This window comes from Nannobrachium achirus (assembly GCF_963921795.1).
Source record: "Nannobrachium achirus genome assembly, chromosome: 12".
Classification (NCBI taxonomy): domain Eukaryota; kingdom Metazoa; phylum Chordata; class Actinopteri; order Myctophiformes; family Myctophidae; genus Nannobrachium; species Nannobrachium achirus.
This window is the reverse complement of record NC_137832.1, coordinates 44,658,960-44,731,048: the sequence shown is the minus strand read 5'-3', so window position 1 is coordinate 44,731,048 and position 72,089 is coordinate 44,658,960. Positions and strand designations below refer to the sequence as shown.

General features: G+C 41.5%; 6 protein-coding genes across 6 annotated transcripts in view; 5 read left to right on the top strand and 1 right to left on the bottom strand.

Moving 5' to 3' along the window:
• Positions 1 to 6,859, top strand: part of LOC308295811 (metal transporter CNNM4) — a 42,872-nt gene extending 36,013 nt beyond the window's left edge. The window contains exons 6-7 of the mRNA XM_080738860.1: positions 5,198 to 5,379; positions 6,142 to 6,859. Of these exons, the coding sequence (XP_080594986.1) occupies positions 5,198 to 5,379; positions 6,142 to 6,420 (461 nt within the window). The 3' untranslated portion in view covers positions 6,421 to 6,859. The remainder of the gene's footprint in view (positions 1 to 5,197; positions 5,380 to 6,141) is intronic.
• A 12,610-nt stretch (positions 6,860 to 19,469) lies between these two features.
• Positions 19,470 to 25,529, top strand: LOC308295614 (interleukin-1 beta-like; the record flags this gene model as incomplete). The annotated part of the gene is made up of 7 exons (XM_080738664.1): positions 19,470 to 19,671; positions 20,650 to 20,808; positions 21,403 to 21,536; positions 21,684 to 21,894; positions 24,109 to 24,285; positions 24,415 to 24,548; positions 25,308 to 25,529. 7 exons carry the CDS (start codon positions 19,470 to 19,472, stop codon positions 25,527 to 25,529), a joined length of 1,239 nt encoding a protein of 412 aa, XP_080594790.1.
• Positions 25,530 to 31,245: 5,716 nt separating this feature from the next.
• Positions 31,246 to 33,335, top strand: LOC308295613 (interleukin-1 beta-like; the record flags this gene model as incomplete). The annotated part of the gene is made up of 5 exons (XM_080738663.1): positions 31,246 to 31,314; positions 31,396 to 31,600; positions 32,506 to 32,682; positions 32,822 to 32,961; positions 33,120 to 33,335. The coding sequence occupies 5 exons, from the start codon at positions 31,246 to 31,248 to the stop codon at positions 33,333 to 33,335; spliced, it is 807 nt and encodes a 268-aa protein (XP_080594789.1).
• Positions 33,336 to 47,202: 13,867 nt separating this feature from the next.
• On the top strand, positions 47,203 to 48,682 carry LOC308295612 (interleukin-1 beta-like; the record flags this gene model as incomplete). The annotated part of the gene is made up of 5 exons (XM_080738662.1): positions 47,203 to 47,235; positions 47,345 to 47,537; positions 47,862 to 48,005; positions 48,145 to 48,272; positions 48,410 to 48,682. The coding sequence occupies 5 exons, from the start codon at positions 47,203 to 47,205 to the stop codon at positions 48,680 to 48,682; spliced, it is 771 nt and encodes a 256-aa protein (XP_080594788.1).
• Positions 48,683 to 49,958: 1,276 nt separating this feature from the next.
• On the top strand, positions 49,959 to 58,059 carry ckap2l (cytoskeleton associated protein 2-like; the record flags this gene model as incomplete). Its single annotated transcript, XM_080738661.1, has 8 exons — positions 49,959 to 50,014; positions 51,041 to 51,107; positions 51,194 to 51,245; positions 52,729 to 53,369; positions 54,213 to 54,411; positions 55,252 to 55,410; positions 55,894 to 55,970; positions 57,756 to 58,059. The coding sequence occupies exons 1-8, from the start codon at positions 49,960 to 49,962 to the stop codon at positions 58,057 to 58,059; spliced, it is 1,554 nt and encodes a 517-aa protein (XP_080594787.1). The 5' UTR covers position 49,959.
• An 8,027-nt stretch (positions 58,060 to 66,086) lies between these two features.
• LOC308296122 (transcriptional regulator protein Pur-beta) lies at positions 66,087 to 69,243 on the bottom strand. The gene has a single exon (XM_080739261.1). The coding sequence runs from the start codon at positions 69,229 to 69,231 to the stop codon at positions 68,275 to 68,277; it is 957 nt and encodes a 318-aa protein (XP_080595387.1). The 5' UTR covers positions 69,232 to 69,243; the 3' UTR covers positions 66,087 to 68,274.
• Positions 69,244 to 72,089: the final 2,846 nt, after the last annotated feature.

The window sequence follows — 72,089 nt, the reverse complement described above, 5'->3', positions numbered from 1 at the left end:
TCCAGGGGTTTGTAATGTGGCGGGGCTTTATTACCCCTCTAGAGCCCGACCAATATTGGCCATTATTTATTTAGTTTTAACAAAAATAGCCGATCTGATTTTTTCGAAACATTTTAAATAAAGTTAATTTAATTTGTTTTATATTTACATGATTGCTTGTTAATTGCATCATTTCAGATAAATGTTATTTTTCTTTTTTGAAGTTTAATAAATACATTTATACTTAATTTGGCATACTTCTTTTCCCCTTTTTTTTTAACAAAATATGTATCATCTGTGCTCTAAGATAAAATTGGGATAGGTATCGGACATCAAAACTGTATATCATTGGTGGGGTAAACTCCTTGCACAACAGATTGGCAAATCAAAGAGCTCATTTGGCAGAATGTCAGGGCACACAAAGAAAGTAGCAGAGAACACAACATCTACTGAAGAAGATGGAGAAGGCTAGGACAACACCATAGAGCCCATTACCCCTTCCACTTTTAACCCATTCAGAACGGGTACACTATATTGTGTATCATTATTTTATGCTTTAACTATTGAAAAATAGCAGATATACAAGCTCACAGTGCCGCGCTGCGAGCTTGTAGATCTGCTATTTTTGAAAAATTGTGAAAATTAGAATTTTGACCCGATTCTATATAAGTGTCTTTTGAATCCTTCTAAGATTCTTTTTGAAAAACCTATGTTTCTATGTCAGCAATCTGGCCAGCCATCATCAAAGAAAAGGTCCTTTTCACTTAACTGGAGCTCAGTTAGTCTGTTCTTGAGAGACTACTATGTCAGTGGTTCTCAAACCTTTTCATGTGAAGGACCCCCAAAATGATATTTATTTGGCCACGGACCCGCATCTCAAAATATCTAGTTCCAGGGACCACCCAGAAGCAAAATTTTGAGTTACAAACGTTCGCTTTAAAAATACATATATTCAAAGATGTGCTCACATTTTCACGACTTTTTCCAAAAATAGCAAATCTACAAGCTCGCAGCGCGGCACTCGGTGCCGCGCTGTGAGCTTGTATATCTGCTATTTTTCACTGGTTAAAGCATTCAATAATTCTAGGCCTAAATGGGTTAAAGGACAACTGGGTTCATATTTTAAATCGTAATAAAAGAAAAGATGAGTGTTAAAATGTTTTAATTTACTGCTTTCTATCATTTTAGTCATTTTAGCGATTTTGATTTCAGTGGTTGTGGTCATGCGTATTTTTAAGGCCCATTCCCAAGATGCGCTGCAATCTTTCATGGGTAGAAGTGACTTATGGGGGCTAGTAGTGTTACTGTAAACAGTAATAAAGAAATCACTGGCTTGTGTCTAAAAAGAAGACATATTTAGCCACTTGTACGCTATAATAGCTAAAACGATAGAAAGCAGTAAATGAAAACATTTTAACACTCATCTTTTCTTTCCTTCATATTCAATCTAAAATATGAATCCTTGTTGTAAAAAAACGAATTTGTCCTTTAAGCAGCTTCAACCGAGGGTGCACTCTGTATGATCTTCCTTTTTCCCCATAACTGTTTTTATTTAACTACTAGGGTATATTCTGTGGACTGTCACTGTTGACCGGGGTTCTCTGGGTGTACAGAGTTGTCGGATCATTGTTGTCCTGTCCTTCTCTAGATCTTCAAGACAGAGGGTATACTACAACTAGCAACTAGTGACATAGTTTGTAGTCTGCCAGAGCACAACGTAGACTGACACAACTCTCTATGTTTCAACTCTACTTAACTTCACCACAGGGACCAATTCCAAGTTTAATACTCAAACCTACTTCTATTCCCATTTACCAGGACCGGGAAGGGGTCATGGGTGGTTAGGCATACTGTACAACATTTTCATCTTTTACAGAAATTTACACCAACCTAGTGGTTAAGGTGCATAACAACTCTCCCATACCCTCTCCCTGTCTCCTGTCACCTATTCTATCCAAATAAAGGCAGAAAAGCCTTTTACAATCATGTGGGATAGCCATTGAACGGAGGATTCTGTTTGGAATTGGTCCCTTCACCCATCCATCATAAGCTCAGAAATGTTACTCACTTCAATGACATTGTTTGTGACGTTGAACTTAGGTAGGACCTTGGGTTGTGTAGCTACCTGTGTGAAATAAATGCAAATATTGTTGATCATCCTTGCTGCTTCTGTGCTCTGTGTTCGAGGAACGGAAATGTGTGATTTCATATACCATCATTGTATGGTGAAACGGTTCTCAAAATCAAACTTTATTTCAGCATTTAGGGCGCGTTCGGAAATGCGCACTCAACGCACTGGTGTGCCATGTTGTCGTTCGTTTATTCGGTGCACTTTGTGCGTTGTCGTTCGGATATCCAGTGCGCGGCGCACTGGTGTGTTGAGTGCACGCACTCACCAACCCTACTCAGAAGATGGGGTTAGCCGGTGTGGTGCGGTGTTTTGATTGGTTGGTTTTCATCGCCGTGTCTTGAGCGCTTCTCAGCTGTGAACAATTTAGGAAATGACCGCAAAATAAAGCATTTACAGCTTTATTGGTCGTTTGGGCTTCATAGTTTCACACACATCAACATGTAAACTAACAGCAGGTATGCAAATGTTATGAATTAGGCCTACATCTCCTTTCATTATCAACGTTACGTTAGCAACTGCTGCTTTTCAGAAAGTTTACCTTCAGAGTTTAGAGTGAAAAAGCACACAGCTGCCTGTTAAAACTGGTCGTTCGTAAATAAGCCACACTGAACGCACTCTACAACGCCACGCCCACTGCACTCACTACACCGAGCACACACCCGATGCGGGTTTCCGAACGCACCCTTAAATTAACATTAACAAAAGAGGATTAAGTCAATATCTTTAACCCATTTTGGACGGGTACATATTAAAGTGTATTACCCCCTCAGGCCGGGAACACATTTTAGAGTATTACAGTATGTACAGTATATAGTACAGTAATTTTTTGAAAAATATTTGAAATCTTTCAGAATTTTCTCTATGAAGCTATCAAATACGTTTTGGAATTTTGTTTCTAGCTGCTACAGAGACTGAGTTATACGTTTTCAAGAAAAACAGTGGGTCATTTTCAAATCGGACTTAGGTCTTCAAGGCTTTTTTCAAATCGGACTTAGGCCTAACATAAAAATGGGGCAGGTGGGGCCTATTTAGCTTATTTTACACTGATATTAATGACATGTGTTTATTATCTAAAAGGGTTACTTTGAGAACTGCTTTGCCATACAATGTGAGTGAAGGAATCTCTACTTCTGGATTCTCAATCACAGAGCACAGAAGTAATGCATAAAGATGATCAACAATACTTATTCCATGCCTAGGCAGCTACATTAGCTAACATTAGTTTCAACATTGTTGCCACAGAAAGTTAATTCCTCTTATAAAAGACAATTTCAAACAAACTTTTATCCACATCATTATCCTTTAACATCCAGGGGTGGTTTCTCCTACAATAGTGACCACAAGGTGGTCACATGTACACTCAGCAGCCTGGATTGTACAATGGTTCCCTGGAAATTGCGCACTACAGAAAATGCGTCATCTTGTTTGAGGGATGGGACTTTATAAGTGGGAATTCTCTTCTGTGTGACTATGATTGCCATTGCCTAAAAATAATCAAGCTTTCATCAGCCGTGATTAATGATGATATAATCTGAACACAAGAATAAAATCTTCCAGAAATCCTCTGCTGGATCTGTAGATTTTCCTGTCTTGCATAAGAGACGTTCAAGATTGTCTCGCACCTGAAGGAAGTAGTCCCTCCTGACTCCTGATGAATCTAACCGCTGACTGGCATATTAGACTACCCGATCCAATCATTTAGCTAGCCTAACCCCCCTTAAATATAACTCTATGCCAACTCCTCAAAGCTAACCGAGTCAACATGTCCAGGTAAAACAGTTTCCTTTGACTCACTGAGGCCCCCTGCTGGAAGACTCACACCCACTGCTGGTAATACAACTGTGTTTGGTAATGTGCCTGTGTAATGGAGCGTGCTGTGACACTTTTGATATGATGCAGTCAATGCTTTGGCTTTGCCGTGGGTGCATATGAACACGTGCATGACAACAAAAACTCTTTGGTTTGTTTACATTGTATAATGTCCATTAACAGAGGTGGAAAATAACTGTCGCTTGCGATGCCATCAGCTCCTCAGAGAGGCACTCACTCACTCGCCTAAAATCCTGCTCAAGAGTAGCCACACATGCCTCCAGATCTCGCTGTTGACTGAGTTAACAAAAAGCAAACGCTCCTCTTCTCCAGCCTTCCTTGTAAAAACAATATAGCCTCCCGTAGATGGAATAGAAGCGGTTGATATCTGTCATTGGAGGCATGTGGTTGTCTACACTCAACAGCGTCCCCAGGAGGACAGCAGGGGTTGGGGGTTGGCAGCGAAGCTGAAAGGGAGAAGTGGCAATGACTACCGTATTAACTTGGGGAGGAAAGAACAAAAGTAGGAAATGAAAAACAAAAACCTTTATCCACCTCTGTTAACTTGTGACTTATTGTAACAGAAGCAGAAATGTGAGCCTGCTGTCCACAAATAACACTAGATCTTAGTTCAACATTGTGCGATGCGTGGCTACTACCATTAAACAAGGCGAATCACTGTGTGATAACTTGCTGTCTGTGAAAAGCGCTAGTGCTGTTGTGCTCGAGGACTGATCTTTCTTTATCATGTGAGACTCCTGGAAAAGGCATGTGAAATCATCACAGAGACAAACTGCAGGCATATGTCATATGTTGTACATAACCAGCCATGTTAGAATAACGTTATTTAAACTAAAATCTGTATTCTACGAGAGTGCTTGAGTTGAGGCTTGTCTTTTTCCATAATGAAAATATATTGTGAAAAGAAAAAAAAAAAGTTACTACGAGCAGGCTGTTTTGGACCAAGTGAACATCTGTACAAGTTCATGACTTTCGACATTGTAGTTGACTGTCAGTGCCTTAACATTTGAGAACACCTGGAAAGTGAAACAAATGGAGTGATGGGCGTCTTCATGTGCATGTGTGAATGGGAAGATTGAGATGCATCACTCACCATAAACCCTTCATTGCCACCTCTCTTCTGTTTAACATTTGTTTAGACGTTTGTTATCCCTCTGTATCTCAGCATCTTGTGCCTACCTGCGTGTACTCCTGTATGTTAAACCATTCTTCTTGACACCATGTATTTGTGTGTGTGTGTGTGTGTGTTCTCTCCAGAGTTCCGCTCACCGTCCCACATCAGTGGACTGAACCGCACGGCTTCGCTGAGCGGAGCCGACCGGAGCGAGTCGCTGTCGGTCAGTGGCAGCAACAGCCAGCTCAACAACTGCGGTCCCTCCTCGCCACAGTACACCCCCGACTTCTATGTCCGAGCCCTCACCGACCTGCAGTTCGTCAAGGTATGTAGGAAGATGTCTGAAGGTGTGGATCTGATCATGAAAACAACCACAATGTGATCTAACGCAATGCTACTTTTAGAATTGGAATAACTACCACTGTAATTAAGTGAATAGCTGTGGCTGGGTAGCAGCAGAAAGTTTAAGTTAAATTACAGTGTGTTTGTTTATTATCACGTATACAGAATAAAAAGATTATACACAAAGATTTCAGTAAAAATGTGAAGGAGAATACCTAAAAACCCTCCAGGGGCTTGCGAATAGTCATCCATACATTCATAGTGTAAAATGTAATGAAAAAGGTCGAACTAATGAATTAATGCCACTAGTCATCTTTTGACACATTGGATGCCACCATTCACCTACGCTTTATTTTGAAGAGCCCAAAAGAGCCCCGGAAGCCACGTGCGTGTGCATGTTGTTTAATCTGACGGTTTTAAAATGGACGTTGGTTTGTTTTCTTTCGGTCGCGAAACTCCTAACCGCGGCATATCATCACAGCATAGTGCCGCCGTGAAAAAGAGCGGCTCTCTGCATTCTTGGCGTTCTGGAAGCAGATTCCGAGATAAAGCTGTTTTTGCTCACCAGCCGCTACTGCAGGTTCTCTTTATCTGGTGACCATGGTAACCAGGTAAGACGTCCCCAGACGTCTTAACGGTGAAACCGCGACCATTAATCTTTGACCCTAAGACGCCTGTGGACGCCTTAAGGAAAAAGTGGCACCCATTGTGTTAATATCAAACCAACTCTTCTCCCCGGGCTCAGATCACGAGGGCCCAGTACCAGAACGGCCTGGTGGCGTCTCGTCTGGACAGCATGCCCCAGTCCCCTGAGAGCGGCCACAACATAGGCCGCGTGGACCAGACTCCCCCCGCCAGCGCCACCACCACCACCGCTGGCCCCGGCGTGGACTCCATCCCCGCCCCCGGCACGGAGAACGGCGGGACGGACGAGACCACCCTCCTCCTCAACGAGCAGAACTGCCTGGCCGCCTCGCCGCGTGCCACAGCCAATCACCACAGCCAATCGGAGAACAGCATCTGACACACGCCGCCTCAGAGCGCGGGCTGCGCCTCGCACAGGGGAGACCAACAGGGACAGAGAAATGCAGACATTGACACACGGCCTCGCACGGACGGCAAGGCCCCAAAGAGGCTGTCCACATACAGGCATATTGTGTACATATGCAAGGATTTATTCAAAACAAACAAAACAAAATGGCAAGAAAACAAACATGCACTCACCGCCCCGCGTACATACCCTTCCAAATGCCAAACTGTATTAAGGGAACTTGTATGTTTATGTTTCCCCCTGCAACCCAGACACATCTATGGTTGGTTGTGTTTGCATCATTTAATGGTTCCCTATTATATCTCACTACTAACACAACAGACCGGCAAACTGAGGACGTCTTCGTCTGTGTGTGAATAAGAACACTAAAGACACAACGTGGATGGATCGACGAGTTTTCCTCTACTCCAGGTGGCGCTGCTAGTGTCATTTATACGGCATTTCCATTTTTCCAATACAGTACAGAGACCATCGCTTGGTGTGTGTGTGTGAGTGCAAGTGTGTGTGCGTGTGCATCCTTGGTGTGTATGTGCGCAGGTGTATGTTATTTTTCCATCTCACTGTAAAGTCCTCCGTTAAGAGACTCAGGGAGACCAGCCTCCCCCCCCCTCACTTTACATAATCATTCACAACAAGAAGCCTGGTCAACCCAAGTGCACGTGTAGCGCTCACCAACCTCATCAACCTCACCCATACAGCTAGAGGACAAAACACCATCCCTGCATGACGACAGTTAGTGCTATGTCCTGTACAAAAAGAAAACACCTATGTTGCCAGACAGAAACTGCTTGTAGGTGTGTTGTCACACCTATCTCAGAGTCTAATTAGTTTGACTCGGGCCATCACCCACTATCCCACACTACTATTTATTCCATGCGTATGCTAGAATGCCAGCTGCATGTATGCTCACACACACACACACACACACACACACACACACACACACACACACACACACACACACACTCTCACAACATTTCGAACAGATCATATCAGTTCATTCATGTACAGTATAATCTTTGTGGTTTTTCATAGTTGTATCTTTCTTTCTTTCTTTCTTTCTTTCTTTCTTTCTTTCTTTCTTTCCATTCCTTCAGGCCTTCATCAGCACAGACAGACAGGCATTCAGCTCACTATGTGTTAAGCCATGTGTACTTGGTCAAACAACCCTGGCAATCACCTAAATCTGAAATAAGAGATTTCTTTGAATTAATCCGCAGTGGGATGATGAAGTATGATGAATTGGGCTTAAGACAATCATTACTATTATGAATGTGTTGAACGTGTAGGGTACATTACTGTTAGCCCTGCACTGATACTCTCCTATCGTTGCCTTGGATAGTTTCTTTTGATTCCGATTCCTCCAGCATGGGCACTGTTTGTTTTAATTACGGTTCCATTTGGGGGGCGGGGGCCTAGATTAGAAATCATAACGTTTTGAGAACTACTGGACTTCACTGAAAAGAATGTAAAGAGCTTTCTAACTATGGTTGAAGGCTATGCTGGAAGCGCAGGAAGCAGAAGATGACGTCACTGTCACTGTTGGAGGTACTTTAGGGTCCTGTGTGCGTGTGTGTGAGAGATAGACATGCGTGGAAGTTTAATCAAAAGAGGGAAGCATTAATCAACAACTGACTACATGCTTTTGCGTACACAGTACAAAACTATTTATTTTGAATGTAACTGTGGTTTAATTTTTATTTTTTTAACAAATCGTACGTAGGTCTATGTTCAGGTGAGGGGGGGGGGGTTCGTGTTGTAGTGCGGATGGGGAGAGGGGAGAGCGGCTTACAGTAATAAAAGTCAATGCAGCGTTAGTGCAGTCAAATACAAACTCGTAACTTGCCTCACATTTTACGTTTTATGCTGATGAATGGTGTTTAATTGATCATGCCTGTCTTTCAGACCCCTGTAGCCTGTACACACTCCAGCACATTGCTGTGCCCTCATCAGATCTATATCAGAAGTATATTTTTATCGGCGGGGTTGCCGACAGGGCCTTTCTGTGTGGAGTTTGCATGTTCTCCCCATGTCTCCTAGGGTTGATACCCTCACAAAAACATGCAGTAATCCTGGTCTTAATAATGCCTCCCCCTGGTCAGCCGGGGCGCTTGATGGAAGGGAAAGGAACTGGTTGGAATAACGTGTTCCTTCCACGCGCTACGTCCATCCCGGGGAAATCCCCCCTGTCAGGTGAAAAGAAACAACTTGGACTACTCATGCATTGAAGGAAGCATGAGGTCAGTCCGTTGTCTCCCCAGGCGCGGCAGAGGGAGAGCAGAGCCCAGGATTACATAGGCACTGGGTGAAAACGGGTTGCAAAATCATGGTATAAAAAAAGATATATATATTTTTATATGATCTGCATGCGTACAATTAACAGCGCTGATACATCACCGGTATTTAATCACATTGTGTACTGAGGGATTGTTTGAAACTAAGCTACTGAAGTCATTTCTGTTGTGGTATAACTACGGATGTAGCTCGCCTTTGCTGAGATCAACAGCTCTCCCCTACGATCCACCTCAACAACTGCATATGATACCAAAACCAGATTTATGCTGTCCTCAAGGGGGAATTAAAATTCTATGCTTGGAAAAGCTTTAAATATATATTTATACAGTATCACCAACAAGGAAGCATAAAGGAAATATGTCCATATCTCCAAACAGTCATTTTCTTCTGGTATTACTTGTCATGGTCAGGGTAGTCGACCACAAAGGCCATTATTGAGGCTATGGTTTTGTTGTAGCACAGTGTGCCTCGCACTGCCTTAAAAAAGAACACACAACTTCTGTTCGAGTGAGTTGTCCCACTCACTGTAGATGTATTTCCTATTATCCTTTCCTTTATATATATATATATATATATATATATATAACCAATTTCAAGGGTCCAATGTTCTGTTGTAAAGTAGCCAAAGACTCATTATGATACAAACACGCACTTTAGAACGGACTGCGTTCTTTTAAGGCTATTAATATGTTTATGGAATGACCACGGCACTCCAGGAAAATTACACGTTTAACTTGAAAATCTGTTGTTTATACGAGAGTCACACAAGGAAACTAGGGGGGAGATTAGGGGATTTAGCAAGTCACAAATATGTCAAAGTCACCAGCTAACACTCTCTGTCGCAACAACGGCTAATCACTACGGGGGTTTCACATCCTGTGCTTCAGTGGCACTGTACTTTTCCCTGACATTTCCCTCTCCCATCAGCACCTCTCACTGACGCGTTATTTGGAATTGCACACGCGTTCTGGGCAAACCCCGCCCATGGAAGCTTTTGATTGGCTGAACTGGCGCTAGGGAGCGCTCCTTTTTGTCCGCTTGGACCGCACAGAGGTGCGCGGTGCGTTTATCGTGCGCTTGCCCAGGCCTTACGGCCTGGGCATAAATAGAACGATTGCATTCACCACGGCTTCGTAACTCGCGCGGCGCTCCGCCGGCCGCGCGGCCCTTCGCCGCTGGCCTTCGCGCCGCTTGCAGTGTCGTGGACAATAATCAACGCCTCCGCCCAGAACGCGTGTGCAATTCCAAATAACGCCTCACTGACTGCTCTGTTGCCTTCAGTCTGTTTGGTGACTTTGGCTGGTTTTTGCGTTCATTCCTGAAGCCCGTTTTATACTTTGTCAAACGGTGGAGTATAAATTAGGCATGAGTCATGTCATGCAGACGTACGCACACATACAGATCCATCTAAAACAAGACGAATATTATGTAAAAGTACATTTAAAATTTTTAAATTGTCATATATATTCTAGATACATTGCACATGCAGTGAATTATTCCAAACCTTTTTTGTTAAAACGTAGATTTGTTTTAATGTCATAAAGCTCATGAATATCAAAAGTCCATATTTCAAAACATTACAATATTACCTACACGAGACCACTCAAAACAAGCATTTATAATAAGAGAAATGTCAACCTTCTGAAGTCAGAGTTGCTTAGTCCAGTGGGAAGTTTCCACAGTCAGTGCTTTTTACACAATATTCAAATGTTGTAATGGATCTGTACATACACACACACACACAACACAGACTCTCACACATACACTTACTGTATTTCTCTTCACAAAGGAGAAACTTGGTTTTCTAGATGATGTTTTATCAGGTCTGGTTGAGGTTGCCGTTTAAAGTGTGTTGCGTTTGTGACATTTGTTGGGATCTAATTTGAGCAGTACCCCCAAAGATGTAACGGATTTGAGATGTGTGTGTGTGTGCGTGCGTGTGCGTACTGTGTACTGTGTACAATGTATGTATGGGCGTGTCATGTCAAGTCCCCGGTTATTTTCGTACCTCAGAACACTGTGTCGGTAACCGTGGTAAACAATCTTTTGTTTTGTTTAGTTTTCTTTTTTTCTTTTTTTTTTAATTGTTATTAACTTTATTTTGAGAGCGGGGCAAATGGGGTGACTTTTAACTGGGGTGAAAATAATTTGACGGTCCTCCGTTTTGTCCGGCATGCTTTAACTTAAAAGTGAGACAAAGGTGTAAATACTGTTTTATAATTACTTTAAAGATGAGGAAAGTTGTTAATAAACCTGAGATATATTTCTCTACAGAAATGTGCTGCTGGTCCTGATTTCTGACATGTTGAAGACATAATCGCAACATTTGCACAAGCAATTCTGTATGCGGTCATCAGCTAATAGGTGATGGCGTGAGAACCTGTGACCAATTCTATTGCTTCAAAATGACACATTTGAAATAAAACATTTCTAATGCAAGTTAGTCATAACATTTCTAATGCAAGTTAGTCATAATTTAGTCATCTTCTACAGTATGTAATTAATGTTAGTCATCTAAAAGTAAAGCCTGGTACAGTCAGTGTATACTTTTTTTTGGTATGTGTAATTAAAGCATAAAACACTAATCTAGAATCTAGATCTGGGCCAAAGGCCAAAGGAGAAAGGGGAGTGTCACTGAAAGAGGACGTTTGTAGAAATGTCATGTCGGGTGGAAACTTTTCAGGATCCAAAAACAAAACACAGCTAAATTAGCAGATCGACAAGCTCAAACACGTCACTTGTAGATCTGCTAGTTTTGTGTGAAGCTGTAGTATGATCAAGTGGGGCATTAATTTATGAGAAAAACCCCAAAAGATCAAATATGGAGATAAGAGGTTTCTGCCCGATATGCAACGATATGTTCTCACTCAGTTTCCCACCTTCTGACATCCACCGTGGCCTCAGGAGTTGGTAATTCAAGTGTGTCTGAATAGTCTATATAGTTTCAATGTACAGGTTAAAGACTTTTTTGTGACATGTGAGTTCAGATTCTTTTGTGGGCACAGAGATCTGCTATTTCTGGAAAATGTAGAAAAACAATTTGAACTTTTTGGGACACCATGATGAAAGTCGTTACGCCTAATTTATATGCCACAATGCGATGAAAATCTGTTGTTTTCAGCAAGCAACTCCGTCATAAAAAGAAGCCTATAAAAGAAGCTTCATAGGAAATGAGTCAGTGTCATCACCGGACAGTAGTATGGAGGTATAGACAGAAGTATGGTCCCCCTGAGTCAGCCCTTATTGTCTCCAGTCTCAACATTCACAACCAACTAAGTCTGTCTTATCTTACCATTTGCTGTACACTACAATGCCATTCTGTTGTCTGGGCTATTGATTTTATACAGTCTAGGAGAGTGAATGTATTCTTTCTTTCTTTGTATCCTTTTCGTTTATCACTGTGCCATCACCAGCAGTTAATTTACATTTTAGGCATTTAGCTGACACTCTTATCCAGAGCGATGTGTATATTAACACATTAATCAACTAGATAGAAAAAAATCGGACAGATCTGTCTTGATCACAACAATACTCAAACACAGTCTCGCCCATGCCCTCAGCCTAGCGGAGATAATTAATATAGTAATATGTTGTCAACAGGGCTTTTGCAGGTAATAAAACTAAAATTATAACAGGTTGATTTTTAAAAATAAAATGTGATTCTGTAATTATCAACTGTTGGAGATTCCAGCAAAATAACAACTATCATCCCAAAAAGGACAGTACTATTAAACCAGTAAGACTCCACAATCGGGAGATAAGCGACCGTCAGGTCGCATGTAAAAATCGGCCTGATGGTGGGTGGCACTAAATGGGACAGATCCATGTTGATGACATGACTAGACATACTGTGTACCGCTTTGCGTGATTTTAGGCCAGAATCTGTAGGAGCAGTGTCCAAAAAATCGGCCTGATGGGATGGTGGCGCTAAATGGTCCTCAACTAGACGCTCGGCTGCCCAATAGTTTATTATAAAAGAGAAGAAACAAATAAAAAGACCCTATATATAAAAATACACTCCTTGGAGTGATCTAGCACCGTAGTTCTTAAAGTGGGGTTTTCACTGGACACTTACAGGTCTGTAACTCAGAGAGTGAGAGTTATGGTCGGTCGGGTCGGGTGCTTGAAATTGAAAGGTTTGAGAACCACTGATCTAGCACACTGAATATAGAATGAACACTGGCAGTCAGCAAGCAAACCTACATAGCGTAGCAACGTTTATCTAATTCTCATGGAACGCTAGGATTTAGTTGACACCAGCTATCTCAAAAATGCATAAACAAGGTCAGTGGAGGAAGGGAGTGTTGGGGCTCGTTACTCTGGTGCATGATGACAAGGAGCACAAAAGCAGGCCTGTTCTCACAAAACATTACCTCACATATTTCACAAAAAACACAGGTCAGTTTTTTGCCAGTTATTTCATAACATCAAACATCATTATAGAACATTTTTCCCTTAGCAGTGGTCTCTTCCAGGATGACTATGTCCCCCATCCACAGGGCAGCATGAACCATACAAATCATTTGCTTTGGCTTTTGCAGTCAGCAGATCTCAACCCACCTAGGGGAAATGTTGGACCAACGTTAACATCAAACATCACCACTATCATCAAACACCATTAGAGGGAATGTCTTTTGTTAGAATGGGGTTCTGTGCATCCGGCTGGCATGGGGGTTCATGGCCACTATTGCAGAGACCAGGGGGTTGTCTAAGTGTGTTGTGTTACTATATAATGTGTATATCACAAGTTGTCCTCGAACTGAATATCAAATGGTCTGATAATATGCTATTTAATTGGTTTCTTGATTCCTTTAAAAAATACATGTATTGTACTAGTCCTTGCCCGTTCGAACATATGTGCTCAGAATTATTGCAGAGTTTGGGATATGTGGTGTGCACAGTATATGAGGGATTGAATGTAGGAGTAATGTTGGAGAACCCAGACGTATCAGTGTCAGTCATCTCCGAATTTGGGCACCGTTTCAGCATGCAGCAGTTACCATGGCGGTGGTTACAGTGATGTCAGTCATGTCCAAATTTGGGCACTGTTTCAGCATGCAGGTGTTACCATGGCGGAGATGCATGCGCAGTACAGGCGGCGGTATCAGTGATCTCCAATTTTGGACACTGTTTAGTATCAGTGATGTCAGGTATATCAATCAGACAGACATCGGACAGCAGACATTCGGTAATTTATTAGTAGGATATGAATAGCATAGTTTTACACCTTTCACCCATATGCCAATATGTGACTATTCTTATTGCATTAAAAGCGTGAGGGGAATACCATTACATTTACATTACATGGTTATACAGGCTCGCCCAGCAGAGTTGCTGCAACGTGATCACTGAGATCTTGTTTCTATGTTTGACTTTTCATAACCTTTACTATTTAGCCCTGCCAGCAGCAGGGCTAGGTTGGCGATGTCAGTCTGTCTATCTACCACTTTGGTCCCTAAGAAACATATTTCAAAAACTACTAGTTAGCTGGATTGCCTGGAATGGTCTGCCACCAGGTGCATACTTTTTACTCCCAAACTAGGATAGCTCTAAAACTGCAAGTTGGATTGCTGTGGAATTTACGGTGCACTTTCGTACTCCTCACTCAATGGTCCCTACTGATTTTGGTGATCCAATCGCCTTTCTCTAGTGCCACCATTAAGCCAGATGTTATAATTTCACATGACTTATTATCTCAAAATCCAATGGGTGGATGGCCATGAAACCTGCTGAGCGGAATCATTTCCGTAAGCCAAAAGGCACATAAAAACGTTATTTAATCATTATTGTTTTATTTATTGTTTAATTAATATTGTTTTATTAATCAGTAATAATACAAAATATACACCTCAGAGTCCTACATAGTACACACAGACACACTGTGTACAGTTCACTGGTACAAGGTGTGAACTAAAAATAATCCTAAAATGTATTGTTGACACACATAGTGTGTCTGTGCACTAAAAGATTATCTTAAAATGTATTTTTGTTTTTTGTAGCCCCACAAGAGCATGGAGCTCTTGGATGGGATGGCAGTGCCAGAGACATGTCTGCTAGATACTCAGACATGCAGGTTTGGGAAAGGCCATGAGTACACCTACCGGTACAGGAAACACGGTCTGCTGCTTGTGCGTCATGCTCTTATGTTCTCGTGCCACTCAGGGACGTGCAGAGAATTTCAGAGGCAGGGTCTGAAATTAAAAAAAGGGCCTTTTGGTGAAAATTTAGAAAATAGCAGCTTGGAGGTAGGCTATTTTCAGTATACTTGATAACACCAAACTTAAAGGAGTAGTTCACCACTTTTCAACCTGTCTTCATATAATAGGTCCTCACTAAATGTTCATAATAAAATAGCACAATTTTTTTCTATTCAGTCTGGGTCTCATAGGAGAGCTGTCAAATCCTTCTAGCGGTGACATCATCGTTTGACAAAAAAAATAATAATAATCTTTTTGAAAATAAATATTTCGATTTTTATTATCACGAGAACAATGGCTTCCACTTTAACATTGCAACTTTTTCAGGAATAGAAAGCCTGCAGTTTCTATTAGCTTGCATTTCCCATTGATGATGTCACCGGTAGAAGGATTTGACCCACCCACAGCTCTCCTATGAGACCCAAACTGAGTAGAAAAAAATTGTGATATTTTATCATGAACATTAGTGAGGGCCTATTATATGAAGATAGGTTGAAAAGTGGTGGAGTGCCCCTAAAAAGGCAATACTGGAGATGGCGTACGCCGTACGGCATGCTATTATGAAATCCATAAGAGATGCAAGGGAAAAGACGGAGTGCTTGTTTTCGGTGAGGAGGACGGAGGCGTGCCGTCTCAGGCGACCTTGAGCCACGTGAGACACCGGCAAGCGACCGAGGCGCCGTGTCGAGCATTGCAAAGGTCGCATGAGCCGTCCGAGTTACATACACTGGGGGACAGAATAGTAAATCTTCATCCCCCAGACTTTCGGCACCTCCGCACGGTCCTAATGGACACAGCGGAGCGCTCCCGACCTCCGGTTCAGCCAATCACAAGCCGCGGCTTCTAATTTATTCACCCCGTAATCCTACAGATTCCACAATCACGAATGGCATGGATTTCTACACAGTGAGGGCAATTCTTTCAACATAAGACGCTGCATTCAAGTTCAGGAGAGTTTGGACATGGCAATTCTCTTGAATGGAATGGGGGCATTTGCATTTCTTTTGCCATAGTAAAAAAATGCATTCATGATCTGGAGAGGGCATGTTTTACAGATGGGTAAAAGGGCAGGGGCTCAAGCCCCCTTTGATGTCTATGTGTGCACGTGCCTGGTGCCACTTACCAACCACACACAGTGTGACCTAAATGCATATCATATCAGGGTTCAAACAGGTGTACTGCAAATACAGTAAATACCACACTTGCTCACAGTGATACCTCTGATGCTAATTCTATCCTTGTGACTCAAAGCAGGAAGAACGGGTGCTTTGTTCTGATGCTGTCACAGACCATGGAAGGTGTTGTTCCCCCAACCCACATAGGGCACCTATGTGCCTATGTGGGTTGTAGGAATGCGGGTGGGTGCTTTTGGCAGGGGTGTCACAAGGGGGGGGGGGGGGGGGGGGGGGGGGGGGGAAGTGGGACTGAGTTACTAGGGCCCAAGGTGGAGGGGCCTTAATTATTTTTTGAAAAATAGCAGATATACAAGGTCATAGCGCGGCACAGAGTGCCCCGCTGCGAGCTTGTAGATCTGCTATTTGAAAAATCGTGAAAATGTGTGCAAATCTTTGAATATGTGTATTTCTTTTTTAGCGAACATGTTTTTTGCATGTAAAAGTAAAATGTCTTGCTGTCAACATAATCAGCTGTTGTGTCAAAGAAAATTGATTCAGGGAGAACATTTTATATCATTATGTTGATGAACTACCAACTTATAAATCCATGTGATAGATGCTAGCTGAAGATTACCCTGAATTGATAAGAGATGTCCTTTTTCCCAAAATTTGGCTGTGGGGTAAAGTGAGACACTATCTCACATTACCCCAACGTGATAGACAGGTAGAAACCTGATTAAAGGGTGTACCAAACTTTTCTCAATTGATTCTTTATTTCCATTTCGGCAATAAAGCATTTTGTATTGTGCATAATTAATGAGATAATCAGCATATTTATCTCATTAGTTATGCACAATACAACAATATACTTTGCAGAAATGGATTCTACAAGACAAAGTACATAAGAATCAATTAAGAAAAGTTTGGAAACCCTTTTATCAATTTTTTTATAGGGTTTTCTCTTTTTTCTTTCTTCCCATGTGTCAAATTATGGGTGGAAATGACAGGACAAACCTGAAAAGAATTTCTGCAATGTATACCTTTTGTATTGTGCATATTTAACCTAGTTTACCGTGTTTTTGTGTTTTTATTGAACTTTTAAAGTGAAAAAAGTAAGTGGGTCACTTTACCTTGATTTCTCTGGTCTGTCTCAGTTTACCCCGGTGCTGGTGTAAACTGAGACACACAACCACTTTTTTTCAAAACAATCATATTTTCACTGCCTTTTGTCTTGAATACATTCTGATAACTTCCATTGTTAGGAAACATCCCAAATTACTGGGAAATGTGTAGCCTACATTTTTATTGATATATCTTTTAGTTCGCCTAGAGGGGAGCAAATGTAAAAAGTGTCTCAGTTTACACCACTCTCCTCTAAGGAAGTGGGAAGTGAAGAAAATCACCTGTTAGTTAAGACTGTCTACTTGGAATTTTACAGACATTACAGACATGTGAAGATTAGGACATTGTAGAAACGACCAAAGCACTGCAACATCTTGTAGGCAGTTTAATATATGCATTTCTGGTCCACGTTACACTGATAAGAACCTAGATGCGTGCGCAGGTCGGTAACAAATGAGCCAATGAAACCAGCGCTCCCCAAAACAACAGGTTTGGGGATTGTTGGGAATTGATTACATGATACAGTCACCTGTGCATTTAGTCTCAATGTTTGTAAACAGGAAATGGGTCTATATGACATCTGCTAGTACATAAAATTACTGTTCACAATCAGTAGGTGATTTTGATTGATTGATTGATCGAATACTTTATTTGTATTTATGTTGATTGAGTGATTGATTGAAGACTTTATTAGAAGTTTGCATTGGAAAAGGTACAGTTTCATGACAGTACAGTTCACTGGTACAAGGTCAACTAAAAGGATACACCCAAAAAAGCCTATGGCTTGTTTCAATTTAGGTCCTTTTTAAAAAACTCATATAACATTGAATGACAGACAGATAGAACACAGTACTATGCAGAAGATATCACAAAAAAAAGTCATAAAACACAATGGAAAATAAATGGTATTTGGTCAGGGGGAGATAAGGATATGCTTTGTTTTCTTTTACCAGTTTCGAGTAGTGGCTTTTCAGTGCCGTTTTAAAGGAAGGTATAGATTTACACTCCTTTAAGGCCTTCGGTACAACAGTACACCAGATACATAGGTATCTTGGTGGTGTAGTGTATCTTGTACACCATTTGACCATTTGAGTACCTGTATACCTCCGTACATAATACGGAGGTATGTACATGTACATAAAACATTTGTCACATGTTTTATGCTTAGTGAAACAGTCTACCTTGAGTCAGACAAGATACAGTATAAATGTATAGGCCCATTTAAAAGTTGATATGGCTTTGACGCAGATTATTTTATGTAACTAATAAACTAAAACTATAATCTTTATTGTAGGCCAGAGTACACCAGTACAGTAGCTGTCTTGTTGTGAAAGGACTACATTGTAAAGTTGTCTGGCATGTCTAAATTGTCTATAACTCAAGTTTCAATTCAATTGTACAATGTGTGGCCCTTCACTTAAGTCAGTAATGCCCTCTGAAAATAAATGCTGCCCACCCCTGTCTTAGCCTATACTGTATGTATTGAGTTCATTCAACATAAAAATAACACAAAAATACATATCACCAACAAATATAAAATACTAGGAGAAAAGGGGAAGAAAAATTGGGTGTCCATGAAAAAGCTATTTTAAGGGATGGTGTCAGGGCATTCCACATTTTGGTGGCTGAGTGGTATAGAATGAGAAGGTATGAGGGTATTGAGGGTATCGAGGGAAATTGCTTAACCCTGTCTTCTACCCTGAAACTGAAAATACTGTAATTAGTGTGGCTGGCACACATTTCGTCATCAGAATGAGCCTCCCACTTCCTGCTGTCTGTGGGAAATTCCACATGACAGTATATAAACTCCGCGGGTCACATAATTCACCCAGAAACACATTGTTACAAGGACTACTAGCAGCACACCCGCGTCTAAGGAGCAGCTTCATACTACTATCTAACAGTCAACAACTTCTACTCAGGTAAAATAGTTTATTTTATTTTTTCTCATGCAGTGCTAGTTACATTTTGAAACGTACGTGTAGTATTCCACACTCTAATCTTGAGTGTAGCAGTAAAACTGTGTAGAACTAACAGTAGTCATAAATTGAGGGTGAACGGTCTCGGTCATGAATTGAGAGTGTGCAAATGGAACCAAATAAACCCTTATATGTCCATGTGGTTTAATTTGTTAAATTAACTATTAATAGAAAATAAAAAGCTATCAAATGGGGGTCTGTACTGTAGTAGCCACCCTAGTGCATATCAAACTGGGGGTGGGGGTCCTTGAAACTAGAAAGGTTGAGAGTCACCGTCTTATTTTATTGTTCACAGATCTCCCCACTCAGCAGACATGGAATTTGAATCTCAGTGGAGCAGCAAGATGCCCCAGGGCTTGGACTTGGAAATATCCCAACATCCTCTGACCATGAGGCGTGTTGTCAACCTTGTTGTCGCCATGGAGAGGCTAAAGGCCAGCAAGTCAGAGTTCTCCTGCGGCACTGAGTTCAGAGATGAGGACCTGCTCAACATGATAGTGGAGAGTGCCATTGAAGGTAAGCAGACATGGGCACATACTATATACACACAAAGCCACATGGATGTGGTCTCTTCATGTCAACTTTCATCACCGTTGACCTTTAAGGTTTATTTATTGACATCATATTTAACGCAACAAGAAATGTTAACCATCAAAGAAGGGGGGAAAACGGTTGCTTGTGTCCCTGCATTATTATGTAACCCCCCCAGCCAGTGGTTTAAAGTAACTAAGTACATTTACTTAAGTACTTTAGTACAATCTTGTGGTATTTGTACTTTACTTGAGTATTTACAATTTCCAATACTTTTACTTCTACTCCACTACATCTCAGATCCAAAAGTTGTCCTTTTACTCCACTACATTTATTTGAAAACTTTAATTAGTAGTTACTTTGCAGATATAAATTATATTATAAAACATACATTAACCACTTTAGCCCTATTATATACCTAGACTATTTGAAAATAGCCAATCTACAAGCTCACAACGCATCGTGATGCGACGCAAGCTTCGGCTATTTTCAAACATTTTGGACTTTTACTTTTGGTACTTTAAGTACATTTTGATGCCAGCACTTTCATACTTTTACTCAAGTACATTTTGAATTCCGGACTTCTACTTGTAACAGATTATTTCTATGTTGCAGTATTGATACTTTTACTTAAGTAAAACATGCAAGTACTTTTTCCACCACTGCCCCCAGCATGAAATCACAAAGAAGAGAGAGCTAGCCATTACAGACTGATAGCATCTGCAGCATCCTGTTACACATTCATGTGAAGTAAAATAGTTGGTCTTAAATCGGAAGATATGTCTCAAGGCCAGGTGAAACTGCATTGCAGCAGTGTGACCTTCAAACCTGTAGCTACTCTCTGCATTCTAGCCACAGCATTCTAGCTACAACTGGTGTTTTAGGCACTCAAAATCAAAATAACAACGCAAAGTATTCACTACAACATAATAATATAATGTTGTTGTTTTTTCACCCCATCAGAACAAATTGTGTTCGAGTTGACTTCAGAGCAGGGATTCAGCAAGACAGGAGAGCACGAGTGCAAGGTGACAGACCGCAAGAAGAGAGATCTGGTGCTGGTGCAAGAAGCAATGGAGCTCCATGCTGTGATGTTGCAGGGTGGGAACACCAGTCACATAGGTAAGCTTCATGTGTTTCCATATTGGACAGCGCTTCTTTGCATCCGTGTCGCTCTAGATTTTAATCACTTTAACCATTATTTTATGCTTTAACTATTGAAAAATAGCAGATATACAAGCTCACAGCATGGCACCGAGCGAGCTTGTAGATCTGCTATTTTTGAAAAGTCGTGAACATTTTGCAAAAACTTTGAATATATGCATTTTTAAAGAGAACATTTTTAACTAAAATTTTGCTTCTGGGGGTCCCTGGAACTAAATATTTTGATATGGAGGCCAAATACATATCATTTTGGGGGTGCTTGACAGGAAAAGGTTTAAGCACCACTGACATAGAAACAGGTTTTTCAGAAACCTGTTAGGATTTAGAAGACATTTTAAAAAAATAGCAGATCTACAAGCTCACAGCGCGGCACTCGGTGCCTCGCTGTGAACTTGTATATCTGCTATTTTTCAATAGCTAAAGCATAAAATAATGGTTAAAGTAATAATGCGTAATAATTATGCGTTCCCGTTTTGAGCTGATGTTGACCAACAAGGATCTTATAGTTTCCCTAAAGGTTTAGAGTGACTTTTCTCTCTGTTCTTTTATCAGCATATCTGAGCATGTCCACCTACATCCACCCGGCGCCCAGCACCAATGCCCGCCCTGTGACCCTGGGTATCAAGGGCACAAACCTCTACCTTTCCTGTGCAATGGATGATGGCAAGCCTACCCTGCATCTAGAGGTAATGTACAGCCCTGTAAATACACTGTTCTCAGTCATGGTGACCAGAGTAGTCTACTGATTTATTTACAATACATTCACGACCAGAAGGACTTGTTGCTGATATGAGAATGAAGCCACTGACCATTTTGTTTTCTTCCTTACACAGGAGCTGGAGGACAAGGAACAGCTGAGGAGGATAAACCAGAACAGCGACATGGTGCGGTTTCTCTTCTTCAGACGGGACACAGTTGGCAGCACCCTCATGTCCGCTCAGTTCCCTGACTGGTACATCAGCACGGCCGACCAGGACAACATGCCAGTGGACATGTGCCAAGAGAGCTCTGGCCACCACCAAACCTTCACCATCGAGCGTCAGAGTTAGAAGAATTGTCTCTGAACGTCTAAAACAGGGATGCTCAAACTGGGGTCTGTAGCCCAAACTCAGAAGAAAAAACTAAAATACACCATGGTTTGGGCACCCCTGTTGAATGTTGCTGACGGGAACCAGTGGCCATTGGCAATGTCTAAGAGAAAATAACTTAATGAGGTTTTAAAATAATGTGTATGTACTGAGTACAGCAAGTTAACATTCGGTGTATTGACTTTGTCAAAGTTCACCACAAGGTGTCTTCATTGTGTTGTTGTTCTATGAGCATTCACATGTTTATTGTACCCAGTGATATTTCACTGTATTTATTATTTCTGAAAATGATTTTCTATTTATTTATTTATGCACCAGTTGTTACCAGATATTTATGAATATATGTATTTATAATATGTCATTTCCTCACCATGTTTATTCCATGGATTGCAACAAAATCAAGATTAAATTATTGAATTCCTGTAAACTACAGCACAGTTGATAAACTTGTATTGGATTGCTAATGAGCAGATAGTAGGAGAATAGATTCCTGTGAATGTCTTTCTTTTTTAACCTGTTTTTTTAGAACCCCAGTTAAGATTTCTTCTTGAAAATCTTTTGAGGAGATGGGCTCAAAAAACTAAATCAAAAGGAAATTTTACGAAATCTGGCAACCCTTCATTACACAGTAGTCAACTTTAAAAAAAGGTTATAGAGTGTTTTTCATTTTATTTACTTTTTATCCCTTTGCTTTGGTTTTGTTTTTAAGATTTGAAACAAATCTTAGAAAAAAAACACAAAAAAAGATTTCTCATATTATTATTAATATTATTTATAATTATTTATTTAAGGTATTTGGAGGTATTTTTGCCTTTATTTTATAGTTTAATAGAAGATTTGGACAGGGAACAGGGGGAGAGAGATAGGGAGAGACATGCAGCAAAGAACATCGGGAACGGGACTCGAACCCGCGGTGCGCTGTCAGGCTGCTTATATGGGCCTAGCCACCCGTACCTCTAGGCCATGTCCGGGCTTTATTAATAAATCAAACTTTTTGTTTAATCTTATTTTATTAAAAAAAGGTTTTATATTTCTCATATAATTTATTATATTATATTATATTACATATTATATGTCATTGCCATTTCTTGTTTCATATGTTATGGTTGTTTGTTATACTCTGATATGATTCTCTGAATTCCAATAAAAAGAGTATAAAAAGGAAATCAACAGGAAACCTTCTGTATTCACTAGACGCACTTTCTTCTCCTGGTTTCATATGAGGATATTGATTTCATGTGTTTCCTTTAGGTCATAGATGGGCAACTGGCGGCCCGGGGGCCACATGCGGCCCCCACCGTCACTTAATACGGCCCGCTGGTTAATACCAGAATACTGATATATAATTGATTTCAGCTGTTACAATTCCAAACATGACCTGCTTTAATTCCGTCAGTCTATATTAGTAGCTTAATGACTAGTATAGTAGTATTAAAATGTATTTTTTTAATGTCCAATTTATTCGTATTTAGATTCATAAAGTTAACATGAGTATATAACTAAATGTGTTTGAAATTAAATCAAAATGTTACATTTTAGGATTCCAATTAAAAAATAACAAAAACTAATTCAGGATTCCAATTCAAAAGAAGCAAAAATAGCCGATCTACAAGCTCAAAACGCATCGCAGCACGATGCGTTTTGAGCTTTCAATTGCTCCAGCCACTGAGGAGAAACGCTGGTACAGACAGACACTCACTCAGACAGACATTCGGAAAATTATATGTTTGATAGTGAAATAGTGCATGGGGCAAGACAAGCTGGGAAGAAGAGAAGCACCTACCAGATAGACCAAAATATAGTATTATGTGGCAGTACAGCATTTCATCATCAGAATGAGCAATTGAGCCATAGCCATACCATAGCTTCACTTTCCTACTTCCTGTTATGTATTGGGGAATTCCACACACACCACAGGGGCTAGGCTTCTACAGTATATAAACGCCCAAGTCACAAGATAATCCAAAAACACATTGTTAAGGACTACTAGCAGCACACCAGTGTCTAAAGAGCTGTTTCATACTACTACAGTATCTAACAACATCTTCTCAGGTAAAATATTTTACAGTGTAGATTTTGTCACAGTGATTAAAAACAAATTTGTATCAAAAGTGGGGATACTTAATTGAAATTACGACTTGTGTTTTTTTTTTTCTTTCCATCCCATCAGAACACATTGTGTTGGAATTGACTTCCGAGCCAATGGATGAGATGGATGGTGTCTTCAGCAAGACAGGAGAGCATGCGTGCAGGGTGACAGACAAGAAGAGAGATTTTGTGCTGGTGCAAGAAGCAATGGAGCTCCATGCTGTGATGATCACTAGGGGTGGGAACACCGATCACATAGGTAAGTGTTCAGAATAGGGAACAGCAGTTTTCTATTAACCAGAAGGTTTTTGAACATGATAAACAAGGATGTTATAGTTTCTAAAGGTTTATATTGACTTTTGCTACTCTTACTCTGTTCTCACATCAGCATATCTGAACATGTCCACCTACATCCACCCGGCGCCCAGCACCAATGCCCGCCCTGTGACCCTGGGTATCAAGGGCACAAACCTCTACCTTTCCTGTGCAATGGATGATGGCAAACCTATTCTGCATCTAGAGGTAATACACTGTCCAGTTCTCAATTATAGTCCTGGGTGACCAGAGTAAGCTACTGAAACTACATTCACCAGTAAGACTCCCTAATCGGGAGATAAGCGACCGTAGGCTCCGGGGGTCCTTGAAGCGACCGTAGTCGCTTATCGGCATTTTATGTGAGCTGCAGTGGAGGGGGTCCTCCACTGGGGGCGTCACCACTTTTGCATCCGTTCTGGAGCACGAGGAGTGGGTGGTCCCCGGGAATTCCCCGTGAGCAGCCCTGTTGGGGTGGTCATTTGATCATTTTTGCACATTTGGTCATTTTTTACACTTGGGGGTCCCCCAGGGAGCTGGGGGTCCCTGGGGCTCGGGGGGTCCTTGGAGGTTGTAGTTTGGCAGGCAAGGAGTGTGTGTGCAAAATGTGGCATGGATCGGGTCAACGGTTGCGGAGATATGAGCAGGGAAAAAGTGTGACGTGTGACGTGTGACCACATTTGGTCATTTTTTACATCTGGGGGTCCCCCAGGGACCTGGGGGTCCCTGGGGCTCCGGGGGTCCTTGGAGGTTGTAGTTTGGCAGTCAAGGAGTGTGTGTGCAAAATTTGGCATGGATGGGGGCAACGGTTGTGGAGATATGAGCAGGGCAAAAGTGTGACGGACTCACTTACTCACTCACAGACAGCCGGTGGAGGTTTCTACAGTAAGTAGCTCTATAGCGCAAAATGACTTGTTCAATATGAGAATGAAGCCACTGACCATTGACTTTGGTTTCTTCCTTACACAGGAGCTGGAGGACAAGGAACAGCTGAGGAGGATAAACCAGAACAGCGGCATGGTGCGGTTTCTCTTCTTCAGACAGGACACAGGGCGAGATGGCAGCACCCTCATGTCTGCTCAGTTCCCTGACTGGTACATCAGCACGGCCGAACAGGACAACATGCGAGTGGACATGTGCCAAGAGAGCTCTGGCCGCTACCAAAATTTCACCATCGAGCGTCAGAGTTAGAAGAATTGTCTCTGAACGTCTAAAACAGGGATGCCCAAAGTGGGGTCTGTGGCCAAAACTCAGAAGAAGAAAAAAGGTGTAAAATAAGTTGCATTTCATAGAGAGCTCTGCTCTGCCCGCTACCAAACCTTCACCATCAAGGTTACTGGAAATTGAATGTTAAAAGTTTAGAAAATGTTGAACTCGTAAAAGATTTGGAATTAGAAATTAAGAAAATGTATGATTTGTTTAAGTCTGATATAGAGCTGTGGGAACTAGAGATTAATATTGAACGCATATGACTAGCTAACAAAACATGTCACTAATATTTTAAATTAATTTGTGAGAGAGTGAAAATAATGAATTTTACTGTTTAAAAAAGGAATTGAATGATTACAATAACAGATTTTTGTTCAATAAAAAGAAGCAAGCTGGTATTAATACCATATCTTATTCAGGAGTCCTTTTTTCTGTCACTGTGTAAAAAAAAGAAAAGAAAAATGTTTCCTAGAATTAAAGATAAAGAGGGCCATGTCGTCTCTGATGAAAAAGAGAAATGAAGAGCTAAAGAAATGTGTTCTGAAATGTATAAGAAAGTTGAGCCCAATTTTAATAAAATATCAGATTTTTTAGACGATATTAAACCTTTGTCTAGGAAGGAAACCCTGGCACTACTAGGTGAAATTACAAAAGAAGAAGTACAAAAAATAAAATAAAAGCCCAGGACCTATCAGCTGGATTGTTACTTTTTTAACCAGTAATCCCTCTTACTGTATGTGAAGGGGTTAAGGAATGTAGATTAAGCAACACATTTTACCATGGTCTGATTACAGGAGACAGGAATACAGATGCATAAAATACTGTCCAAAGTAATCTCTCCCTCCTCCTCATCCATGTTCAGAGACAGGCAGTATTTTAAATACATATTTCAAATACTTTTTTTTTTACTTGAAATGTGTATCATGGCGTCAGTATAATGGTCAGTATCCTGGTGTCACTATCTATGGTGTCGTACTCAGCATCCTGGTGTCAGTATCTCAGTATCATGGTGTCAGGACCACTGCATGCCCTCATTCCATCCTCTTTTCGTGAGGCGTGGTTTTAAGGTTAGGTTTAGGCATAGTTTCTGTGAGGCTAGGGTTAGGGTTAAGGTTACGCTTTGGTATAGTTTCTTGGCATAGTGTTTGTGAGGCTGGTTAGGGTTAAGGTTAGTTTTAGGCATAGACTATAGTTTTTGTGAGGTTAATGTTAGGCTTAGGGTTCCACTTCCCCACCCTATATTAACACCTGTCCTTACCCCTCTCTTCCACTCCACCTCGGGCAGTATTGTTCGACTCTTTGGGTGTACAGTAGAACCAAATTCTGGGCCCTGGGTACAAGGATTCACTGTGGGTCCCCCTATAAATGTTCTTCATAGGGAAGGAGGGGGTTTTCGCCCATCTCTGTCCATGTTATTGTTTGTGTAATTTGCCTCCTTCTCAAGGGCTTCTTGCTCTGCCTCTGCTTTTTACCAGTGCCTCCATAAGAGAAAGAGGGAGGATGGATCACCCCCGGCCCCCCCTCAAGCAGCTTGGTTGAGTTTGGAGGCATCTTTCCATGCATTCAAATTCACTGGCTGATTTGGTTCATACCCCTTGTTTTACTATAAAGATGATTCAAAAGAATGAATTTAGATTCTGAAGCTTTTCACTACAGGCTGTATATAATTAAATATCACGCTTTCCATCCCTCTCTAGCAGGTCAAGCATTTTCCATCTGGTCCAATATTGTATTTATTATTATTTTATTTAGAGTATTGAATAATCTTTTACACATTTTCCTCCTGAATGTAATAGTTATAGCATATAGCCTTATATAGCCTTAAGGGCGAGAAGCGAGGTCGCGCTGCCTGAGACCACATGAGACTGATGCAATATGTCCATATATGACCATTCCCAGATATGGGCTTAAATATTGATGACATCAGGGATCTCCATAGCAATCAATTCCTCCCCACAGCCCACACACATTTCGGTTGTATCATATACTGAATCACCTGCCAGTGAAAAGTAAGCCTACCCCGTCTGTAGGAATGCGTCGTGCAATGACCCTCCCCAGAACAATTGTGTTTGCATATAATTGTTTTTGTAATAGACTAATACTTACCTCCCCTTTTCCACTGTACATATCTTCTATTTATTTTTATTTCATTTTCCTTTTCTGTTATTTTTGTTATCTTCTTTATGACTCTTTTTCCTTTTGTTATTGATAATATCCTAGTACTGTGTTCTATCCGTCTGTCTTTCAATGTTATATGAGATACATAAAGGGTTCTAGTGTAAATAAGCCAAAAAGCTTACTAGGATGTCCTTTTAATTGACATCCTACCAGTGATTTGTACTGTCACGAAACTGTACTTTTTCCTATGCAACCTTCTAATAAATTCTTCAATCAATCAATCAATCAATCAATCAATCAATCAATCAATCAATCAATCAATCAATAGACGTGCATAGTATACAGATGTGCCAGCTTTACTGCTCTTTTCTGCTTTACTGCTCTTTTCCTGAAAATTCCTGCAAATGCATTTTTTCCACAGGTTTCTTTCCCTGTTTTGCCTTTATTAATTTTTTTATGGAGAATGGAGCATATTTTTTTGCAGAAACCCACAAATGGCAGGATACCACTCCATATCAAAAAATAGCTGGTCTACAAGCTCAATGTTCTGCTGATCCACTGGCATTCTACTGTCTTGCCAATGGCAGGATGTGTGAAGTTTTGAAAATGGCACATCTGTATGAGAGAATTCGTTTTTCATTCGTTTTTCAGATTCAATCGTATAATCGTTCCACATCAATCAAAAACTCTGTTATGCTACAAAATATTATAGAAATATTAAGAAATTGGGGGTGGGTTGTGGTGATTAAGTGAATGTTGTAACTTCCCCTCACCACTAAAAAGGAAGTGATGAAAGATTAGATTCAGTTACATCTTTGTGCATAGGCTATGCGCAAATCTGTCTACTTGGAACTGATGGAATTTCTGAAGCCTTGTAAGAAGTTAAATAGTGTAGAGTCGGACATTACAGACATGTCAAGATTAGGAAATTGCAGAATAGATCAAAGCACTGTAATATCTTGTCTCATGACCATTCATTGTTTTATGTTATATGTTCACACCAACTGGAATGCCTGGAATTATTACTGCATTAAGATGTTTTGGACTTTTTCCTCAGGCCTACTGGGGTTCATAGGAAAGATTTATTTTAATGGGGTGGTGAACAGTGAAGCACAGGAGCCAGGAGCCTAAGCTGTACCAATTTCCATGGCTTGAGAAAAATGGTAATTAATAACTGTTGGATTAAATAAATAAGACTTAATTCAAAGAAATAAGACATGAGAGAATTGGAATTTGCTGTATTATGAGAGAGACAGGCAAGGAACAGTACAAACAACACATCCAATCCGTATCACGGTCGGAGCTCTCTCTCACAAAATGGTGGTCAGAGATTGTATATAAGAAAAATAACCAAAAAAGCTTTGGCTTATTTAAGAAATCACAAAACAACATCACCAAGACAATACTGTAAATGAGGAAAACCATCCTATCGATGGGTCAGTTTGTTTAATGCTGCAATGGCTGAGGGGACAAAACTCCTGCTAAAATGAACCTTTTCCCACTTCAAGGGTCTGTATCTTTGCCCAGATGGCATGAGGTCAAAGTAGCGATACTAGGAGATCGTCATCTGTCATTGAAAGTGCTAAGCATGTGATGGTCTTATGTTCATCTCAGAAAGTGTGTGTATGGGAAGTCCAATGACCTAAATGGTGCTTTCACTACACACTTACACAGATAGTGGAGGCAAAAATGCAAGTAATAAAAAATCATGTGAAATGATTTCACGTCCGCCCACCTCCTTCTCCCAAGTCCCTACTGTGTGTAATTGGCCTAAAGCTACTCCACAGACCCAAGTAATGCCTAATTTCATATGATGAAGTATAAATTGGCCTTAGGCCAATGTATATACACGCACACATACTCACTCACACACACACACACACGCGCACACACACACACACGCACGCACGCACGCACGAACGCACGCACGCACGCACGCACGCACGCACGCACGCACGCACACACACACACACACACACGCACGCATACACACCATGTGTTTGTAACCCTTTTGTTTGTTTATATTTTGGTTTTAGCTTCATTTGTCCACTAGACCTGCAGGAAATGAGCAACCTGTCTGTCTGTGTTTTTATCATTTCATCATCGTTTGTAGCAGCAGCCTAGATGACCCAAGATATTGTATTAAGGCCTATTCACACTGAGCTGGTGTTGCGTATGTTTGCGCACGTATAACATTCATTTCCAATGGGGGCTGGTGTGCAGCCTGTCTTGCGCGATACATCAAAAAAATGCCCAATTTCACGCTGATCGCACACATCAGACCGACTGAGAGATTTGAATAAAGCTCGCCCTGAGGAACTTTATTCAAATCCTGTGCGTGCATGAGCTCTTGAAGCCAATGAAAGCAGTGCTGCTCTGCGTGTCGGTGGGTCTGTGTGAAATGACATGGACAGAGTGACTGTCAATCAACAACAGCCTTGCGGACTGGAGGCGCACAGAATTGCGTTCATATGTGCTTTTACGGTATGTTTTTGGAGCGGTGAAAGCGCTCCCAATAGACAGGTATGTCCGTGGGTATGTATGTATGTATGTATGTGGCTGGCTGGCTGGCCGTGTCTGTAGCCTGGCAATACCTTGAGTGGCCACACACAACACACAAGTTAAAGGAGGGGCGCTGTTCTGCAGCACACGCACACACACACACACACACACACACACACACACACACACGGTATAGCTGCTCAGATTCACCGCTCCACTTCGAACCGAGGTTTGATTTTTTATCTCGGTGTGAAGGTGGGTTTACGGCCGGGCTACACCAAGCCAACACAAACTTTATGGTCTCCAGCACATATACCCCCTCCTTGGTGTAGCCAGGGGCTTTTCGCACACGCACAGACAGCGCACGCATACACGCGCGTTTTCTGGTGTAGTCCGGCCGTTATGTGTCAGTACAACATTTCATCATCAGAATGAGCGTGCCACCACCTTCCCACTTCCTGCTGTTACATATGGGAATTTCCACGCACACGGTTTCAGTATATAAACGCTATGGGCAACATGCGTCCAGAAACACATTGTTAAGGACTACTAGCAGCACACCAGTGTCTAAAGAGCTGCTTCATACTATTATCATCATCAACAACATCAACAACAACAACAACAACAACAACAACAACAACAACTACTTCTACTCAGGTAAAATAGTTTTTCTCTCATTCATTCCACGCTGGTTACATTTTGAAACTAGTGCTTGATGATTCTACACTCTAAGCTTGACTGCAGTAATGTCTCATGTGCATACAGTATGTCTAAATATTAAGAATGTATCTTTTTCATATTAGGAAGGTTGAGCATGTTATCTTATTCCATTGGTTTTCAATACGGTGTGCGAGGACCCCCAGAGGCCCTTGAGGACTGTATCCATGAGTGTACTGTACAAATAGAACCAAATGGACCTATAGGTCTGTTTGGTTCCATTTGTACACCTCCCTCATATTTAAATGAACACTGATGATTTTACAGTGTCACAGCGATTAAAAACTAAATTGTATCAAAACTGGGAGTAGGCCAACTAAAAATTTTGATAATTGTGCACAGATCTCCCCTCTCATAAGACATGGAATTTGAATCTCAGTGCAACCTGATGGGGGTGTGTAGAGTATTCGCCCACCTCTCCTCTACACCTGTGAGGACAACTTCACCCAAATTGGTGTGTGATGTCACGTAAAAATTCTTAACCAAAGTTTGCCCAAATATATGTTCTCAGATCACCTCTGACAGCAAGATGTGGAGCGGTAAGATGCCCCAGGGCCTGGACTTGGAAATATCCCAACATCCTCTGACCATGAGGCGCGTTGTCAACCTTGTTGTCGCCATGGAGAGGCTTAAGGCCAGCAAGTCAGAGTTCTCCTGCAGCACTGAGTTCAGAGATGAGGACCTGCTCAACATGATAGTGGAGTGTGCCATTGAAGGTAAGCAGACATGGGCACATACTGTATACACACAAAGCCACAAGGATATCTGTCAACTTTCATGAAGGCTGACCTTTAAGTATTTATCTCAAGTTAATCATATCTTTATATCATATCATATCATATCATATCATATCATATCATATCGTCGTTGTCGGGTGAAAACCTTGTATGTCCAAAACCGTTAGTTGCACTACTTTTGTGCGACAGCATTTGAAATTTGAAACTTGAAGATACAAGGTTTCCACCCGACAACGACGACATCACATCACATCACATCACATCACATCACATCACATCACATCACATCACATCACATCACATCACATCATATCCAAAAGCATCCAAATATGCACTGTTATGCAGCAATGTCACAAGGTTCTATATGACTGCCCTAACAGCACAGCGACTTAATGCCGATGCCTATAGCAATGTAGGCGCTATGTAGCGTCGGGAGCGTTTGCTCATTGGGAAGATGCATTTGCGACGTCGCTTGCAGATGCAATGCTGCACGAGCGAGGAGCCTTAATTGGCAAGTGACGTCGCAAATAGATCTTCCCAATGAGCAAACGCTCCCGACGCTACATAGCGCCTACATTGTTCACAGAGGGAAATATGCATTAAGTCGCTGTGCTGTCTGGGTGGGTTTCAAGTTTTGCATGGCTCAAGTTAAACTGATTAATTGTCTTGCTTTGGACCCACTCTTGTAAACCAGGGGGCTTGTATAGCGTTCCCTGGTTAAATTTAGCTTGCTACTAAAGTTATGCTTGGCCAACGCGAAGTACAACTGTAATCCATTTGTTGCAATAAATGGTTAAACCTATATATGACGTGAGAGTACCTGACTGAAATGGAATTCGCGACATGCTGTTTGAGCGTTTCCCTCTCTTTTTTCACCCCATCAGAACACATCGTGTTGGAGTTGACTTCAGTGCCCACGGATGAGACGGATGGTGACTTCAACAAGACAGGAGAGCAGAAGGTCAGGGTAACAGACCAGGGGAAGAAAGATTTTGTGCTGGTGAAAGAAGCAATGGAGCTCCATGCTGTGATGCTGCAGGCTGCGCACATCAATCACATAGGTAAGCTTCATGAGTGTCCAGAATAGAGAACAGCACTTTGTTTTTAACTATATAAAATATATAAAGGTATATATTTAAAAGGATTTTATATTTTCCTTAAGAGTTTAGATTGACTTTTGCTACTCTGTTCTCACATCAGCATATCTGAACATGTCCACCTACATCCACCCGGCGCCCAGTACCGATGGCCGCCCTGTGACCCTGGGTATCAAGGGCACAAACCTCTTCCTTTCCTGTGCAAAGGATGATGGCAACGACAACCCAACCCTGCACCTAGAGGTAATGTACAGCCCTCTAAATACACTGTTCTCAGTTATGGTCCTGGGTGACCTGACCAGAGTAGATTTATTTGCAGTACTACCTTCACCACAAAATTACTTGTTTCTAATATGAGAATGAAGCCACTGACCATTGACTTTGGTTTCTTCCCTAAACAGGAGCTGGAGGACAAGGAGCAGCTGAAGAAAATAAACGAGAACAGTGCCATGGTGCGGTTTCTCTTCTTCAAAAGGGACACAGTTGGCAGCACCCTCATGTCCGCTCAATTCCGTGACTGGTACATCAGCACGGCCGAACAGGACAACATGCCAGTGGACATGTGCCAACAGAGCTCTGGCCGTTATCAAACTTTCACCATCGAGCGTCAGAGTTAGAGGAATTGTCTCTGAACATCTAAAACAGGGATGCCCAAACTGGGGTCTGTGAAAAAAAAAAAATAATACACCATGGTTTGGGCACCCTTGTTGAACTTTGCTGGAGGGAACCAGTGTCACTGGCAATGTCTAGGAGAAAATAACTTAATAAGGTTTTAAAATAATGTGTATGTACTGAGTACAGCAAGTTAACATTCTGTGTATTGACTTTGTCAAAGTTCGCCACAAGGTGTCTTCATTGTGTTTATTGTTCTATGAGCAATCTGTAACTACAAATCACATATTTATTGTAGCCACCTGAGTGATATTTCACTGGATTTATTATTTCCGAGAGACCCAAAGACCCCAAAAATGTTTGGGTCTTTATTTATTTATACACCATTGTGTCGATGGGAGGAGTTATTCCTTCATTTACATATCTGTGCTAATGATTTAATCCATCACATATTTATTTACTGTATTTATTATTTCTGAAAACGATTAGCCCTATCCTGGTTAGGGTTATTTGTTCATAAGAGAGGTATTTGTTTATCAGATGTCTTCCATCTGTGGTGATTTCCTTGACTTGATGAAGATGATTATGAAAAACTTGAGATATGTTTTGCTAAAGGAGCTTTTGTTGTGACAGATGTCAAGCTTGGGAGAGAAGACAGAACACTGTATAATTCTGATGTGAATCTTAATGTATGAATATAGTTGTAAAACATGCTCTAAGCTTGAAATGGTGTCTTATAAACCCATGAGGGTTGGGCACTTTGTGTGCAGGACACAAACAATAAACGAATCAATCAATCATGTTCACCATTGTTACCATATATTTATGACTCATTTTTAACCATTTCTTACACCTATCCTGAACCTGCAGAGACAAATAAACACATTTTCCCCAAATCCTGACATAAGGAATTCAGTACATGTTTATTGAACTTCAATCTAGTCTTTATTTCAGGACAAATACAGCACAAAAAAATAAGCACAATGTACTAATTTAGATTAGATATTTTCTCTGTTGGCAAACCATTATGACTGATGATGATCATCATCACCACCACCACCACCTGTTTATCTCTTCAAGCTCTATCTCTTAAATACATATTTCAAATACTTCTTTGCATTTTGACATTTTGTATTTGGCGGGAACGGAGAAGCTGATAGGCTTATCCACCCTCAGAATAAATTCACCCACAAATGAGAGGCAGAGAAGTAGGGCAGTGGTTCTCAACCTCTGGGTCGGGACCCCCAGAGGGGTCCCCAAATTATTTTGGGGGGTCCCCAGATGATTGGCTTAATGTGAAACATTGTTTTCTCACTCAACAGTAAACAAACCTACTTAAAGTTGAAGTGTATTGAGGGTATCTGCACATTTCTAAAGTGACAATTTGAGGACTTTTTAATACCTCTAAAATTACAAATTAAACATTGGACAAATTGTCAAATATTAGAGACAGAAATTTTGAAAATAGCCGCTCTACATGCTCACAACGCCTCGCGTTGCGAGGCGTTGTGGGCATGGAGATCTTTTATTTTCACAATAGAACCATGTTATACAAAATGTAATGCCTCAACTCTTAGTGCTTGTCAGGGTGGGGGGTCCCCAGTTAAAATATGATTATTTTGGGGGTCGCGGCCTGAAAAGGTTGAGAACCACTGTAGTAGGGTGCCTCAACTAGTGAATGACGCCACTGCCACATGCCATGGTCAGTATACTGTTGTCAGTACCCTGGTGTCAGTATCATGATCAATGGCTAGTATCCTGGTGTCTGTATCGCCAAAATAAAAGCCTGGGTTTCCGAGGCTAGTATCCTGGTGTCTGTATCGCCAAAATAAAAGCCTGGGTTTCCAAGGCTAGTATCCTGGTGTCTGTATCGCCAAAATAAAAGCCTGGGTTTCCGAGGCTAGTATCCTGGTGTCTGTATCGCCAAAATAAAAGCCTGAGTTTCCAAGGCTAGTATCCTGGTGTCTGTATCGCCAAAATAAAAGCCTGGGTTTCCGAGGCTAGTATCCTGGTGTCTGTGAATTACAGGCATAGAGGCGTATAGTCCGGCCGCCAACTGTGACATCACTTTTGAAAAGTGATGACTCATCACTAAACCATAGTTTTATGGGGCTGTTTTTAGCCCAAGGAATGTTTTTCATGCCAAACAAATGCTTGCAATGGATTCGGGAATAATAAAAAAAAAAAAACTTATAGCACTTATAAACAGGACTCCCTGTAAGTGTTTGAGAAGGAAGTTTAAGTGAGATTTTAGTAATCAACAGCTATTCTATACCCCATCACTATAAGTACTGGTGTGAGAGAATCGCTCAGTGAATTGCCCTGAGACGTAAACTTTAAGTAAGTTCACCTCAGCGAGCCTCATCATTGAAATTGCAGGTTTTAACTAAATCTACTCAGTGAGCATCGATTCGCAAGCTTTTAGTAAGCTTGTGCTCGAAGCGTATAGCAGTATAGATAAGCCTCTGAACAGGCATATCTCAGAGATCCTGAATTCGTAAGAAATTCGGAGATTCGTAAGAGACTCAAGGACGTCAGCAGAAACTAGATAGAAATCTAGTTAGTCCGACGAAGAAGACCTGGGCCCCTGGACGTCAGTCATAAGACTAGATCTAAGATACCAAGCGACCCTTTAAGAGTGTCGTTACACACTCGCTCTATAATAATACTATACAAATCTGTAACATATAGACAATATTTTAGGCCAATAAAAAAAAAAGATATACCACATTTCATATCCCACCTCAGCCCCCCAAAAACTGTGAAAGGTGATGACTCATCACTAAACCATAGTTTTATGGGGCTGTTTTTAGCCCAAGGAATGTTTTTCATGCAAAACAAATGCTTGCAATGGATTCAGAATCATTAAAAAAACTAGTTTGAACCCTCACATGCTACTTAAAGCAGATTCTTTTGGGGCTATGTTTCCCTCTATAGTATGTGTATAGGCTAGTAAGTGATGGGCCCAAACATTTACCCCTAAAATAAATTGCTCAATGCTGACAGGCGGTCAGCAGGTGGATCCATGACTGTATGTATATAGATAATATTTTAGGCTAATAAAAATAAATAAAAAATAAACTACATTTCATACACAACCTCAGGGGCAGTTGGACTAGTAGGACTGTGCATTCAGTCTCATGCCATTTTCATGTCTAGCTTTTAACAATAACAATGTCAACAATGTCAGTACAGTACGTACAGTACAGTACAGTACAGTAAATAATTGCGACCGTCAGGTAGCATTTACTATCAAAACCTCCACCGGCTGTCTGTCTGTCCGTCGGTCTGTCTGTCACATCACACTTTTGCCCTACTCATATCTCCGCCATCGTTGCCCCTATCCATGTGAAATCTTCCACACACACTCCTTGCCTGCCAAACCACAACCTTCAGGACCCCCGGACCTCCACGGACCCCCAGGGACCCCCTGCCACCGCCGCCAAATAGTGCAAAAATGACCAAATCAACACCCCAACTGGGCTGCTCACGGGGAATTCCTGGGGACCACCGACTCCTGCTGCTCCAACAGTCCTTCACCTTCATTGGTTTAACTTTGCCCCGCCCCCTCCCCTCATTGGCCAAAACGTTATTTGGCTTTACTCATCAACCATTTGCCGTACAAACTTGTGGGTGGTGTCAATTGACTTGATTAAGAGTCCTTAACCTTAATTGGTTTAACTTTGCCCCGCTCCCTCCTCTGATTGGCCGAAACTTTATTTGGCTTTACTCATCAACCGTTTGTCGTACAAACTTGTGGGTGGTGTCAATTGACTTGATTAAGAGTCCTTCACCTTAATTGGTTTAACTTTGCCCTGCCCCTTCCTCTAATTGGCCGAAACTTTATTTGGCTTTTCTCATCAACCGTCTGTCGTACAAACGTGTGGGTGGAACCAATGCCACTTACAGGCCTCTTTGTGTATACTGTGACCTGACGGTCGCCTATCTCCCGATTAGGGAGTCTTACTGGTATGTTTGTTTCTAAAACTATATAAATAAGCAAAATGTGCTATCAGCAGTTTCACAAGAGCACATCTTAAACCCAGCATGTTGTCAGTGTGTGATCAGATCTCTAGTCTTTCCTGCCTTGATGGAATATGTGGTTGTGTCACTTGTGTGGTTGTGATATCATTAACCTTGGGTGTGTTTCTGCTGAACTGGCTCCTCCAGGCAAAACCACCCGTCAATTTCAGTGTGTGTGTGTGTGTGTGTGTGTGTGTGTGTGTGTGTGTGTGTGTGTGTGTGTGTGTGTGTGTGTGTGTGTGTGTTGTGTGCGTGCGTGCGTGCATGCGTGGGTGCCTTAAAGATTTGCGCCCTTAAAGAAGCTCAGATTCGTGATTTGTGCCCAACCAGTGACATGCTCGCATTTGATTACATTTTGCTAAACAAGTTATCTAGTAATATAGTGTGCTACATATAATCTAGTTATCAATCATTACTTTTCAAGACTCACCCCTATAAGATGTCTACAAATATTTACGCTGCGCCAGACCCAACGCAGATGGTGATATATACAAAAAGAAGAGGCCAGGGGGGTGACACTGAGGACCACATCTACGACAGCGTGGGCTATGAAAACGTCCCTGGACCACAGGAGGACATAACAGGGAATATAGCAGGAAGACAGCGTGAGTTTGACAAAGTTGTAATGTCTTGGTTTCCCAGACCCCTTTGGATTATGGTGATCCCATGACCTTTCCTCTAGCGCCACAATTAGGTTGAGACAGTTTTATTTTTCTTTCTTTTCATGATAAATGATGGTATTTTAGTTTGTTCCACTTTAAAGTGAATATACAATTCACTGTGCGGTCAGGGCCGACAGTGGCTCAGGAGGTCGCTTGGGAAACGGAAGGATCCCAGTTCGATGCTTGGCTCCTGGCTCCCCCAGAGTTAGTGCCGAAGTGTCCTTGAGCAAGACACTGAACTAGAGACGTTCATACACAAGGCCATACCCACAAAGTCACCTATTGGAGTGGCTAGCACCGTTCAATAATCAATTTAGCCTACTGTATTCATAGAAAGGGATAAAAATAGATGCATTGATTATCTGTGTCTGCTGAACGACACGTCCCTTCACCAACAGACACTTGACCCTTTCAAGTAGAGTACAGTAAGTAACTAACCATCCCTTGTGGAATATTTAGTTCTAAATCCAAACTGCTGTGGATGCGTTAAATATTCTGTTAGTTGCGCAGCAACAATCTTTTCCAAAACCTTTGACACAACAGGAAGGATAGCAATAGGCCTGTAGTTACAGTACTTGCCATGTCCTTTTCTCCTGACATAAATCAGGGCAATTATTGCTGTTTTGGAAAACCACACATTTTCAATATTGAACCATGTCATTAATATACCCTAGAGGAGTTCTGTGGAAATACACAAAAAAGTTCTCCCCCTTCTGTGTTGCCTAGAACTGGAGGATTGATTTTGGGGTACAACGGTGTAATGTCATCACGTTTTAATAAATGCTCCCTGACAGTCGCAATAAAGTCATAAATGTGCCTCTAAAAAAAGTGCAGTGTCAACGTAGTTCTTGTTCTGCAGTCTTATACTGTAGCTGCTGGGTAAAAACTGTTCAAAAGTCTGGCGGTACTGCTCCCATACGGTTTCCTCGACCGTGGCAGTGTTTCGGACAGACTATGGCTGGGGTGGTGAATATCCTTAATGATACTTCCAGCCTTAGCCACACAACATCTCTCGTTTATTTCCTGTAGGGGGATAAGCTCCCCTCCCTTGATGCTCTGCGCTCTTCGCACCACTTGCTGCAGTGTTTTTCGTTCCGCAGCTGTTCATAGGCAGTGATCACATGACTGTAGAGATAATGTGATGTTGTCCAAATTTACCAATTTGGACAAAATCAGTAGGAGTTCTGCAAACATCTGCCTCTTGGTAGCGCTATAACAGACCAATCTGAAAGATTCGAGGCAGATATGAGGTTCTGCCCTAGCTGATCTCTGTGCCTTTGGCCTTGTGGAACCAAAAATAAAAATCACTATATGATATAAAGCAACAATAAAGGTTTTTTGTTTAACACTCATCTTTTAATTATATCATTGCAGACGATTTTTTTTTGTAAAAAAATAAAACAAAGTTGCATGTCCTTTAAGCTGTATTTTCTATTGCAGGGCAGAGCTGTAACACAGTGAGAAGGCCTCTCAGAATTGTTACTGTTTGTCTGGGGATGCTGCTGGTGGTGTCTACAGGTCTGTTGGTGCACTGTAAGTATTCCATATCACAAAACAAACATAATAAGCTTGCTTTGCCTGACATTTTCTAGATTTAGAGATTACAAAAGCCACCACAGTATTTCTTCTTTTAAGATATTTTTGGGGCGTTTCTGCCTTTATTTATAGATAGATATATAGTAGGTTGACAGGAAAGAGAGATGGGGTGACATGCAGCAAAGGTCGCCGAGATCGGGACTTGAACCTGCGACACGCTGTCAGGCTGGATTAGCAGCCTAGGTTCTCAGACGGTTAGAACCGTCAGGGCCAGCCACCACAGTTTTAACCCAAACCTTGATGTAACTTTTTCTATTTAGCATTTTTAGAAGCTTTTTATGTGTATTATTGGATGCATTTGCAAAGAGAAGTGGTGTCACTGGTGTGGAAAGGCTATTCACAACAAGAAAAGAACAATATCATTGCGTTATCAACAGTAGCAATAGCCCTATCAGTGTTTATATTCACAATGTGTGGTTCTTTGCAGATAAATTAGCCTATGAACTGTCACAGATCAAGTACGACAACATGACCTTGGAAAGAAACCATTTACAGATCAGCTATGACAACATGACCCTGGAAAGAAACCATCTACAGAACTGCTATGACAACTTGACCCTGGAAAGAAACCATCTACAGAACTGCTATGACAACTTGACCCTGGAAAGAAACCATTTACAGAACAGCTATGACAACTTGACCCTGGAAAGAAACCATTTACAAGTCAGCTATGACAACATGACCCTGGAAAGAAACATATGTAAAGAAGAATTATGTGAGTTTATTTAAACATTATTGATAAAAGGAGAACTTCACACATGTTCAAACTATCTTCATATAATTGGTCCTTACTAATGCAGAATATGAAATGGTACCTTTTGCTCTACTCACTCTGTGTCTCAGAAACCTGCCTACCAGTGCCATAACCTGAAGTTGAAACTAGTCATGCTACTTTAGAAACCTACAAGCCGGCCCTGACCGCACTCTCAGAAATGGCACCAGAATGGTGGTAATGCAGATGATGGACAAAATCCTTGAGTGAGATTGTAGTAGAAAACATCTTCCTCCCAAGGATACTTCACCATGACAGAAGTGATGAACTTCCCTTCACCTTTATTAGCTATCAGATTAGCTTTCTCTGTTACCACCAATAAAGGTCAGGGCCAAGAGTATGAACGAGTTAGCATCTATTTGCCTCAACCTGTGTTCACTCATAGACAACTTTACACAGCCTTCTCCAGGGGAAAGAGGGCCGGCAACGTCAACGTTTTCATTGAGGGTAATGACAAGGGAATAACTGACAACATTGTTTATACTGAACTTCTTTAATTATCTACTGTATACCTGATCATTCGAGCAATATATTTTCCTCTGTGCTTCTGTTTAATATGTTTCTCTGATAGTGTGCAAGGACCGACAGATACAGATCTCCATACAGTATATGGCCATCAGTTGGATCACTGCTGCAACATAGTTGCACGGGCGCGATATCTAGACGTGAGCGGGCCGAAAGGCCGCTAACTTAGTTCTCTATCATCAGTAACATGTAGGTGATACTTACAGTATATATGTCTATCAAATATGGTTTATTTAAAGGCAATCAAAGCTTAGAGCTTAGAAAACCACCGTTGGGTAATGCACAATGCCATTCACTCCCTTCCGTTTCATTAATTCATTGCGTAGGAAATAATGAATGGATTACATCTGTAATGTTCGATGTTACAGCTGAACCCCTTAGTGCGGCTACAGAGTTCACCTCGGAATTAAGTGATTGTCAATTGGGACTTAAGCACCCAGCCATTGTTGGAGTACCCGATCACAGCTGTTACCCAGCGGCTACGGGGTGGGCACCTGTAGTACCTTCGAGAGGGACACTGACCAGTGTCTTTAAGTATTTTCAAAATTTTACTTAAGTATTTTCAAAATCATACTTTAGTAGTAGCCTACTACGCCAACAACGCCAAGTATAATTGTAATCCATTTGTTGCAATAAATGGTTAAACCTATTTATGACGCAAGTGTTCCTCACTGAAACAGAATTCAGCTTTACCCCTCTCTTTTTTCACCCCATCAGTGTTGAAGTTGAATGGTGCCTTCAGAAAGACAGGTGAGCACGTGGTCAAAGTGACAGACGAGAGGAAGAGAGATTTTGAGCTGGTGAAAGAAGCAATGGAGCTCCATGCTGTGATGCTGTGGGGTGGGAACACCGATCGCATAGGTATGTGTGTCCAGAGTAGTGAACAGCATTTTTTTTGTGTGTTTTATTTTTTATTGAACCTGATAAACAAGGATTTTATAGTTTCCCTATAGGTTTAGATTGACTTTTGCTACTCTTACTCTGTTCTCACATCAGCATATCTGAACATGTCCACCTACCGGTACATCCACCCAGCGCCCAGTACCAATGCCCGCCCTGTGACCCTGGGTATCAAGGGCACAAACCTCTACCTTTCCTGTGCAATGGATGATGGCAAACTTACCCTGCATCTAGAGGTAATGTACAGCCCTGTCCCCATTTATGTTCCTGGGTGACCAGAGTAGGATACTGATTAATACTACATTCACTATAGCGCAAAATGACTTGATTCCGATATGAGAATGAAGCCACTGACCATTGACTTTGGTTTCTTCCTTACACAGGAGCTGGAGGACAAGGAACAGCTGAGGAGGATAAACCAGAACAGCCACATGATGAGGTTTCTCTTCTTCAGACAGGTCACAGGGCAAGATGGCAGCACCCTCATGTCTGCTCAATTCCCTGACTGGTACATCAGCACGGCCGAACAGGACAACATGCCAGTGGACATGTGCCAAGAGAGCTCTGGCCGCTACAAAACCTTCACCTTCGAGCGTCAGAGTTAGAAGAATTGTCTCTGAACATCTTCTAAAACATGGATGCCCAAACTGGAGTCAGTGGCTGAAAAAAGGCCCCTTGGAACAAGTGTAAAATATGTTCCATTTCATTCAGTTTGATTAATTTTAATATCATATTCAGTCCCGGCTCCCCCAGAGTTAGTGTCGAAGTGTCCTAGAGCAAGACTCTGAACGGACTTTGAGGTGCAGGTTGGTACCTTGCATGGTTTCCTCTGCCATCAGTGTATGCATGTGTGTGTGACTGAATTGGTGAATGTAATTCTCAATTCAAATGTTATAGCACATTTAACATGACAAGTCAACCAATGCACAATCTATGTAAACACTTTGGATAAAAAGTGCTATATAAATGAACCATTTACCATACACATACTGTAGGCCCATTCTACAAATGTCTTCTAAATTCTAACAGTTTTCTGAAAAACCTATGTTGCTATAGTGGTTCTCAACTTTGTCATGTCAAGGACCCCCAAAATGATATGTATTTGGCCGTGGACCCCCATCTAAAAATATTTTTGTTCCAGGGACCCCCAGAAGCAAAGATTTGTGCTAAAAATGTTCACTCTGAATTTGAGTCTTAATTGCCGCAAGCTAGATGCAGAATAGATACATGCCCCCACCCCCAACTGTTTACCGTGCATATGTTTTATTTCTACTAGTGTTGATGATGTCTTGTATGTTATTGTAAAATGTATGTCTTTAAATGTCTTGATGAATTGAATACACAGGACCACAATGGAAATAAGCCCTCAGGCCTTTTAGCACCATTGTATTATTACCATTGTTATACTGTTACTACAGTATTAATCAGGTAGAGCGGGATATAGGCGAAGAAACGAATGATGATCGAAAGCAGATCTTCTCCAGGTCCACTCACAACCATGTGCTAATGTGGTTTAATCAATTGTAACACACACACACACACACACACACACACACACACACACACACACACACACACACACACACACACACACACACACACACACACACACACACACACACACACACACACACACACACACGCGTGAATGCTGAGCAAGTGAAGTGAATGCTGTAACTTCCCCTAACCACTAAACAGGAAGTGAAGAAAGATCATTCAGTTTTTTAGTCTGAAACACCTCCGGGCTTTTCCTCCCGGATCACGCCGGTTCATACACCCACACTTGCTCATAAGGCCATCTGACGCTTGTCAGGGAATCAGAATAATGTCAAATCTGTGAATAAATTCCTTACCAATACATTTCTTCACCAATATGTTTGTAAAGTTGTCTAGAAACACATCTCAAAAAGATTGAAATATAAAAAATATGCAAAAGACAATCTGCTTTAAGTAGTGAGGGGTCAAACTAACGTTTCTTCATGATTCTGTATCCATGCAAGCATTTGTTTTGCACGGAAAACACTCCTTTGGCTAAATACGGCCATAGCCACTTTTCCAGGTCCATTTGTTTGTGGTGCTGTTTTTTGTGCAAAACAAATACTTGCTATGGATTCAGAATCATGAAAACCTCCACAGTTTGACCCCTCACATGCTGCAGATTATCTTTTCTTCTTGTTTTGTTTTTCTTCTTTTTCTTCCTGTATAGTAAAGTTAATGTTACTCCAACTTTCAGCAGCTGTCACAGATTCCTCTAGGGAAACTGAATTTCAATCTTTCTGAGATATGTGTTTCTAGACACCTTTACAAACACATTGATGAAGAAATGTATTGGTAAAGAATGTATTATAATTGTAATACCCCCTGACTATTAGCACTTTCAATAGCAAATGAGACCGGTCATCCTCTGTATCGCTACTTCAACCTAATGGCATCGGGTGAAGATACAGAACTCTGAAGTGGCATAGGCCTAATGTTCGTTTCAGCAGGAGGTTTGTCCCCTCTCAGCCATTACTGCACTAAACAAACTGCCTTGCCCCCGTCGATATATGGTTTTCTGTGTACAGTGGGGACCTCATGACTTGTCTTTGTGATATGTTGTTTTGTGTTATATGGTTATGTACTGTTGTTTTTTAACAGACTTGTGAAGCCAATATCCCTTCGGGAACAATAAAGATTATTATTATTGTCCTTTAACTAATCTAGGGTCGGACATTGCTGACATGTCAGGATTAAGAAATTGTAGAACAGGTCAAAGCACTGTAACATTGTCTCTCTCATGACCATGCTTGAATTTGTTCACACACCAACCGGAATGCTTGGAATTATTATTGTATTAAGGCCTGCAGGGATGGAGATACAGAATATCGTCCGTCCGTCCGTCCGTCCGTCCCAGCAGTACCAATTTCCATGGCTGGAGAAAAATGGTAAATAATAATAATGTTTATTATCCCCGAGGGGATATTTGTATTAAAAAGAAAAAATATGTTATAAATGTTAATGTTATAAAAACTACAACAACAACAAAAAATAACACATATAGCACAAAACAACATATCACCAATACATGAGGTCCCCACCGTCTACAGAAAACCTTCCTATCAACTGGGGAGTTTTGTTTAATGCCGCAATGGCTGAGGGGACAAAACTCCTATTCCCTCTTCAAGGTTCACCAGATGGCATGAGGTCGAAGTAGCGATACAGGGGATAATAATAAGGGTAATAATAATAATAATAATACACTTTTTTTAATAGCACCTTTCATACAGGGTCACAGGCAAGACATAATTCAGATAACTCAGACATACAGTATGCAACAGGTAAAGGACAGAAAGATAAGTACAATTAGTAAAAAATATATAATAAAATAAAGATTAAAGTTAATACAAGTAGATTAAACAATACAAAATAGAAAAATAAATCCTGGATATAGCATTCAGTAAATTGTAACCATAGACAGGAAACATGTTATTTAAAGTGATAACGGTGCTCTTTTAGTGGTGTAAAGTAGGCGGTGGGATGATTAGTTTCATTGAAAGTGCTAAGCATGTGATGGTCTTATGTTCATCTCAGAAAGTGTGGGTATGGGAAGTCCAATGATCTAAAATGGTGCTTTCGCTTTTGCGCCTTTATCTAAAGTACTCTACAATATGCATTACATTCAAAGTTAAACACACATTCATAGACAGATAGTGTATGCGTCCCTACTGGGTGTAATTGGCCTGAAGCTACTTCTCAGACCCAACTAATGTCTAATTTACAGTATGTTCTGTATGATGAAGTATAAATTGGGCTTAGGCCTGAATAAAGGAGTAATTTCCTTATCCTCATTATCAATCATGTTGAGGAATCTTCAACTATATGGCTGGGCTATAATCAAATCAAAGTATCTTTGAATTGTGTGCATTTGAACAATAATAATTTGTCCACATGACTGGTCATGTGGACAAATGAACAATGGGTATAGCTTCACTTTCCCACTTCCTGTTATCGTAGCAGTCAACCCCCGCAGGTGGTAGACAGCTACAGTATATAAACGCCACAGGTCATAACATACAGTACATACTAGAAGCACACCAGTGTCTACTTCATACTATCTAACAACGACTTCTGCTCAGGTAAATTTGATCTTCTCTGGTTACATTTTTAAACTTACTTTAAATGCTTGATTCTACACTAAGCTTGATTGACTGCAGTAAGAAAGGTCTTAAATTGTTTCTTTCTGTGTGCATACAGGTATGTCCAAATATATATATATATATATATATATATATATATATATATATATATATATATATATATATATTTAAGCATATGTTTATTACATTTTCAAACAAACAATATATAAACAACAAACAAAGCGACAGGACAGCAAAACAACAATACAATAACATAACAAAAACAACAAATACAGCTCAGACTCAACCCGTTGTAAATTAAAGTTTAGATGAATGGTAGGATTAATCCCCCAGCCTCCCGCAACCCTTTCAATATGGGGAGACACCCAGCCCCGGTCAGAATGGCAATCGCCAGGGTGCCATTCAACAACAGTCCGGAAGCAGTAGATAAAACAGACAAATAGATCGATCAGGGCCGCCAAGGAAACCCCTTGAGCACAGCAGCAGACAGCATAGGCCCAATGAATCTTAGATATGGGTCCCAGATTTTATAAAAGGCGTCTATCTTAGAGCGTAGCATACATGTGATGTATTTGCAGGGAATACAGTCCATTATAATATTGTGCCATGATTTTTTGGAAGGAGCAACATCCTTGATCCAAAACAGGAGGATATTCTTCCTGGCAGCAAAAGTTAACACGTTGAACAGCCTTTTATGATTGGCATTCACAATGTGACCATCTGGGAGACCGAGTAGAAGAAACATGGGATTTGAATCAATAGGGACACCGAAAATAGCGGATGGTTCTGCTACAACATCAGACCAATAATTCTGAAGCTTCACACATGACCAAAGACAGTGGACATTTGAGACAAAGTGGGGACACACTTGGATCCATTTTGTTTTTAAGGGCAGGAGTTATATGTATGCGGTGCAGTATACAGAATTGTATGGATGTCCAAATATTGTTGTTGTTGTTATTATTATTATTATATTTTTATTACGAAGGTTGAGCATGTTATTATTCCATTGGTTTTCAATATCGTGGGACCCCATAGGCCCTTGAGGACTCCATGAGTGTACAAAAGAAATGGAACCAAATGGACCAGTATAGTTCTGTTTGGTTCCATTTGTAACACTCTCAGATGTAAATTAACATTGATTTTACAGTGTAGATTAGGTCAAAGGTTAAAAACAAAATTATATCAAAACGGGGGTACTTGAAATTACTTAGGTTAACCATCAGCCTTATTCCATTGTGCACAGATCTCCCCACTCATGGCATTTGAATCTCAGTGCAACCTGATGGAGGTGAGTAGAGTATTCCCCTCCTCTCCTCTACACCTGTGAGCACAATTTCACCCAAATTGGTGTCATGTAAAAATGCTTAACCAAAGTTTGCCCAAATATATGTTCTCAGATCACCTCTGACAGCAAGATGTGGAGCGGCAAGATGCCCCAGGGCCTGGACTTGGAAATATTCCATCATCCTCTGACCATGAGTCCTGTTGTCAACCTTGTTGTCGCAATAGAGGGGCTAAAGTCAGAGTTCACCTGCAGCACTGAGTTTCGAGATGACATGACAGAGGACTCAGAGGAGAGCGCCAATGAAGGTAAGCAGGCATATTGGGCACATGGGGCACACACACATGCGAAGCCACAAGGATGTCATCTCTTTGTGTCAGCTTTTGTGAAGGCTGACCTTTAAGGATTTATCTTAAGTTTTGCTCACCTTAAAAACAGAGAAAAGCATCCAATGTTGCATGGTTAATGGTTAAATGGGTTTCAAGTTTTGCATGGCTCAAGTTAAACTGATTCATTGTCCTGTTTTGGAGGGGGGTGGGGTGCATGGTTAAACCTTATGACGCGAGTGTTCCTGACTGAAACAGAATTCTCGACTGGTTTGAGAGCTTCCCTGTCCTTTTTTAACCCACCAGAAGACATTGAGAATGGTGACTTCAGAAAGTCAAAGGGAAAAGAGTACAGGGTGACAGACCAGAGGAAGAGAGATTTTGAGCTGGTGAAAGAAACAATGGAGCTCCATGCTGTGTTGCTGAAGGGTGGTCAAGCCGATCGCATAGGTAAGCTTCATGTGTCCAGAACAGTGAACAGCATTTTTTGTAATTAACCGGAAGGTTTTGAACCTGATAAACAAGGATTGTATAGTTTCCCTAAAGGTTTAGATTGAACTTTGCTACACTTAACCTGTTCTCACATCAGCATATCTCATCATCACCAACTACATTCCCCCTCGGACCAATGACCACCCTGTGACCCTGGCTATCAATGGCACAAACCTCTACCTTTCCTGTGCAATAGATGATGGCAAACCTACCCTGCATCTAGAGGTAATACGCAGTCCAGTTCTCAATTATAGTCCTGGGTGACCAGAGTAAGCTATACTACATTCACTATAGCGCAAAATGACTTGTTCGATATAAGAATGAACGCACTGGTCATTGACTTTGGTTTCTTCCTTACACAGGAGCTGGAGGACAAGGAACAGCTGAGGAGGATAAACCAGAACAGTGACATGGTGCGGTTTCTCTTCTTCAGACAGGACACAGTTGGCAGCACCCTCATGTCTGCTCAATTCCCTGACTGGTACATCAGCACGGCCGACCAGGACAATATGCCAGTGGACATGTGCCAACAGAGCTCTGGCCGCTACCATTACCAAACCTTTACCATCGTGGATCAGAGTTGGGGGCGGCCCAGTCTCACAAGAAGAAAAAAAGGCCCATTGCAACAAGTGTAAAATATGTTATGTACCGAGTACAAACATTCTGTGTATTGATTTTGTTAAAGGTCACCACAGGGTGTCTTCATTGTGTTTATTGTTCTATGAGCGATCACAATGTCTAAGAGAAAATAACTAGTTTTAAGGTTTTAAAATATTGTGTTGTCGTGCATGTACTGAGTACAGCCTGTAACACTGGGTGTATTGACTTTGTCAAAGTTCACCACAAGGTGTCTCTATTGCGCTAATTGTTCTATGAGCATCCATTGTGTAGCCTACTGTACTACTGAGCAAGTGATATTTCACTGTACTAATTTAAATGATATTCATGACATGAATGTAGGCTCTATGTAGGCCTATTTGCTCACTAACTAGACCATGTTATTCTCATGGATTACAAGTGCAACAAATATGCAATAATTAACCAATCCTTCCTGTGCATAGTCCTGTAGTGGCTTACTACCATCCTATTGTAAATAACTTTTATTTGGCACTGTTTTTCTTTTTTTATACATAATATCTTTTGTTAAGTGTTTTTCTGATAAATATCTACTGCATAGTATTGTGTTCTATCCGTCTGTCAACTGTCATTCAATATGATTATTAAGAGAAGGATCTCATAAGATTTGCCTTTACCAAAGTTTCCTTTTAGTTGACCTTGTATCAACTGAACTGTACTGTCATAAAACGGTACATTTTCCTATGCAAAACGTCCAATAAATACTTCAATCAATCAATCAATCAATCAATCAATCAATCAATCAATTTCAATCAGTATTTGAGAATATTTGAATACAATAAATTAAAATATATATTTTATTTAATAAATAATTCGGAAAGAACCCCCTTTTTATTTATTTCCATATTTGGCAGATTTAGCTTTCCATATTCGACAGGTGCCGAGGTTTACCCCATCATCCCATAGACTGGATGGCGGCTAGGTGATTGGTTTAAACTAGCCATTCATATCACGCCCGTGCCTCCGGGCCATGGGATAGACTGGAGCCCTGCAGCAGATCACAAACAAACTCCAGTCTGAATGGCTTTTCGAATATTCAAACACACCAATGGCAGGAGAGGAACGCTTTAACCGGCCGTTTCAAAACCATTCACAGCGGAGGCTTGGCTTTGGCTTGTAATGCGCATGGTATGTTAGAGAGTGTAAACAAAACAGTACAGTGACCGTTAACATTCAACCAACATAACTAAACCACCGCGAGAGCTAACGACAGCTATTAACCGTTTTAGTTGCCTCTGATCAGCGAAAGAGAGGAAAACATTGGATTCTAGCGATCATGGACGAGGGGGAGACCGTGACGGAGCCGCAGGTTCCGGAACTTTGCAGAAAAGGTAGCCAGTCGGAGGCTAGCTGGCTAAGCTAAGCTGGTTAGCTTTATGTTAACATTAATGGTGTGGTTAACATCACTGGTGGTGATCATTATCACCACACTATTACGTGCATTGATATGGTATGCGTCCAATGAGATACGTCAAACTTAAGTTAGGTGTAACAACCATTTATTGATGATCATCTAACCCGTTCTGTTCTGAATCTGATATGTTTGAGTTGAGTATATGGCCACACTGGCCAACATCCATGTATGGGTGAAATTCTCCACCTGATTATGTGAACATTGGCATTCAATAACGTTATCGCGTGTTGACAATGCTGTACGACAAAGTATCGTTTTGTATTGATTAGTGTCTATCATCTTCTTGCATTATCGAATAGCCTATTTCAACATATTTAGAAACCTGCCATTAAAATGGGACCTGGATAGTGCATAGTTCAATCTTAACCTTAATTTGATCAGGTCAATTCAATTCAAAGGAGCTTTATTGGCATGAGAAAACATAATATACAGTTGGAAGGGATACACACATAGACTTTAAAAGGGTACACAGCATTGTGTAAACAGAGCTATGGCACATCCTATTGGTAAATATATACAGGGTATAAAGGTCAGGTCACATAAACACCATTTCAATCCCAGGTGTACTGTAAATCATATACTGTCTCTAACTCTGTGGTGTAAATGGGGTTACAGAAACTACAATAATCATGATGACTAGTTACAAAACTATCCCAACACTTGTTTAGCAACTGAGTTCACTCACTGAGTAGTTGGAATGTACTGCTTGTGAATAGGAAAACTTCATCCACATGGACCCTGGCTTCCCTTGTCTTGGGGTACATTGAATAGTAAATACCCGATCTACAAGCTCTTATTTAGGGGGTGTGGGTCTGCTTTTTTCAGAGAAGAGATTTGTTGTTTAGAGGGAAAAGGTGGTGGGCTAAGGATAGACCCCTGGGGATCCCGGGCAACGAAGTAGAGTTTTAAGTATATAATGTGTCTATGTTTTTGTCTGTTACAGATTTACGGAAGCAGAAGTTAATGGAATACTTGGCAGCGAAGGGGAGGCTGAAACCGCCCAACTCAAAGTAACTTAACTTTGTATTGATGATTGACATCTATTTGCCTCTCTGTGCATTCACACATCTAACATTCATTTAATTGACCTCCTCAGGCCATATCTCCGTGGTGGACAGCTGGAAGCTAAGAAGCCTGCCATGTCCACAGTAAAGCCTGACGTATGTGTAATGCTCTTGTTGTATTCACAAGATGTGCCGGTTAAACCGGCACATCTTGTCCATGTATCTCTGTCATGCCTGACACTGTGGTTCCCCTGACACATCACTGTGACATCACAGGCTCAGAGCAGGGATAACGCCTGATACTGTGGTTCCCCTGACACATCACTGGTGACATCACAGTCAGATACTCAGAGCAGGGATCTCCATATATGGGCATAAACAGGTGACATCACAAGGAATGGCTCTGACTAGAAAACTATGTAATAATAAAGAACACCATGATGAACCCGGTTTAGACGTACAACAATCATGGCCTTATTGAGAGTATTGTAATAACTGTTTAATTATTGTAGGGGTGTACATCTCTCACCTCACCGATTACATCAGTGCTTTTTACTCCTATAGAAGGGAGAAATAATTTGGTTCATATTTTCTCACATTGTAAGTCATTTCACAAGCTTTAGTCCCATTGAACTCTATCATGAAGAACAATGTATATCATGAAGAACAATGTTTCCATTGTAGTCTCCTCTGTAAGAACCTTCCATTCAGAATACATACTTGTGTTGTGAATGGATGTACTTGACACGTGTTATTTTCTTTTTATTCACAGTCAGCCAAGAGTAAAGAGAACCAGCCTCCAAATGCAGCCAGTATGAGAAACGATGCCCAAAAAGTCCAACCCCAGACCACTAAGGGAGCTTCACAGCCCTCGAAAACAAACATACTTGGATTGAGTGCAAATGCAGCTCAGACAAGAAAATACACTATTGCATCCTTAAAGTCCAACCTTAATGCAACCAATAAACCCAAAATGCAGCTTGATATGGGAATTAAACCAACTGTTCGCCCTAGTTCATCCAAGTCCCTTTCAAACATTCCCAAACCAACTGCATCACAGCCAAATTATCGAGCCAGTTATCGTGCTACACGTGCAGCCAAATCAGGCCTCCAGGTGACGTTCAGTTCCAGAATGAGCCTTGGCCCCCTTGCCAAAACCAGAACCGGCCTCATTCCTGCAATACTGCAGCCTAGAACCACCATCCCAACAGCAACCACCACCAAACTCGCAGCCAGCTCCACGGCTAACAGAGGACACTCCAATAATACTACAAGATTAGTCTCATCAGTTGCCCAGAAATCCACCGTGGCTCGAGGGAAACCAGTTTCCTTCACAGTTGGTCTCAAGCATACAAGGACCACGGCCACTGGGGCTTCGGTTGCTGGCATTAAAACTAAGACGCTGAACAAGACCATTTCAAAACCACCTGTCAAATCTCTTAAGCCGTCACTTCAAAATAGACCTCCTACGGCATTCAAAGCAACATCCACAAGGTCCACAGCAGCAGCCACCAAGCCACATCAGAATGAAACAGAGACAAAATCCATTAAATCAGTTCAGTTGTCAAAGAAGGCTTCAGTGCACAGATCAGGGGTTGGAGGGACTGGTAATGCCCAACCACAAAAGGTTGGCTCAGGAGGATTCTCTGGGGCAGGAGGCCAGCGGCAGAACACCGCGTCGAACAGGACCACACGTACTGCCGAGCTCAAAGAGAAAGACGAGGTGTATAGAGGGGCGGACAACAAGAGTGCTGTTGATTCAACAAAGGAATCGCGGCAGAAGGGACCTCCTACAGCATTCAAAGCGACATGCGTGTCCACCAGACCCACAACAACAGCACCTGCCAAGCCAGAGCAGAAGGCAAGAGTGCCAAAATATGCAAAATCAGTTCAACCATCAAAGAAGGCTTCAGAGCACAGATCTGGGGTTGAAGGGACAGGTAATAATCCCAGATCACAGAAGGTTGGCTCCGGCGGAACCTCCAAGGCAGGAGGCCAACGGCAGAACACGGTTTCAAAGAGGGTCACGCATACTGCCGAGCTGACAGAGAAAGACAGGGTGGATGGAGGGGCAAGTAATAACAAGAGAGAGGAGTGTACAAGTACACAGAGAGCTGGTGTACCATATGTACCACAGACAGTGCCTCGGCGTGCGAAGAGTCTCAGTTTGGTGCAATGGGCCACCGACACGAAGACCCCAAGAGCACAGGCCACAGTTATGCCTCAGACAGAGAAACATAACTTGACAGCAGCTCAAGAGGAGAGAATGTAAGTTTGTTTCCTCTCACAATCATACAGTGGTGTGCACAGAGTGGATGTCCATGGCAAATTACTGTTGTTGCCAAGCACAAATAATACTCAGAGCCAGAGTTCACATTTAACAGTCAGTATTGTTTGACTTTATGTGATATTATTTATTTTGTTTAAGTGTAAAATAGCTCTATATTCCCACATTTAATTTCCCAGAGCAATCATTCGTATAGAGTGTTTGTTCAATAACAGAGGTCTCCACATCGCTCCAGCAGAGGAAATATATTTTCAGGTCAGGATGCCAATTTCAATCAATCTGGGAAATTGGAACCGTAATAACACAAGTTGAAAAATAATCTTTGTGTGTTTCTCTCTCCTGATTGGTTGAAATGTGTAACCCACCTGAAAAAGTGTTTTCTCTTTACTAAAGAGCTGGAGAGACTGGTACTGAATGAACGCACTAAAGAAAGCCCCAGGTCCTCTGTCTCTGGAAGTTTTTCTAACCAAAAAGATCGCACCTGTGAGCGGTGTTCCCTTTGCATTGTATCAAACACGACACACGTGCACTGCATATCTCCCTGTATGGGCCGTTCTGTCCGTGATGTTGGTTATTATTAATAATTATTTAAAGGAATAAATTGGTCTTTTGGCAAATATCACAAACATATCACTCTTGGTCTGAGGCAAGAACATTATCACTTTCCCCTCTTTCTGGGTTACTCTATTATAGCTCTATCTTATAGCAATTACACATATTAATAGTGTCTTCAAATTAGTTGGCAGAAACCTGTAAATATCCTGTCTTTGACCTTTGAATTCAATGCTAATTATCAGCTTTTCCCTCTATTGTTTGGTCTAAAGGCGAAAGCTCAGAGAATGGCGGGAATCTAAGGGCATCTCTTACAAGCGTCCTCCGATGCAGGTGAGGCCTCCTCCCGTCAGGCACACTGTGGCGGTGCCACAGCCCTACTGGACCAACATGGACGATGACGATGACACCCGAGCCCTGATCTGTGCTGTGGACAGGTCCCTGGCTGACTGTGTCAAACTGCTCGAAGAGGTACTTAAACCTGTTCACAAATAACATGCAAGTGCCAGTAACTTAACACAGTGGTTCTCAACCTTTTCAGGCCGTGACCCCCAAAATAACCATATTTTAACTGGGACCCCGTCCCCCACCCTGACGAGCACTAAGAGTTGAGGCATTCTGTATACAGTATAACGGTTCTATTGTGAAAATAGCAGATCTACATGCTCACAGCGCCTCGCGTTGGGGGCATGTAGATCGGCTGTGAATGTAATGCACAATCTATGTAAATAAATGCACTATTTACCATTTATATGATTAATTCAGTAGATTCTGAAAATAGATTTTTTTTTCAGCGTTTTTACCTTATTTTCGAGGCTCCATCAACACACCACCGTCCAAATGTAATCAGATTACTTCCGGGAACGGACGATGATTCGTCTTTTCTTTCACCCGGTAAAGAAAAATGATAACCGTGGCCATCCATGCTTTTGTTATGGTCTGTTGAAAATGGCTTGTTTTAAACAAGAACATGATCTGGAGATTACAAGATAAATCAATTTTCTTTCACAGCAATCCATTGCTGTAAACAGGGGTTTGAAAACCCAACTTTAGTCTGTTAGGGCAGTTACTGCAGTTCAAAGTAGTTACTATTTTCACCAAATGTCCAGAATAAGGATGCTATTGTTCACATGGTTAATAATACAATAATAAATCAATGCCATGATGCAAAACTGCCTGTCTGTGAAATGTTATGAATATCCCTAAATTGTAATTTGTTTTGTTCCGTGAATTCTGAAGAAGTTTCTTCAGAGACATGCATGGTGTGTTTTATCTCTAGGTTTGTTTAGTGTTGTTGGTCTGCTCCTGCAGGGTTGCCTCCCAGAGCAGGTGGTGGAACACCTCTCTCGGTTGCCTGCGATGGCACAGAAGTTTGCCAAGTACTGGATCTGTCAGGCCCGCCTGATGGAGCGACAGGGCAACCTGGAGGTCCTGCCCATGTTTGAGGAGGCTGTGCGTGTAGTTCTGGAGGTAAGTGACAGTGTCCACAGTGCTCTGCCCATCAGTCATTCATCTCTGTTAACTAGCCGTAAACCCATGGAATAGAATTAATCAGAGTTTGCATTGAAGTCTCCTATAAGCAAAAAGCAGTGTTCAGTAAAGTATTTCATATCGGGCAACAACACATTGAAAACGTTTTTACACATCTTAAAGCACAATACTTTAGTTTGGGTTGTGTAGTTACCTTGCCATCCAAATAGAGGTGCATAGTAGTAGTGTCTACTATCTCAAACAGCACCTAGGTGTTTTATTAGTCAACACACACACAATGTGTTTTAATGTGTCTGGAGTCTGGACCCTTTAGGTATCCACCGTATCCACTATTTTATGTTTACATGTAAAGGCCAAAGCATAATGGTGTCACAGATGCACCACCAAACCCATAGTGTTCATTTGGTGATAATGGAATCGTAGCCATATCAATATGTTCTGGATTTGTCTTTCTTGTTGTAGCCTGTGGACGGGCTGCGTGATGTCGTGTTTGATATCTTGAAGAAAAAGGATGACATTCAAGGTGAGCATGCTGTACAGTTAGTATAGTAGTCCAGTCCACTAGTTGAATTGATGCCTTCCAAAGAATCCCCTCACCTTTCTCCTGTTTTAGTTTTAAGTCTGTACTCTGTAGTATTACATGTCCCCAGTCCATGGTGCATCATTCTATGTTTTAATTGCTCTCATCATGCTATATTGGCCGATCATCCCTATGATCACCATGACATATTTGATTAGCATTGTTATCCTGGTAATGGAAATGCAAACTGCTTCCTTTATCTTAATCATGTTCCTTGACGGCATATACTGTATATTTCCAGGAGTGGGCTATTGTCAGCAGAGCCAATTTATGATGGTTAATTGAAACATTTGATTTGTTTTTTTATTGATTTATTATTATTATTTTGCCCAGGTCGCGCATGCACACCTCAAGAACTGCAGGAGGAGTCACCCATACAGGGGCAGAATTGCTCTGAGGCTGCAGTAACCCCCACAGTTACCCCAAATCCTGTCAGAGCACGCATCTATTCTGAAAAAAGCAGCTCATCTATGGTCAAGTACAAAGTCACATCAACGCCGACTCCGAGGTATGTGAATGACCCTCCTTTCAAGGCCTTCCATGCGTATAGTAGCTTCACAAAGCCAGTCAAACTTTCACAACCTCAATTTTCAGTACCAGTAAGTTCAGTGAGTATAGAGGATTTAAGTGGTTAAGGATGATCCAGTAGTACAGTAATTTTGTTCTATGCTCATTGACAATATCCTTGGGCTGACTTTACGAGGCTGCCTGAACAATTAACTCTTGGGCTGCCATAGTTTTGCCATAACTGCTGCCATGTATCTCTCCTGTGCGGCGGCGTTCACGGCTGTTCAACGTCTTGTCTTTCACGCGGAGAAGAAAAAATATAACCGCAGCGATGCATGAGATATAGTCCATAGAAACATGGTGCCGTCTTGACCAAACAAGCGATGTGGGAAAACAAAGGGAAGAAAAAGCCATTTTACCGAACCCAGATAGAATGGTTGTGAATGAGGAAAGGGATGTCAGCAGCAGCAGCTTTCGAGATGCATCATGGGATGGGATATAAAGTTTTTTTTTTTTCGCTCACCAGTGGCGGCCGCCGCCACCGCACCTGTTTACCTGGTTACCATGGTAACCAGTTAACGCGTCCCTGGACATGATAACGGCGCCATGGCGCTGCATTGCGGTAATTCTTATCGCATTCCTTGACGTTTTTGGCATCCCAAGTGTTAAGAATCTCCTGCATGACTGTTTAATCACTGTTTAATCCCCCCATAATTTGAATTAGATAAACATTCAGTGAACATAGCAGATCTACAAGCTAACAATGCTACACGTAAACACGTAGATAGTCTATCTGTGTGTTTTGGAGAGAAATAAGCAGGGGCCAAATATAGAACCCTGGGGGACCTGGGTCAATGATGTGCATAAAGGGTTAAGTGGTTAAATCCCCCAGAGGTGAACCATGTGAAACTGAACAGCGACACTAATATTGCATAGCAGAGTAATTCAGTGAAGATTGATGGTGTCACCTTCTCAGTAATGTAGGCATTGTGGTTATGCTACTCTTATACAGTATGTGAAGTAGATTTCCTATTTACTTTCTCCAAAGTTGTCATTCAAAAATGTAAATGTATAATTAATCACATTTCCAGGGTCCGTCTTAAATAGGTTATAACACAAACCAAATAATTGTACATGCATTGTTATACACAATGACCGTTACCCAAATGTTTCAACGAAAGACGGAAATATTTGCATGTGAACTATTATAATTCATTTTGTCTTGCTCTGCCTGCAGTCGCAAACAGAGGGAGCCGGTGCGGGTCAATGGCCAGGAGGTGCGCTTCATCACTCCCGTGAGGCGCTCTGTAAGAATCGAGGGGGGCTCTCTTCGCTACCCGGCCTCCCTCCAAGACCACGATGTCTGTGTGGCCTCCTACAATGACCTCATGGTCCAGGAGGAGCAGGAGGAGGACAGGGATGGGGAGGCGGGAGGAGCTAGTAGCCCATCCATCCATGGCACTCCCATGTACGTCTACATGGAGAACCAAGCCCTGAAAGACAAGGTGCATGTACAGCTATTTACCAACGACGAGGATTAGATTAGAGCATTAGTTTCCAAAACAGTGGGTCGGGACCCATTTGTGGGTTGCGGACAAATTTGTATGGGTCTCTTAATTATTGGCTTCTTAAGTTTTGTTTTTATTATTTCAAAACATTTTCAAAAAACATTACCCCAAAAAAGCTAAATTTTTCATGAAGAAAACAAAGAAAATCTAAGAAATTCCATAAATTAGAACACAAATGTTATAGAAGTAGTGAACATAGCCGATCTACAGGCTCACTCAAAAGAGCTTGTAGATCTGCCGTTTTCAATAGTTTGGGTCCCAGGCAAATGTCTAATTTCTCCTTTGGGTCATGAGCTAAAAGGTTTGGGAACCACTTGATTAGAGGGTTTGGTGGTATACTTAATTTTGCACCATGTCACACACCAAAAAAAATCCATTTAGCTATTTTGGTTTTGCACCAATGTGCAGAACCAGTTATAAGTCAGTCTTAACGAGAACTACAGAGTCAGGCCTCACTCCCCTCAACCACTTGGAAGTTTATTTTTCTTTTCCCTGCCCTGATAGTGCATACACCTGATTATCTGGGATTCTATGTTTGTATGCGTTTAAAGTGGAGTGGTTGGTTTCAGACATGCACTCTCATGCTTTTTTTTTCTTCCTTTTTTACTGGCTTGTGTTTATTGTGTTTGTAATATACTCCTGTTCTAACCAAGGGAAAAAAGGTATCTTTGTTTGTAATATACTCCTGTTCTAACAAAGGGAAAAAAAGTATCTTTATCGTGTTGGCTGTCTACCTATAGAAAGATTTTTTTTTTTCTTTTTTTTTTTTTTGAGAAATTGTATATTTTCTTGAATTGTTTTATGGTAAAAAAAGCCTCTGTGTTAAGGCTGCCTTAACACAGAGGCTGCCTGGCAGTTGAATACATTGTGGTAATGTACAGTATGATATGAGTGCACTGAACTTTAGCATTGTTTTCTTTTACAAAGTAATTTTGTACATAGTTTTGTATAATATGTGTCTTTAAAAAAAGAGAGCCTGAACTCCTTCATTTGCAGCAATATTAAAAAAGTAAAAAGGAAGAAATACTTTATGATTTGAAGATAATAATGGCTGAATAGAATGTATCCCATTGATTTTTAATGGGCTTTAATGTCATCAGGTGGGATTATTCACAACTACTAGCCATGTCATACAACATAGCTGATCTGATGACATATACTGTACATTTGTTAAGTCCATACCTGTCTAAACATGTAATTGTCTACTCAGTTTTGGCCATATATTGCACATAAACAAAAACCTTTTTTCTTTTGGTCAATAAATTACATTTTTAGAGGTCACAGTTGTCATTCATTTGTTTAGATTTTGTTCAGAGTCATTAAAACGCTGGAATCCCTACTGATTCGCTACGTTCGTCTTTTTCTCACACTCGCTACTCAGTGTTTGGCCAGGGTCCTATTTGACTTGGTATTTCTATTACGTAGGCAAGTCAGGAACTGACTTGAGTTTTACATTTCTAATTAATTAATCTCCAGGGACTTCTTTCTTTCCATATTGAGTACAGTCCCCCAGGGATCTGTTCTTGAGCCCTCTACTTTTTGGAGCTGTGTGAAGCACAGGCTCCCTATACGTGGCTGTGTGGGTCTGTGTGTCTGTGTGTGTGTATGTAGCCTGAACTTCCTAAACTTCGGCACGCCACTAGTCCCACAGTTTTGCCACCACACACTCGCGCCATATGTCAAATCGACCGGCTTACTCGGGAATCGTGGGCTATTTTCTAAGAGAAAGGTTCTATAGTTTAATTGATATTAATTTATTAGTGAATTAATTTTCCCCATTGACTTATAATGGGAATCGCAAAAACTCACATTCAATTATTTGTCTCTCGCAAACCATAGGGGCTAGAGTTTCAAGACTTGGAGAGGAGGTTCATAATGATTTCAAGGATTAAATGAAAAATAATTGTGTCATTTGGCCGCATGGTGGCGCCATAACACCCCACTTTACGTTTTGGCCTGTAACTCTTGAACCGTAGGTCGGAAAATTAAAAATATTTTTTCCCTGGATTCCTTGGGCCATGACGCATCTCCCCATACAGGCCACGCCCATTTGCGCCATGATAGATTGTCCGCCATCTTGAATTTTCTCCAAAACACACTTTTTGCTCCTTTTCCTACATATTTTCTTCAAATGTCACAAAAATCGGTACACATGATCCACACACACACACACACACACACACACAGCTCCACTTCACACGGGTGTGATTTTTCCCTATACACCAAATGTCTTGTCAAATGCCGAAAATGGCAGACCTACAATATGTTCGCCTAATTTATGACGTGGGTTCCTGTGGTTGCGTGAAAAAACTATTATATTGTAACACATATAATAGTATAATTACACAAATGCAATAACAGTTTGTGTTTAATTGCATTACTCAAGTATCCAACTAAAATTAAAGGAAAAGATCTGGGAAATGGTCAGCAATAATTTGCCAAGTGCCGGTATACACTGAAACATAGTTGATAAGCTAAATATGCCCGACCACTGGTATGGTCATTAACGAGGGCTAGGTGATATGGACAAAATGTAATTTCACAATAGTTTTGACCAAATAACGTTGTTTTTGTGATGATGTATTTGTGACAATTATCTACTTATGTATATTCTACGAGCTGGTAGGTTTGACATTTTTGCTAGTTATTTTAAATCATTAAATAGGACTTGGGTGATTAAACCAGGAAAAGACGACACATAACCTCTGCTTTACACACTGCTCATACTATACTGGAGGCTAATATACTGTCACCCACGTTTTATACTGACAGGCTACACATGCATGAGGGTTTAGCATGGCAGTGACTTGACCTGTCTGTTACAAGACATTCTGGCTAGCCATCGTCACGAAAAGGGACCGCCCACTTGTCCCTTTAGCGACTCTGAGGCTGTCTCGAGAGATTAGCTACAAGATAGTTTTAGAATGGGTTTTACTCAGGCACCCCCCCCCCCCCCCCCCCGTAAATGTTTTCATCCATGGCAGTCCTGAATTACATGTAAATATTTACCCCTAAAATACAACATGCCATGAGGAAAACCTGACTGAATCTGTTTCCATTATGACAGATTGAAAATTAGGCCTAACCTATAGTTAGGCCTAAATCAGAAATTAGCCTACAAAAACAAATATTTTGCTACATACTGTACATGTACTGTAAGCCCCTCCCATACACTAAAATGTGTACCCGGCCAGAATGGGTTAAATAACTTTAGGCCTATATTTGATGTTGAAGAGCAGTGTCACTTTTTTGTCAAGCTTGGGAGAGAAGACAAAACACTATAATTCTGACTTGTAAATGAATACAGTATATTGTAAAACATACTGTACTTAAAATGGTGTTATAACCCATGAGGGTTGGGCATTTTGTGTGCAGGACATGAAAATAAACTAATCAATCAATCATTATTCTATTGTAGAGGCCCAGAGGAGGCCTTCATCATTCACAATAATGCCACAGGAGACCTGTGAGATCAGGGAAACTGGATGCAGGAAAGCTGTTAACTTCTGCCTGTTGCCTCAGTGTGGCATGAGGTGGTATTGCAGACATATCTGGCAAAGATGTTGAGGTCATTCTCACACCTGTGTGTGTGTGTGTGTGTGTGTGTGTGTGTGTGTGTGTGTGTGTGTGTGTGTGTGTGTGTAATCTCTCAAGAACAGATTCTCTGATGCTACGCAACGATGGCTAGCCAGATTGGTGTGTGTGTGTGGTGCACGCACACGTATGCTGATGAAGGCTGTGTGTGTATTGTACACCTACTAAATATAGCTAATATCCTTGTGCAAAAATCCTGTATCCGTGTGTGTGTGTGTGTGTGTGTGTGTGTGTGTGTGTGTGTGTGTGTGTGTGTGTGTGTGTTGACATAGACTGTATAAAAAGTGTGGGATGTGCATTCGAAAAACCCAGGGGCAACCTGAACCAAGTGTCATGCGGTGCAGTGCAGCCCTCAGCAACTGGGTGAAATCAAGCCGGTGGAGTCTTCCATTCATGCATGGGATTAGGATGATGATGTGTCATGCGCATAGAAAATGTACAGTTTATGTGTGAGCCCAGCGCAAGCATCTCAGCCCAGCACATTCCCCACACATGGCAACACTGGCTAAAAATAGCTTAGAAGCCCCCTCATTCACTACTATAGGATATTTGCTCGGCAGGCACAGGAGGATCACCCCCTTCCATCAACGACCGCTACAATCACTCACTACCAAACCTCTTTTCTTCGTCATTTTACGCCTCCCATTTATTTTCACCCACTCATTCTCCCCCCTCCCCATCCCTCCATTTGTCTCTAGTACCTCACTCTCTTTCTTTCTCTCTCTCTCTCTCTCCCCCTGTCTTTCTGTTTGGTGCCTCTGGGCTAGGATTGGCGAGCCTGTTGCCAGGGGGCAGTGGTGATGGATTTCATCAGGCAGAGTATTAACGCAAATTAAAGAGGAAACCCAGCAGGGGGGGGCTTTCACCAAGCCAGGGTGCCACCTCTCTCACACTACTCCCCTCTCTCATATACCGTTCTTGCACAATGGTGCAGGAATATAGGGATAATTTAGCAAGCAGGGATACATTAGCAACAAATAATTGTCTTTATACACACACACAATAGCAAAATATCAGCTTTACAAGCTCACAACCCGTCATGATGTGACACCGGTGGGGTGGTGTTATTTTTTGAAATAGTGCTTAAGAGGTTAGCAAGTCAGAATACAGTGCATATTTTATGTCAACCGGTGGAATATTAAAGTACACTTTAATACTCACCACAAACTGTTCTCTCACTCTCACTGCTCAATCTCATCACAGGTGGTATACCAGCACCAACACAATATCTGCAGGGTAGCATGGTGGCTCATTGGATAGCACTGTTGCCTTATAGCAAGAAGTTCCATAGTTTGAACCTGACTGAGGCTTTCTGCATGGAGTTAGTCATCAACTGCAACAAATAGTTGACCACTTATAACCATATGTCATTACAGGCGGAGGTCCTACTCTCCTATTATTCTACTGTAATCTTAATACAAAATAAGATTATGAAATGAGGAAACCTTTGTCTGTTCTCATAGTCTAAGGTCTGCACAAGTATGGACTTTTTTATAAACATGAACACAAATAGCAAAAATTACCAATCTACAAGCTCGATGCGTTTTGAACTTGCAGATCGGCTATTTTAACCATTTATGAAAGTATGGCTTAAGTGGTTAGTGGTGAGTTAAGAGTAAGACAATAAAGCATAACTTAACACTGCTGACAAGTTATATTATTTGTGTGTGTTTTTTTTTTTGCCTTTGTGTCACATACGTACAGTATATGAGAATGAATTAGGCTGTAACGGTGACATAACAAACACACCTCCCTTCCTCACACACTGAGCAGTACACTACAGTAACTCCCTCTTTCCCTCATATCAGTCCCCTGCAGTCCATGCCTGCTGCCTGCCTGCCACTGATGGACAGGCGGCTCAGAGAGACATGTATCTCTGGAGCAGGCCAGCAGGGCACCCAGGCCATGTGAAATAATCCCTTCTTTCACTGGCACAGCGCCCAGTGTGGTATTACATGCCCTTGAGCTGTCCCCTCTCTCTCTCTCTCTCTCTCTCTCACACACACACACACACACACACACACACACACACACACACACACACACACACACACACACACACACACACACTATTCATCACTCAGTGCTCGGAGAGGTCACAGAGGCTGTGTGTAACGTGGAGGGGAGGGGTAACCAGGGGTGTAAGTGAATGAAAGTGTGTGTGTGTATGTGCGCGTGCATGAAGGGAATGGAGAGACAGTGACTCTACTGCGTGTGTGCATTACAGTACATGGCTACGTAGAGGAAGTGGAATAAGCTGTAGTGGATTTAGCATCCTTGTCGTGGCTGCAATCGCGGATCACATGATGATGCACCGATGACACATTGTAGAAACACAACAATGCGCACACACACCAAAGCCTTTTAAATAGACAGGACATGTTAACTTCTTAACACCGCAGCTTACCAAACCGTCATTACCACGGCTCCATCCTATAGCCATGGCCTCGCTGCTTCACAGTCGTGCTGCAGATTTATTGTGGGGATGAAGCGCGGTGATGAGTTTTCAAGGTCACTGGGCATAGGCTATGCAGGCTTCCTGTTGGTGGTACATTTAAGCTTGCACAAGGCTTTCATTGACTGCATAGCAGCAGTTGGTTTCTGGCACAGAAAAGATAAATAGTGCTCATCTTTGAAAATAAGATCACTTGTCGTCATGCCATACAGTGAACGGCCTGCTGCGCTCCCTGAAGTCGCAGTACAGATTTTCGGACAATGCCTAGAATGCTTAAATTGGGCAGAAAATAGCAGATCTAGAAGTTCATAACGTGCTTGTAGAATGTAGATCTGATATTTTCGGCCTGTGATAATGTCGTATGACAACAACATACGACCCTCCATCCAAATAGGCCATAATGCATCATGCAATGTTATGATGTCTCCACACACGTTCTTAAATTAAATCACCACTCAGGGTCAACACCTTTTCCAGCACCGTTCCAACCGGCACTGTGATACTTCAATATGTTTTAGGCAATGAACTTCCTGAATTGAAACACACAAGCAGTGTCGAAGTAGCAGTGTCCATTTAACTCTGAATGTATACAAAAATGGGCCTGAGAAGAGATCTTTTGTTTCATGTGTACATTTTGCTGAAATTAGTTGTGCTATTAACTATAGTTGAAGGTAGGGTAAGTCATTTTCATGGAGAACAGGAGTCTCCATGTCTCTCCAGCTCTTTATTAAACAGAAAATGCATTTTCAGGTTGGAACTCAGTCAGGATACAGATTAAACAAGTGACATTGGAAGTGATGACACAAAATTGGAACTGGAACACAATAAAAAATAAATAAGCTGTTTGGCTGGTATTGTACCAACTACCTGAAAATGTATTTTCTGTTTATTAAAGAGCTGGAGAGACAAAGAGATCCCTGTTACTGAACAAAGTAAACACTGGTTACTATCAGAATATAGTTCTTTAACCTTTTAACAAACTTTTTAACCAAACCACGTTTTAACCAAAACATGTCTCTTACCCTACCTTTAAGTTCCCTGCCTGTAGCTTGAAAACACATTTGGAAACACACTTATTTTTCAGCCACATCCTAATATGAATCATTTCCATTCCATCTGTCTGGCTTGACATAGAGGACAGCTGAGTAACATCCTCCACTCCCCAAGTAAAAATGCACTGTTAAACACTCATATTGGCCTTTGACATGCCCTCTACAGTACGTGACCTCTACCACATGTGCCTATTTTTAGGTTGTGCGAGCTCTGAGGCACATGCAGAACAGGAAGTGCTTTCTGGAATATTATAGGTAAATGTGTGGTAGAGTTTCAGGAAATAGGCCAACTGGTATCCCACTACCTACTATTGTCTATTAATGCCTACATCTAAAAGTAAAAAGTACTGCATGTACAGTACATAGGCTTGGTATAAACTAAATTATGAAGCTCAATGAAATACATACACTATCTAAACACCTGTGTATCCTCTCAACTATACAACATCATGTTCCAAATATCCTAGGAACTTCATATTAAATTCAAGTTATGGTTATATAGTCCATAGATGATACTTAAAATATATATAGAATCAAAACTCAAGTCAAGTTCCTGGTTAAATTAGACTTTGATTCGCTTCTTTTTATATCGTAAATGAACTTCAAATGAAAGCACATGCAGCATAACACTACCAAAGAAGACAGAAGGGGGAACATGTTTAACCAAGATAGGGAAGAGGACCTTCCGTCACTCTCAAGGAGCACCTGTTGCTGACATTGCTGCCCAAGTAAGTACCAACCTTTACTACACACTCATTGACTATGACTAATATTACAAAAACATTCACACCTACACTAATCCTGAAACTCATTTAGTGAAAAGTGGTCCTCCGGTGGGAGAAGAAGAAACATCACACCTCTCCTGAGCAAAAACTTTTTTTTTTTTATTTCTCGTTGAAAGGAACTTGGTAGAATATTACAGCAGAACACACGACTGAAACAGCTGCCATTTCACGTAACACAGTACAGGAAGAAGGATGTACTTCAATCTCATGTGTATATTATATATAGTATATATATAGAAAAGAAAAACTATTGCTCCCAGATGTTTTTGTATGGCAAATTATCTGCTGTTTTGAGGGGGTGGATTTGGGTAACGTAAATTTCAACGAGAGGTTCACACACAAAAGGAAGTGGGACAATGAAAGTGACATTCCCCAAAGCTTGGGGAAGCTGTGGCTTTTTTTATGTTGAGAAGTAAACTTGAACCTTTTTTCCCTCCATTGCAGTCGCACGTTTCAAGAAAACTTGAAACTGTGCGCAAAATGGATAAATACCATCATACAGCAATCAGAATATGCAAAAGAAAAGAACACAAGGCAGCTCCACATAGGAGCAGGCATGCAAAACATGATCATATTCAAAAAGGAGCAGTAAAGACATGTCTTCATGATCGTTTGTGTTTACGTTTGCGTCGTATGGCAACTGATGGGTAGCCAATTTGCGAGAAAATATGGTAAAACGGGTGTACTGAGATGAGGGGACAACTTGATGTTCCTTAAAGTGACCTGGAGTGCTGAGTGTTAGCGGATATACTATCTGAATGAGGTTGTATCTAGAAATTGCTAATAATATACTGTGTTAATTTCTTTTTTGTACTCTTAATTTCCTCTAAGGAAGAAAACAAATGTTAGGAAAAAAAAAGCAGGTATGAAATATCACCCTGGATAGTTGAATCCAAGCTTAGTGTTTTAAATAAGCCACTTTAGGCAGCATTATCTAATAAAGTTCTCATTTCTTAGACATATTTCAATATATCTCTTTTGAAAAATAATTCTATCTATACTTGATCTTTTAGTAAGTAAATCTCTTCCAGTATGTTTTTTTATATATATATTTTTTTCTTTTTATATAGGTACAGCACCCAATTGTGGGTTTTGTTTTCCAAAAGCACCTAATGTTTTTTTTTTACTTTTTTTTTTTTTTTTTTTTTTTACAATCAGACTGAATATTGGTTCAGTCGTTAATGGTCTGAGTTCAAGATTAAAGGATCCAAATGGTGCACTGTAAATTCGTCATCAAGGTAGATTCCATTGAGACTGTAGCTCAAGCCCGGCAATAATAAGCTTTGATAATCAACTCCGAAATAAAAACCATCGCTAAAGGTCCAAGCTCACTGCGACCCTCAGAAGGAGGGTCAAACTTGGGCCTGCAATGTCAGACATCACCAGTTGCCAAGGACCTGACTGCAGTGGCTGGCTGACGAAGTGTACTCAACACATCATGAAAGTGGCGTACAGGTACAGGTATTGCTGATATACCCATACAAATGGGCCGTGTTCGGGCCCTGGCACACAATGCCATAGTATTGACTGTTCACTGCATTTCAGCTATATTGGAGCAGGGTTGGCACCTGAGGGACGGTGGGAGACGCCAGTCCTGCTTTGATAGAACCAGGCGGCGTTCTACTGAGTCCAAATGAGCTGTGTGCTTTTAACAGATCACCTTAGGCGACCTTGCTGAGTGGATGTCCTGCAGTGCCAAGGATGCCCCCTATAGCTGAGAAAAGTGCTCTGGTGTTCTCAGACAACATTTACAGTGGCTCTACCTGGGATAGCCACACAAGCCACTAGGACAAAACACAGCCATGGTCAAGTGATGCAGGTGCTTTCTTCACACCTCTGGGTCTGAATGTGTCACTCCTGTCACTCTTCCTTAATATACAGGCTACAGGTCAGATCCAGGTGAGCTCTTACCATTGGATATCAATCACAGAGTGGGACTGGCAACCTACTGCGTTGTGTATTATGTCTTTGAGCACTGTCAAACTTAATTTGCTGGGCTACATGTGTGAGGTTATCAAATGGACAATCAATATATATATCTTTTTTTTTTCCATCAAAGGGGACTCATACAGGAGCTGACTACTGCAGTCCGCACTCATTTAGCTATGACATCCATCTAAAACTTTAGAACACGATTCTCTTATATAGACAGTAATTTCTCAGTCAAATATACTTTGTATTTACTCCATGTTTTGTATCATTTTAAGTTCGATTCGTCATGCACATAATAGTCGTTCCTCTATCTCGTTTCGCTCTCCTGGCTTTGCATCATGTTGTCACCTTGAATACAAACAGCCGTCGATCAATCGTCGTCCACGTCGTCGCCCTCTGACTCCTCTCCAGCTCTCCTCTCGTACATCTTATCCCTGTGCCTCTCTTGGATCTCTTTCATCTCTTCGGCGTAGCGGCTGAACGCGCCCCCGAACTTGCCCCACGCTTTGAACGGGATGGTGATAGAGTTCCTGTAACTGGGCTTAACTTCGCTCACCCTCAAGAAAACTCCGTACTTGTTGGATCCCACGTCGAAGAAGAAGCGCTTGGAGTCCACCATGATGGAGGTGCCCTCCGGAAGCTCGCTGTAGCCCCCGGCCCCACCGCCGCCACCGGCGGCCAGCTCCTCGTCGTCTCCGCCGTAGTCGTCTATCAACTTGGCCAATGCGTCGCGGAACTCTATCAAACCTTGAGCGGGGAGGGCGATGGTCTGTCCGGCCTGCATGCCGCCTCCCCCGGGGATGCCGCCTCCCCCGACGCCGAAACCGGGCCCACGGTTGACGGTCTGTCGGATCCGGAGGAACCTCCCCCGCTGGTTCTCCTTTAGGTCGAGGTAGTACTTGCGGTTCTCGCGAACCAGGAACTCGCTCTTCAAGGCCCGCCTAGGCCCGGTGTCATCGCCGCCGGATGACTGAGCGATCTGCTCCGGGCTGCTAGGCCCCAGCTGGGCGTAGTGCTCTATGAAATCCCCCAGGTAGTCGCGGAACTCCGCCGCCACCGACATGGACAGGGTCAGGCGACTCTTGGAGCCCCCGGCGCCGACCTCGGCGATTTTGATGAACCGGCCTTTGGCGTTCTGCTTCACGTCCAGGTAGAAGCGCTTGTTCTGAATGTCCAGCCGCTTGGAGGCCAGCTCCTGGGTCTCCGGTTCCCGCTGGTAGTGCTGGTACCCGCCGCCTCCTCCTCCGCCACCACCACCGCCCCCTCCGACACCACCGCCGCCGCCGCTGCTGCCACCGCGCTCACTGCCACTGTCCCCATCCGCCATCTTCGCCACCAGCAGCCAGGTTCTCTAGTCTCTCTCTCTGCGTATCTCCGACCCTCCTCCCCCGCCCTCGTTCCCCGCTGCTCGTCGAGGCTCTCGCACACGGAGGAAACCGGACGCCGACCGCTGCGCCGCGGCGATAGGCCGCCCGGAACGTCCGTCGCGCCGTCAGCCCGAAAGCGAGCGTTTTCATTGGCGGATTCCCCCTGTCCGTCCAAGGAACACCGCCCTCGTCTATGACGTTCAAGTACACTGGTTCCCAAACGTTGGTTCTGGACCCATTTGTGGGTCACGGACCTTTATGGGTCACGACTTGAGTACAAATCCCCCTTTCTCTTTCTATAAAAATAAATAAATATATATTTCAAAAGATGGAAAACCTTTTGAAATATTTTTAAAGATATAGGCCTATTTTTTCAAACAAACAAGCAAACACATGATTGATTGATTGATTGATTGATTGATTGATTGATTGATTGAAAACGTTATAATATGTTTACATAGGAAAAGGTACAAGTTTCATCACAGTAGCCTACTCAGTTCACTGGCACAAGGTCAACTAAAAGCCAACCAAAAACTCATATGACATACAGTTAGAAGTTAGAACACAGTAGGCCTACTATGCAGAAGATATCATAAAAAAGCAGAAATTCCATGAATAAAATAACAATTAAGAAAATAGCCGATCTACAAGCTCACAACACGGCGTGGGAACGAGTGTTCAAGTACAGTTAGGTTTGACTTTGTTGCGCGCGCCGAAAATGGCAAATCTGCAAGCTCTCTACGCTCTCTCGATGTGACGTGTTGTGCGCTTGCAAATCTGCTATATTCGGCGCATGCCACTGGCGCGCAACTAAGTGGTAGTACACCAATTATTGTTCCCCCCTTTTACATACTAGGCACTATATTAAAATGTCCTAGTTTTATTATAAACCTGTATTCTTCGTGTCGGTACAAATTCATCATACATTAGACCTACTTGTCACTTATATAATATAATCACTAGTAAGGATAATTCAATCCAAACTATGTTATTAGTGCATTTTGTAAAGCTTTTAGGGCAAATGTCCCTCACAAATATAGAAGGGGGGAAAAATACTTCTTAACGGTAATGGAGTGTGAAAGTACAAAAGTATTGGTATCAAAATGTAGATCTACTTAAAGTAGCCTACCAAAAAAGAACTCATTATGCAGAATGAGTCCCATTTCAAGTTTTAAAATGTGTACAAATATGTGTACATTGCATCGCGACGCATTGTGACCTTGTAGATCTTCTATTTTGTATATGGGTCAGTGACGTGACGCCCCAAAAAATGTGTTTTTAAAAAAACTTTAAATTGCAGGCATAAAAGTTATTTACTTTTGTTCTACTCACTCTCAACCTTATGGAAATACATTTTGTTTTTAGATATTTTATTGGAATCAGACTGGATATTCAGCAGTTTGTTGTACTTGTGCCTAAAATCGTCATATGGTGTGACATGAAAATAATTGTTCATAAAATGAAAATGGAGTACATCATTTTGATAAAGTTACTCACTTTATCAAAGTCCTTTATCATATCTAACCAGTGATCCACTATAGTTTTTTGAAAATTAATTATATCTGTATATTTTTTTCATAATTGACACTCTGTGTGAGGCCCATGTTCATGATCTTACAACATATTTTAAATGTATTCTGTCAAAACTTTCTCTAAAATTACACAAATATTTGTGACTCTTCCTGATAATATTCTCTATGTAATCCATAAACATTTTTTTGGTTTAATCATTAATAAAGGTATGATTTTTCACTATTTGGAATGTCACACCAAATGATTTAGTGTCACACCGTATGATCATATCTTCATGTGTCAAAGCAAACTGTGTTTTAACCTACCTATTAGTGAGTACTGAACTTTACTGATTGATTAAACAATTACCCAGGATAACATGGCCTTAATATTTCTGAACAGGATATTATTGTAGGGCTTTAACATGGGATAAGAAAGAATTGTAGTAGTAGATGGATGATGAGGATGTGCACAGGAATGCTACGCACACCTAAGTCTTCTGCCGGCCCACGGCAGAAGGATCCTAAAGAGACAATAAGGCGCATAGCCACACTTGAAGCCAAGGCAACATTTTATTAACACCAATTAGTGGAAACAGAACTCAGCATTCAGGTAAATTGCTTTTTTCCGAAGTCTCCTGAACTTGAACACAGCATTTTGTGTTGAACAAATGTAATTAGGAATCATGACATTACACCACATCTCCACTAGCTAAAGAGTGCTGGGTTGCGCAACTCCGAAAATAGCTGATCTACAAGCTCTCACAGCACAACGTGTTGAGCTAGATCAGCTATTTTCGCTAGTTTTGTCTCGGGTCCTACCTTAACACTGTCCACTGTCCAGTCCAGTGAGTGAAAGTACAAAAGTATTATATCAGATTAGATTATACATTTAGACTGTATTGTACATCAGCCAGTCGTATTTGGTGAGGGTAGCAAACCGGCTGCCTTGTTGCGGTTCTGCTATGCCACAGACAACCTCCTGCTCTTCGTAGAAAATGCAGTCTCGCCCCTTTGGCTCCTCTCTCCTTGCTGGGTCATTGTTTAGTTTCTCCCTGTACTTTCTCGTTCTCTCAGCACTTGTCATTTTCCAGCTGACAAAAGAAAATGGAATGTATAGTTTAAGACAAAGAGAAAATATTGTTTAGATTGAAACAATATGTTAAGGTTTCTGTGAAGGGGTTTCTGCTCTGTCTGATGAATTTGAAGTATCACTGAATGAAGCTAAATTACATTTTATGTAAAAATGTTTAAAACAAATGTTTAAATGTACAAAAGAAACATGGAACTTTGTTATTTATTGTTAT

What these genes read in the sequence shown, in the direction of transcription:
- LOC308296122 (XM_080739261.1), bottom strand. Translation starts at nt 69,231, where the DNA reads ATGGCGGATGGGGACAGTGGCAGTGAGCGCGGTGGCAGCAGCGGCGGC.